Raw genomic sequence first — 58,368 nt, 5'->3', positions numbered from 1 at the left:
CTGACGGAATTAAAGAGAAGATAATTTGGGACAAATGCATTGTGCTGAGTTGTTGGTAAAATCGGTAACATGGTTTGTTTCTTCAAAGTTCTTATATTTTCTAAGGAGATTTTTAAGATACATGTACATGGAGGCGGAAAAAGGGATTGACAACGTAACGAATGCACCAACGTATAACCTAAACACAAAACGATAAATACTTTCAGAGATTACCATAAAGTCTCCCACATGTGTTAACTCGCCTTCAAGTAATCTCTGAATAGTTCTCAAAGCAAAAGTAATAATATCCAGAGCGATGACCATTTCCGAATTCAAAATAAAAAAAATGACACATAAATGATCAACATCGGACTGTGGACTGGGTAATGCAAACTGCAGTGGGTTCAACTACTTTTATAAGGCCTTGACGATCGGTAAGATAAAAGAAGAACTGAAACCACAAACAAAATTTACTCTATAATATCCAATTATTTCTATGGAATACCTCAACATAAATCATAGACAAAATGAAAACGGCAATAACATCAAAACTACCAGCATTATAAAAATAGGCAAGAGTTGATATCATGCGATAAATGATTTAGTTTTAACGTAGAGATGCAATTAGGGGTCGAATATCTATTTGGGAAAACAAGGTTCAAAGAAAAAACCTTGTCCTTTACGAACGAATCTATTAGGGCAGTCGATAAATCCATTGGATTTTGTTATAAAGAATGTGCTTTATAGACTATATTTTTTAAAATAAGGTGAGCAACACAATTTTTTTTATTAATAACCTGCCAGTTAAAAAAACCTTAGTAAATGTTTTAGAAGTTTGTGATATTGCTACCCATGGTACAAAAGCTTGTAGTGCCTACAAGGTACATAAAAGGGAGAGTTCCTTATATAAATTTATTTCCTTTTCTAATATGACGTCTTCATATCGTCAAAACAGTGTACAACCCCAACTTTGCCACCTGCGCATTGTCTCTCTTTAGCTGTCGCTTAGAGACAAAACACTCATTTGAAAACGTTTACGCAATGATTTAACGGCTGAGAGGTTTATCTGATTGAAATCAATTATATAAATACACACATTTAACATATACGATCACATAAATATACAAATTTATAACAGAAATGCGCATCATCGGCGTTTTCCTGGCGGCTGTTCTCATTGCCTCCTGAGGAAATAAGCGGCGATGTGAACACGCATTGTTATGACGGGACCAATATTGCTGTAAATAAATAGCAAAAAATGTTTTTGAACTTCGAGAATTTATACAATAAACTATTTATATATTATCAGAATCGGCGGCGCATGTAAAATGCATATTTTGTCGTCTGTTTGTTTTGACTGTTTGTCAACAAAATGGAAGTGTATATAATGAAGATCGGTACAGTGGTTGAACACAAGGGCAGGCTGTTCAAAATCGTTAACCATGAAAAGCCAAAACCCCAAATGCTAGGCATTACATTATACAGTCGTACGATGACGGGGAGGTGAAGAAGGTCTATTTTATTTCTTAATTAATTCAACTTCATGCGGGGAGGTTAAACGGAACAGCCGTTATTTTGGCTACGCCTAGGGAAATTTTTCACAAAAATACCGTATTTGTTATATTAGAAAAGAAATAATTCTTTCAGGGGGTAGATTTGTAATTTTAACATGGGTTTGGCACTTATATTTTTATTTAACACCTCGATGTCGCTCGGTGTTAAATAATCGAATATAAATGCCGTACCCATATTTAAAAGGAGTATAAATCTACCCCCTCCACGATTTATTTCTTAATTAACTATGACATTAAATCTAACTAACTTTAAAACTTTGTTTATAATCAATTTTGATTAGGACACACTAGACAACAATTCAATTAAATTAGAACAACTAATTTCTATTAATATATTACAAGTAATCAAATTTAGCACCCACAAGCGCTACTTTGTAAAATAGAATATATTTATATCAAATGCTACTTTCATTTTTGCCTCAACAGATGGACAAATGTATACTTTCATTTTCTATTACTCGTTTTTTAAGAAACGGTCGGCATTACTATGGGAACAAATTATGTCCCTCTACTCTCTGACATATTTCCTTCACTCTTATGAGGCTAACTTTATAGCTGATCTGATCTCAAGAAAGGAACATACTTTAGCCAGATCCTATGTCCTCAGTTTCCGCGATATAGATGATCGCTGAACAATTCCTAGTTCAGAGGATTTTATACATCGCACCTTCCCCAAAGTACATGAGATAAAGGATACCACAGACACTGTGAAGTCGTCTAGGCCATAACTTTTTTTCTTCGATATAGGCTTGCACAGGAAAAATTGCAACGTACTAGTATGTTTTGAATACATCTGAAAAACATGTTTAGGGCCACTTTGAAAACATATGAAAAACATGTTTAGGACCACCAGAAAATACATATGAAAACCATGAAAAACATTTATGTAGGACTAACAAGTTAATACATGAAAAAAGTCAATAATAATCTAATGGTCATTATATGTCTTCCATTGGACATAATGATGAAAAAGGTATGGTTGTCATATAATTAGAAAAAAACTTTTGTTTCTATGTGATTTTATAGGCACAAAACATAAATTTCCATATTGGTCCTAAACATATGTTTCCGTTTTTCAAAAACATTTTTCCTGTGTACCATATTTGGCACGTGGGTAAAAAACCATGAGAAGATATGTCGCGTACTTTCATTACATCTGTATGACCTTGACCCTTGATCTTTGAGTCAAAATTGGATTCTCATCTGGGACACAACATTTTCGTCTTTAAGTAAGCTTTCCATTTTCGGCGTGTGAGAAATACCATAAGACAATGTATCGGTTACATTCATGACCTTTAAATGACCTTGATCTTTGAACTCAAGTTTAAATTATTAGATTTTTATTATTCATACGATGTATCACCTGATTCTGTCCTTGAATTGTTGCTCATAATGATATCAAAATGTTTAAGCTTCAGTTACTCAAGTCAGCATAAAAATGTGGGTGGCGGGAGTATCCTTTGTGAGCTTTAGTAACTGTCATAATTTCTAGTTACCCCATAAAAATGACAACTACTTTTATTCCGATGCCCTAATTATTTCATTGTGCTTACACGAAGACATTTGAAAATAGCTAATCACGTACTTAGGGTATGGTCTTAATGATCAGCGTTTTGTGACATTTATTTTTGCTAACATTTAGTTTGGTGTACTTTGGACCAATGATCAGTCCTGTGGCACACGCAGAACTCATTCATTTAATGTTAGCTAAATATTTACTAACTATCAAAACTTCATTAACCATCTGCTCACAAATTCTTATTATGTATACAAGTAGCTGACTGAGAGAAGATTTAATTTTTTTGCGGTCGTATAATGATATGGCGCTGTCGTCCGTAGACACTTGACTTTCGTACGATAACTTAAATATTAGTTGGTTGATCTTTATAGATTTTTATAAAACGGTTTCACACCTCAAAAGGAAGGCTGATATAAATTTTGTGGGTTATGGCCCGAACTCTAGAATTAGGGGTCACGAAGGGCCTAAAACAAGCATTTCATAGAATTGTATTATATAACTCCAGTGAAAGCATAAGAATGTCTATGATATTGGTCCACAGTATTCTAAAGCACAATGGTCAGACTGGTTTTGATTTTGGGGGTTAAGACTTGAATATTTTGGGGACCAAAATTGGAATCAGAAACAAGCATTTTATAGAGAATAAAGGGACGAAAAGTGACTTCTTCGATACTGGTCTAATTCTTATCCTGTGTTAAATGTCTAATCGTCGTCAAAATTCAAAGTTGTATCAAGTTTAATGGTGACTGTGTCCATACTTACCCCAACTGTTCATGATTCGATCGACCTCTGCGGTCGTGTCAAGCTGTGCTCTGCAAAGCATTTTTAAATTTATGTTTGGTTCGATTTCGATTTTTTTTACTGGATTCCTTATAAAGACCCTGTTTAATTGCATTATTTAATCAGATTGCAAATATCTGAACGGTATTGAATTATAAGGGGTCACACCCCAAAAATTCGACTTTTTCATTTCTGGTCCGATTTTGAACATTTTTTCCCCTTTGGATTCCTTGTTGAAATCCATACCTGCATTTGACAATCAGTATTGGAATATTTCTCAATGTTTTGAGTAATTTGGGGTCAAAGTGGTCAAACAAGTCATTTTTTGGAAGGCTGTTTTTTTTTTTATGATTGTTCATCTGGATTGAATGGATTGTAATTTATTTCTCTTTACAATGACGTCAGAGTATGATAACTCAATCATACAACACTGAATCTAATCTTAGAAGTGATAAATTATCCTACAAGTATAGCTTGCTCACCGTTATCATTTTAAATGGTTTTGTAGTGAAGGATTTGTTGTTTTTATTTTTTTTTTCAACCTGACTGGATGTTGGTTTTGTAGGTACTATAAGTTTTGGTCTTTAGTTTACAAAATCATATATTTAACTAATGAAGAATTTGAGAATATTCACAACTTACGATATTTCATGGAACTCTGCAGTTTGCATTGTTGGGCAATATATTTGACTTTCAAAATTAAAGCTGGTGTCTTATAACCAGTCTCCTATTGATAAGGAAGTTGTTAATCGGTATTATATGTTAAGAAGTATTTTTCTAATTCGAGTTGTTGAGCATCGTACCTAATAGTTGTAGTATTGAACATTTTTTTATGTATATATGAATGGCTGCCACACCTTTTTATGTTTAAATACCATTGCCTTTAAATTTGTTTTCCATATGAATGACTGTAGGGATTTCCTGGTGTAAAACATGGTCTTTGTCATAGTTCGACCAAGGAGAGGAACATTTTGTAATCCACAACTCTTTTTAAACTACTGCATATAATTCATTGAAACTTTCACAAATTCTTTTATCACATTGTACCTTTATACACTTCATATTGTTTGCAATCTGAATGACTGCGGTTTTCTTGTGCAAAATATGCTGTGTCATTGGTCGACCAAGGACGTATCTTCTAATCAAAATTCCTATAAAACTATGCACTGAATGGAATTCAATGAACTTTCACAAATTCTTAATCATATGATGCCATTGTACCTACGGAAGTGCATTAGGGCCATCTTTTATTATTATTATTATTTTTCAAATAGTCGACTTTAATCTTGGTATTATCAACTTTAATCTGGGAATTTCCAACTTTAATATTTGAATTATCAACACTGAACTTGGAATTATCAACACTGAACTTGGAATTATCAACATTAAACTTGGAATTGTCAACATTAAACTTGATTTAGATATCGAATTAAACAAATATCTAAAACACTTGATTATACTATATGCAGACGACACAGTGCGGCTAGCAAAATCCGGTGAAGATTTACAAAATTAGTTAAACATGTTGAATGAATATTTTAATATTTGGAAGCTAAGAGTATGTGTTGAAAAAAGTAAAATAGTTATATTCTCTAGAGGTAAAATTAAAAATAATGTATCTATTTAAGTATGATAATACTCCATTAGAGATTGTAAAAGGATTTAACTTTTGGGTGTTTTGTTTAAAAAAAAGGGAAGTTTTTAAGGTGCCAAATAAGCGCAAGCTAGTAAAGCAACACGTGGTCAGTAAAGGCAGAACGAATAATTTATCTATCGCTTGCCAACTTGATCAACTTGATAAGATTGTCAAACCGATTTTATTATGTGGAAGCGAAGCATGGGGATTTGGGAAAAGATGCGATGCTAAAATCGGTGCATTTGAAATTTTGTAAGATTTTGTTACTTATGAAAAAGTCCGCCACGTGCCAGGAAATTAAACTGTCGCGTGAAGACTCCCGCCGAGAGTATTTACCATGTTTACAGTTGTTATTCATATTGTTGATCAATAAATTACTTGTTGATTTACGAATGTTATTCATATTTTAAAAGATTAGTTGAGTGTATCAACTAATCGTAATGGTAGTGATATCGATGACGCAATGACTTGATGACTGGAGGGGAAGTCCTTGATGACGTAGTTTATGTTGGGAGAATTTAGGATGTTGTTTAATTATTTTTTTATGGTTTTATTCATGGGAGAAATGTCTCGGGATTAAAGGATTTCTCAACCCTCGAAAGTTAAATTTAAGATTTTAACACACTCGCTAAAGCTCGTTGGTTGAAATCTGCAATTTAATTATCTCGAGTGGAAAATCCTGCATTCCCCTCGAGACTGAAGTAGAATTTATATTTGAACTTAGAATGCTCAATTAGTGCCCGAAGATGATAGAACAGCCTGAAAAAAAACTTCCATCTTCACTATAATGTAAGTATAATGTGAACATTGAATGGGTCAGAAATATAAGATAAATTTTTGATAATTGTGGATTTTCTTATATATGGAACAACCATTTTTTTCAATAATGTTACTTGGGTACATAATAATTTTACGCAAAAACTTGTTGATCAAAGCTGGTGTGCAGATGTTTAAGTCTCCTAAAGCATTAAATTATCGCATTATTGGGAATACCCTAGGATTTGAAAACTATTTTGATAAATTAGATAATAAGGACATTTTTTACTTTATGTAGATTTAGAACTACATCATCATTTACCTATAAAAAAGGGAAGATGGAGAAATGTTCCTAGGGAAGAACATGTCCACTCTGTAATTCAGGTGATATAGGAGACGATTTTCATTTTCTTTTTTTAAGTCAAAATTTTCAAAATGATAGAAATAGATTACTATAAATCACGCATACCAGACAACCTAATTGTCATAAGTTTCCAGTATTGATGAACTCACGTAATGTTTCAGTTTTAATTCAGCTATGCAAAATGATTAAGATAACAAAAAGTTGAACCTTAGGTGTATCATCAATATTATATTTATGTACATTTATTATACATTTGGCAAATCTTCTCTCTCGCAATCTTACCTCGGTATGTAATTTGTTTGTTGCGTACCATTGTATCATTATGTATCCCTATACCAAATTGTAATTTTGGTTTATGAGAATGATAGCGGACGAACGGACGGACAGCATGATCACTATAAACCTACTGCTTTTCCAGTGGGGATATAATTATATTCAGATGCATTGTTTCATTCAACTATAAGAAATTAAAAATACATGCATACACATTTTTACATTTGATACAAAATTAATTTCAACTAAAATTGCCAATGTTTTGTCGGATTTTTGTCATGAAAGTACCGATTTGACAATGTCCCGATTTAACTAAGTCCTGGGGTTAAATATGCATTGTAACTATATAACTATGTAGTTTTATTCTTCCCAGCTTAGTCTTGGTACCGAATTAACAACAAGTGCGGGTGTCGATTTAACAAATTGTTCATTTGACTTGTGCCAATATGACCAGGTCCCAATTCAACAAGTGCATATTTGTCGATATGACTCATTACCAACTGGTTCTTATACAGTGAAGGGCTGAGCAAACAGAATTAGATATCCGAAAGTGAACCAGTGATTATCACGACTCACCGATCTTAACAGGCGAGCAACAAAGTATGAAACTCACTATAATTCGTTAAAAATCGTCATAATACCAATACTACGAAAAACTTAAAATCTGAGATAAAAATGTACCTAAATCGGCTAGCAATTTATCTTACTTAAAGTTTTACAACGAGGAAAGAGCCGACAGAGTTATACAATTCTTTTTGTACTTCTGGTACAAACACCGAATCGTCACGATATACCATCTTGCATGACTCGAAGACGCCCTGTTACTCAACTTGTGGACGTCACCAATGGCCTCTGTGTTGTTTCTTTATCAGACAGATTGAATCAAAAGGAATTTTATTTGATATCAACGGAGGAATGTCACAACTAAACCATTTAATGTATTAAAAGAAAATTACACAAACAGTTTTTTATCTCTTGACATCCAGGTAAGTAGTAAATATGTCACGCGTGCATACATGTATAAATACTTTGTATTTACTTCTAATTAGTTTCATTACTATATATTGATGTCATTTTATCATTATTTTGCTAAAGGGCTCATTTACTGTCGCCCCGTGCAGGTCCGTATGTCAAAAGAATAGGCCTGCAGCAGCGCTAAGCTTGTCGTAAAAGGCGACTAAATAGTGCTCAGAAACCTAGCCGGGGGTTAGGCGCTCTGCCCACAGAGCAACTGGGTTGTGTGCCCCAGGTGGTGGAATGGGGTACCTCTGGCGTGTTACATGCTGGGGTTGTCAGGCTATAATACGGAAAACCTGACCGCAAACCATAGTGGTGCACCGTGTTGGGAAATATGCCACGTTCCTTGCACGTTAAAGAACCCTGCTGTGGTATTCGATAGGAGTAGGAACCCTTGCGCTCCGCCACAGGAGGCTAAATTGCCCGATCCTATCCATCCCTCCCTTCTATCTTGTGGCAATCAAAATTTGTGCCCAATCCCATTTTTCATGTCATCATCATCATTTCATGTTCATTTTATCATCCTTTTCATGTTCATCGCCTGAATACAGCTTAAATATTGCTGCTCGGGTGTTAAACCCCAACAATCAATCAATCAATCAATCATTTACTGTCAATTACTACATGGTCATAACGAACATCTCATCATTTTCGTGATAGAAGCAATCCTCGCCAATTGACTCGCAACAATTTTGTTCTGTAAGGGACACAGTAAAACAGTAAAGACCACGAAAATGTACATTTTTGCATAAATAGGCTATTTCTTCAATCAATTATTTTTATTCTCAATTCTGTGAACTTTTTTTTCAGTTACAACATGCATGGTTCACAAGTAACCAGGTCTATTCTCTCAATGGACAAATTAGACCGTCTTTACCCGGATTGTAAACCTCAAAGACCAACATCCTTGAGCCGTCTAAAAAAACAATGCCATTGTTCCAAAAGGAGAGCTTGGAATGCACTTACAACATTTTTACCCGTTATCAAAGTAGTAAGTACCTACAGAAAGGAATATTTTGGTGGAGACTTGATTGCCGGTTTGACAGTTAGTTTTATGCATCTACCTCAGGGTTTGGCGTTTTCTGTTTTAGCAGGATTACCTGCAGTATATGGGTTATATACTACATTCTTTCCTTTAATTTTTTACATGCTCTTTGGAGCATCTCCATACGTTGCCTTTGCAACAAATGCAGTGATTGCTTTGCTAGTTCAAGAGATAGTCCTATCAGAGACGGACATTTTTGAATCATCGTTCACAACTTATCAAAATGTTTCCTTGGCATTAGCGTATGCAGATAATAGTAGCTTAGACACTTTAAGTTCTATTCAGGGACCACTAAGCGAAGAAATGATAATAGACAATAAAGTAAATACTGCAGTTACCGCTTCGTTCCTCGTTGGATCGATACTTTCTTTACTTGGAATTTTACGTATGGGATTTTTAATGACGTATATGTCAGAAAGTTTCATAGGCGGTTTCACAACGGCAGCTGGGATTCATATAGTTTCTAGTCAAGTACCTAAAATGTTCGGTGTAAAAGTTTCTACACACTCTGGTGCTGGTAAACTCGTTAAAATGTACATTGAGTTGTTCGAAAATTTGGACAAAACTGTTGTTTCCGACTTTGTCATAACAATAGTTTGCATGCTAATACTTTTGTTTGTGAAAGTTTGTATCAATGAAAAATTCAAAACTCGTTTAAAAGTTCCTATTCCAATTGACTTGGTCGTTGTCGTTATCGCAACTTTGATGTCACACGTTATCAACTTTGAGAGGAAGCTAAACGTTTCTATAATTGGTACCATTCCTTCAGGCTTCCGTGCACCTACTGTTCCAGACCTTAGTATCACTCCCAGAATCATTGTAGATTGTTTTATAATGTCACTTTTGATTTTAATGCTGACAATTTCGCTAGCAAAACTTACCGCAAAAATCCACGAACAACGAGTGGACGACAACCAAGAAATGGTTGCTTACGGACTGACAAATATCCTTTCGTCATTCTTCTCCTGTTTCCCACAATCTGCAACTCCAAGCAGAACTATGCTCGACAGTGACCTCGGAGCTAATACTACCATGAATTCTTTGCCAACAATCGTATTTATGCTTTTAGTCATTTTATGGATTGGTCAACTGTTTCGATCACTTCCGATGTCCGTATTAGCAGCCATGATAACCGTAGCCATGAAAAATTTGATATTACAGTTCAGGGATTTGCCAAAAATATGGAAAATAAACAAATTGGACTGTTGTGTATGGGTGATAACTTGTTTCGTTTCTGTGTTTGTGAATCTGGATTATGGAATTATTGCCGGAATAGGCTTTTCAGTTTTGACTGTTGTCGTGCGGCATCAGAATTCCAGCAGCATTTTGTTAGGTGTGGCAGGAAAGGAAAATGCATATTTAGACTGTGAAAACAGAGAAAATGTGATCGAACACCAAACTACAAAGATATTCCAGTTCCAAGCTCCTTTGTTTTTTGCCAACGCAGAATTGTTTAAATTCGAACTATACAGGAAGATCGTAGACCCTATAAAACTTAAACGGAAGCAAAGGAAAACTGCCACCGTGGTTTTGGTAAATGAAGTGGAAGTCGAAACTGATTGTACTCCAAATCATGGTTCAAAACGCAAATTTGTTACAAACGTTGTTCATTATATTGTTGTAGATTGTCAAATGATATCGTATATTGATCTCTCAGGTGTTAGTATCCTTTATCAAATAGTTAAGGAATACCAATCTGTTGGCATCAAAATATTTTTTGCGAAGTGTCCACAAAAATTTATAGACACTCTAACTGCAGCTGATTTTTTTGTTAAGTTCCCATTTAGGCATGTATTTTATGACATATCAGATGCACTGCTTTTTATTGAAAGCAATGACGCTAGCAATGATAGGGAGGATGGGGTTTTGTAGATTACACTACTGATATTTATATACTAATTTAATTTGTCGTATGCAAAATCAGAATCAGTTTGTTGTTTCTGAAAAAAAAAGGTTTTTAATATACATGCATTCAGTATGTCTTGCTTTACATGATTGATAATATTTGTCATGATTACATTCAATACAGAATTGAAATAAATATCATCAAATCTATAAACTTAAAACAAACTTTCTTATCGTCAGTTTTATTTCCTATGTATGTTAACCTATAGTTTAGAAAGATAAATGATAAGAATTAGAAATGCCTATGGACTATACATGTACATCACGTACATAAATAATCATAATAGGGTTAAAACTGAATTATGGGTGTTTTTACAAGGTAACACTATTCAGTCCGTGTCGTTGTTATTTGTGTTTTCCTCTCCATCATCACTGGTTTCACACTTTTCTGTTGGACTATTTTCCTCTCCCTCACCTGGTGTTATGAGGTCGTCTTGGCCAGCATCTCCAAAGCCAATGTCCTCAGGTAATTCATCCTCAATCTTCTCAAATTTCATATCACTAAATTCGTTTAAAGCATTCAAAAGTTTGTCAAGAGAGTCATGCAGTGGGGTCATGAAAAACGCTAGACATCCTGCCATTAATGTACTGTTGAGAGCTATCCATAGTCCCTACAAATATACAAAATACTTTGCATAACATTTCTCTGGCTGCATCCTGCAACACCTGCTTTTTGCAAAAATGTGTACTGAAGTTAAAAATGTTTTTTTTTCTAGAAAAGTGGTACCTAGATTTTTCAGTAAAAAATTGTAAGTATTTATAACAAAATATTTCGACAAAAAGTAAAAAGTATGCCAATAAAGACTTTGTTGGGTCAGAATATTTACTTTTGAAATTTTGCAGGTCAGAAAATTTATTTCCAACCATGCACATTGGGGCAAGATTATTTATTTCCATTTCAATGTATGAAGTAACTGTACTGAGGTCAGAAATTTTATTTATTTTCTAAGAGGTGTAGGGCAGAATAGTTATTTTCAACTTTTTCATGGCCAGAATATTTATTTCCAAAAGCTGCCACCCCCTTTCCTCGGAATCAAATGGTTATCCCCTAAGCCCAAAGAAAACCAAGTTCAGCTTTTGGAGACCTCGTTTATCAGCGGAAAGGCGAAATTCCGTTCATAAAGATATACGCACAATCACAAGAAAAACTATCACAACTCACTTCCCAAGCATGGGAAAAGAACATTCTGATTATGAAGAAACCCATCCAGCTTATAATCATTGGTGCAAACAAGATCATCAAGTCTTGCATAGTTCTCCAGACAAGGGTTATCTCCCGCTGTAGATGATCAATCTGAAAATGAAAGACTAATAAACTGTGATGATTTTTAATAACAAAATTTGTAAAATCACATTACCTGTTCAAAAATTAAAAACATTCCATATTAGGCCTATTTTATTCCTAATGAATTTCATCAAAATATCAAAATTTTGTTCATTTTCAAAATGAAATTTGTTTGGGGTTACTTGAAGCCCGATGTGCGGACCAATCGACGTTAATGACGTCACAGTATCAACGCAAGTTATACAAAACAACTTGTTGGTTTGCTGGAAGTTACCCATCCTCCCAAGTCAGGGTTTTGCGTCCACCTTCGCTCCCTCAAACCCCTGACATCACTTATTCATATTAAAAGAATATCGTCCAGCCAATTCCGATTGGTTGCTTCTCCGGGTGAGAAGCGCCAATGAAAATCGATTTAACAAAAAATGTCTGTGGAAAGGTAAACAATAATACGAGGTAATGGATCCGATATAGTAACTGAAAGTTGTATGATGTCACAAATGATGCAATATGAGCAAAAATGATAACTGTAGGTTCTGTTTAGAGTCTTTAATGACGTTAAGTGTAACCACTTTGTAAGTTATATCGAAGAGTTTCTATTACGAGTGATTTGATTGGATTTTGGATCCGGGTAAAATTTAAGTAACTCACTAGATGGCGCTGGACGATACCCGCTAAATATGAATGAGTGATGTGAGGGGTTTGAAGGAGCGAGTGTGGACTCAAAACTCTGACTTGGGAGAATGGAAGTTACCAAATACTCTGCTTTTTACAAAGCAAATTAATGTATAAGTCTCAAAATTTTAGTTTATATTTAGACCATCAAAACTATATTTCGACTTTTATACCATATAATCTCGAAAATTTTACTTGTTTAAGCTGCTATCTGACTATAAGCAACTTGGACTATAAAAAGTGCTTTAAAGCGAGGAAACTTGATAAAATTTTGTATATATTTAGAGAAAAGGGATTTCCTCAAACGACAATATATGAAATGAAACAATACAAGGAAAATTTCTATTCAGAAGTCCCCTCCTGATTTCGTTTGATTTCCATTCCCGAATTCCACACTCACTTTACCCGTGAACCGACTATGATTTAGATATTTTACGGGACAAACACTGTACTGCCATCCTCTATATACCACGGAGTAGCAACTCTATGTATTTTAAAGAAGTTACATTTTTGGTTTTGCACATACTCGGATAGTGTTTGTTCGGGTTTGCATTGGGCAGTAAGACTGAAATAAAATTGAAAGAGTAATCAAGGGGACCAAGGTTTTATCGGTAGAAGCATTTCTTTTTTTTTCACCAGACTACATGAATCATGATCAAAAATACTGAATATATGTGATTGGCCAAAAGAAATTTTGAAGTCGCGATCTCGGGTTTTCAAATGATCAAAATTTCAATATTATAATTTCCGATTGTCAAAATTTCAAAATTTTCAAGCTTATGAAAAACAAATCAATTCTAGACTAAAAATTAAAAAAAAATTCGACTGTTCCAAGGAAAGTGGAATTTTTATGGTATATGTACATGCTAGAATTTGGAAAAAAAACTTAAAATTTAAGTTCGAAAAGTTGAAATTTGTTTTTATTTTTTTTCGAAGTCATAGCGAGGTTTTCATCTAGAAATAATTTAATTTGATTTGTTGTAAGACCTTTGATTGTATGGTTCTATTTTTGGGCAAGATAGTATGTAGGTTATTTTGTATACATAGACGAACTTGGTGCTGTGGCGTCATCAACGTTGATTGGTCCGCAGATCGCGATTCAAAAAAATCAAAGTTAAGGCTTTGATGAAGGAACAAACCTACATTTGGACTGACAATCGATTAGAAATTGAGTTTTAAGGATTGTTTGCAATTTGTGATTTGCATACAAGTATTGAACTTTGGGATGATTAACGCTTCGCGGTTCATGTACAGTAAACCAAAGTAGGATTTATCACATATCAAAATATTTGATATTTTGCATAAATTAACATTATGATACCTACAAACGGCACATTATGATACTTAAGTCGGATTCTGACACGAAATTGTCACCAAAATCGTTAAAAATTACTGTAGACGCGTAACCTAAATATTGCATTCAGAACGGATATAGTATTTTAACAAAAACCGAAATGCAATATATATTCCCTAATTTCGCAGGAAGCGACGCGAAATTCCGCTAATTTCTCATATGTTAGAAACCATGGCGGTGAGCGTTGTTTTTCATTTTGCATGGTCACTTTCCTTATATAGTAAGTGATGTAGACGCTGTACATCGTCGGAGAATTTAGCAATAAACGAACGGTAAACTACCCATAAAAATGAATTTTTATACACAGAAAATGAAAATATGGAGAATGTGCATCTAACATAGAACCGAGAACAAGAACAATCAGGGAAATACAAACTACATGATAAAAATTCTACCATTTTTACGAGTTCTAAAGAAAATGTCCACCTATATATTTCAACCAATTCGAGCATGGTCTTAATGTATTTCGCGCCTTAGATATCTTTAATGAATATAGTTACACATTCCCAACAGATGTATTTGAAATGTGCATTTCAAAACTTTTTTGAAACCCTAAATTATGAAATTCTGCAAAATATCTACATGGTTATTTGACTTAATTATAGTGCATGCGACGTTGAGTGTAGTCCGAATTTCCTCTGACCCTGCAACCCTCCCTTTTTTTATTTGGATATTGATATATTTCCTCTGACCCTGCATCCCTCCTCTTTTTTATTTGGATATTGGTATCAATATCCAAATAAAAAAGAGGAGGGTTGCAGGGTCAGAGGAAATTCGGACTACGTTGAGTGGGGAGAAAAAAAAACAAAAACATCCACGACGTTTTTAGTGTAAAATCTTTTTCTTCAATACCCGCTCTAGGAATAATCAAACAACAACAAAAATAAAAACAATATGCGTTGATGGTAAACCACGCCAAATATGGATTACCAATCTTCTGTTAAGAGCGAATCAAAGTAAACAAGTTAGCAAAAGCAGAAAAATGACGAAAAACAAAGAATGAATGGTATAAGGAAATGTTTTAAAAAAATGAAAGAAACGATGCTAAGAAATTGATACTAATGGTAAGTGGAACACATAAACGTGATTTGTTTGTAAAATGCATGTATATAATAAGTAACCGTTACCAGTATATTGATTAAGCGAATTTTCCGATTTAAACAAGTTAGACCAATCGATGTTCGGATCTGCGTCGCACTATAGCTGTGATTTATATTTGTGGGGAAAATGCAACGAAAAAAGCGTTACGGATGTACATGTATATACGAAACTACGGAACATACGAATGTAATTCCCGTATATATAAATTAAAGAATCAAAATTTCCTGACAATATACACAACTACATATGAGTTCTTCCAACATACCAAGTTTCAGGATTTTCTGTTGGGAAGTTTCAGAGGAGTTGAAAGGACAGTCTGAACTATTACGGACGAACAGAGTGACCCAACTCCTAGACCTGCTTTCGCCTTTGGCAACGGAAGTAAAAAAGGGATACCAGTATAAAAAGCATCGAGATCAATTGGACAGAGAATGAAACATAATGCAAATTTTAAGACAATATTCACGTTTAATCGATGCACATGTTTGTCCAATAAAAGAGCGAGCGCGTACATGTATGTGAAGTTTTAAAAAGTAAGGGTGTGTAAGAGTTATTTCTTTTGTTAATGTTTTTCTCAGTATGCGTGTTAGAAAATATATGCATGTATGATCGTTATTTTTATTCTATTCATTAGATAATATCTTGAAAAGCACCTCATTGTTTTTGTATTTTCGTCGACTTGATATTTATCTTTTCGTCCAACTGTGTATGCTATACCACCAGTACTCTCGACCCCGACATAGTCGCACCCGGTAAATTTGCACGTAGACATGGATCAAATGATTTTTCTGGGGTGCATTTTCATGCAAAAAATCCCAGACCACACCTCAATCTCGGAAAATCAAATTCCCATTGTTTAAACCGTAAAATAAACGAAACTAGAACAGCGAATAAAACATTTTGTTGTTTTTTTTCTCCCATCAATTGTTTTGATCCATCGTTGCATCGAAAATATTATTTAATTTCGTGGCTTTTCGTAAAAAATAATATAGCTCGCGCAAAAATAAATGTCTAAATAACGACACTTGTACATACTTGCTATATGCCAAGGATTAATGTACAATACGGTTCAGTCCCGTGCAGGTCCGGGTGTCAAAAGAATAGGCCTGCAGCAGCGCTAAGCTTGTCGTAAAAGGCGACTAAATAGTGCTGGGGGCTAGGCGCTCTGCCCACAGAGCAACTGGGTTGTGTGCCCAAGGTGGTTTAATGGGGTACCCCTGGCGTGTTAAATACTGTGATTGTCTGGCTATAATACGGAAAACCTGACCGCAAACCGTAGTGGTGCACCGTGTTGGGAAAGATAACACGTTCCTCGCAGGTTAAAGAACCCTGTTGTGGTATTCGTTATTAGAAGGAACCTTTGAGCTCCGCCACAGGAGGCTAAATTGCCCGACCCTACCCATCCCACCCTTTTTCTTGTGGCAATAAAAAATTGTCGACCCTTTTGTCCTTGTGTCCAATCTCATTTTTCATTTCATAATCATCATTTCATGTTCATTTTATCATCCCTTCCATGTTCATCGGCTGAATATAGCTGAAATATTGCTGCTCGGGCGTTAAACCCCAACAATCAATCAATCAATCAATCAATCAATCAACAATAAGGGTCGTACTTCAGAAGCCCACTTCGGAGATGAAATTTTTATACATCGAGATTAAGGGCAAGCAAATTTTGTTTCGGAGACCCCACCTCCCCCCTCCCAAAAAAAAAAAACAAACAAAAACAAAAACAAAAAACAACAACAACAACAACAAAACAACATCAACAACAGCAACAAAACAGCAACTATTATTGACTAGCATGGATAAGCATGGATGGATTTTTAAATGACTTTCTTATGTTATTTGTTCGCAGATTCGAAATGATTTAATTCATGCAAAAAATATCGGTTCTTTATTTTCAAATGCATTTTTAGCTACGCTCAATATTTGAACCTAAGTTCACAAGTTCAGTATGATTTTAACATCAAAACAAAAACACACCGTTAACACAATCTTGTATAGAAGAAATGTCTTCTAAAAGTGTCTTTTTGACGTTACACTTTACGGTATTAACACCGTGCGCAACGTCAATAGATGTATATCACTTCTACAGGCCTTCTTAAGACTTTCTTGATACATACATTTTACTGGCCGATTAGTGTTCTTATTACCGTCTTCGGAGGCAGTAATTATGTTTTACTGAAAGTGTCATTAATCTGTCTCAAAATATCTTGTGTTTGAACTTCAGCTAGGTTTTACAGTATCGTGCACATCTCCGACAATTTCGTTAATATCTGTGTCAATCTCCGATCAGTTCATATTCTAAATGTACATTAACTAAAATGATATTGTCTGTTCAACTTACTTGTTTTTGAATCTGTTCTTGAGAATACTTGATGTCCGCACGAATTTCGTCGCCATGATCAATGACCAGGTAACCTATTAATGCATCAAACTGGTACTTAACCTATTATCCCTTGTGCTTTATAGTTAAATATTTATTTCATACAAAACTGTGTTGTGGATCACCCTTTACTTCCAGTGTGTAGAATAAGCTGGTTTTTTTTAAACCTTCACAAGCATGTTCATAGTTACCGACAATGTTCTTACAAAGAAAAACATTTTTATCCAAACTTACAACAGTATTTGTCAAGTAATGCTAATTGTTCCTTGCAAAACTAAAATTGTTTCTTCTTCCCCATTTTAGCCAGACACAAGGGTTCATTGATAAGTACTTCCTCCTTTTCGGATATTTACTTTTGTTAATTTTTCCACCATATGTAATATTGAAAATACATGGTCAAATGACTCCAGATAGGACAGAATAAAATTGAAATTGTTTAATTTCTACAACATTGCGCCTTCAACAGTTTTACCATCTGAAAACTAAAAATATTAGAAAGTGCTTGGAAATGTTAACGTAATTTCTTTATACATATTGTGATTGAGAGATATGTCAGGCTTACAGTCAGTTGGTAGGAAAATAATTTAAGACTTGAAGTGCCTCACATGCAATTATTCATTTTGAAAACAAAATTTAACATTCACTGCCAGTGCTATAGATTCTAAATATTATAATCCATACAAAAAAACTAATTTCTATTGAATAAGCATTATTTGTTATTTTGGTCTATTCCTTTCTAGCTCTGTCGCCTTAAAAATTATTGGTATCACCCTCATCACGATATATGTCCCATTTGATCGGAAGTGCCTTTTTTGTCTGTATGGGCATCTTTTTCATTTTTCATTTAAGATCAAATGAATAGTAGAAATGTTAATTTTTGTTCTTTTGCTATTGTTGATTTATTTTTAAAATGTTAAAATACATGTCACTTTCATTCAAGTTGAGTTTTACTGTATCTGTATCAAAGTCCCCACAGTAGAGAGTGATACACCGAGTAACATACTCAGAAAATATATCACCCTCGACTATGTACGGCTAGATCAAGTGCAAAGATGCACATTCTCAATATTCGTTGTGCTTGACATAGGGACTAAGTGTAAATTTTTAAACCACACATTTGTCAAGTTTCCTAAATTACAGAAAAATTAGGGGCCAACTTGAAATTTTTATGTGATTTTCGGTCATTTTAAAAATTCTCGATGATCATGTTCAGAAAATTGCTATTAAAATGAATGAAGAAGAAAAAAGGATTTAAAAGTTATCATGATCTAATGAAAAGTTGTTGAAGTGCATCCCTTCAAATTACTATTGCAAGATTTTTGATAGGAAAAAAAAATAAGAGAATTTTCTTTTCAATGCAGTGATCTTGATACAATGGGAAATTCAATAGTGCAGAAATTTAACTTATTTTGCAAGCAATTACTGGGTGTTGAAGATGCTGCATCAGAAAAATAGGTTGAATGCAATGAAAGGTTAGATGTTGTTCTAACTTCAGACAAAATAATAATCCCATTTTCCACAGACCTGTTTTTCTTCAGTGTACAAAACAATTAGCTACCGTGATAGAGGACCCTACTCCTACAACGTAAAGGTTGGAATTCCGTTCCTCCATACCTCAACCTCTTACCCCCGAGCTTTACGTCAGAAAATAGATTGCCAGACAACCTGTAGCACTGCTGGAGTGAGACCCCAGTATATGTACTTGTTATATATGCAACCTGTAAATCGTTCGTTTATGTTATACTACAGTCTACAGTACATACACTACCTTCCACACGCACTATGTACACATACCCAAATAGTAATCTAGATTCATAAAATAATTATTGTACCTTTTGTCTTCGTAAGACTTGTTGATATTTTAACCTGGTTAGCAGCTGCAACTTCGCCCTGGTCAGCCATATTGTTTACATTCGTTACGTCAACGACGTCACAATTAAACGTGTAATTGATTCGCGCACTTGCTTATCAAAAAATATACCGCTAAATCATTTATTTTGACACACAATGCTTTTATAAAGAAATACATTGCTGTTTGTTCTATTTTTAAGGAAATCGAGAAATGATTGAAAAAAATGGCCATGTCATTGTGCCATCGCGTCACAGGGAAACACTGACCCTTGCGGAATTTATTGGACTATGATTTTTCGCAGGTATCACAGGTACTTGGGATAGGGATTTTTAATTTTTTTTTGTCATTTTTATTAATTTTTTTTTGGGGGGGAGGGGGGAGAAAAAAAACGAAATCATGTGTGATAACAGCAATGTTGCACTTGTACTATCCATATGAATTTTGGTATATAGGACTTTTTTTTTACCAAAAATAAAAAAAGAAAAAAATCCCGACCCCAAGAACCTGTGGCTTATATAATTCGGACACATGTTCGTAAATTTCAATCTGTCAGTAACACTGCAAAACGTAAGATATTTAATACAAAAGTATTTTTACAACCCTGGTTATACATATCATACATGAGGATTCATTTACAGTCCTTATAAATCTACATTTTTTTAATTCAGACATTTTTTGACACATTCTTTAGAGTTTTTAATTTTAATGTGTAAACATTTATCATGTATTTACTATCGATGCACTCTCTCCTTTCTACATTTAAACTTTCGGGTAAGTAATGATACTATGCGATATAGGTCTAGAAGTGGGATATGGGGTATGCGATATAGGGTATACGATATAGAGTTGAAACGAACACTTATAATGCATATGAATACATGATATAAATAAATATATACACGTCACATCATGATGTCATAGACATTTATGCCTTCTATAATATCTTACCGTGTATTAGCTCATCGTATCGCCCTAGAATATCGGGCAGTACAGTGAACAATGTGCACATGGCACAGTTTGGTAAAGTGTATCAACTCATCACTATCCAGATTGTGTTTGGTACCCTTCCGAGCAAAATTTGATATTTCGTCTTTTTATCATGACTATCAAGTTCTATAAACAACTGCAGGGGATAATTGTCAGTTACAATATTCCACTAGATGTCTTGTAGAAGCTAAGTCGACGGACAATTCGAGCATGCATGGATATAGACATCTTGGAACGGTATGTTACAGAAAATACATATACTGCTAGATTAATATGGAGTTTGTAATAAAATACGATCTCTTAATTTCCGTAAACATTTTTGAATGCTTCCACAATATTGGCTAATTGAATACTGTGGTGAAGGTTTTGAAATCTCGAAAAGTTACTCTCATTGTGTTTACGATTGTTCCAATCAGATGTTCGCACTATTAGTTACCGTTTTCCATACAGGTTTAGAAGGAAAGCCACCATCCAGGATGTAGTCTAATAAGTATCCAAGTAGACTATAATTATCAAAAATATCAGCTATATTTTGAATGAATCCATAATTTTCAAAGAAAATTGCTACCCTTGTCCCAATAAAAATTAGCCAAATTTTGAAAAACAACTTCTTAGTGATTGCTTAATATAACATTTTTTTGTGTGAAAACTTGAAACATGATTTATTTATCTATTTCATAGCCAAATTTGCCACAAAATGTTGATTGATTTGTGACAGAGAAGGAAAAAATATACAGTTTTGGGTTTTCTCGATTTTAATGGTTTTTTTTAGTGTTAATATCTTATGTTAGCCAGTTTATGACGAAGACTGTAAAATTGTGGTGTCAGTGTATGTATTCATTCTTTACGTGTCATTTCCATTGGTAATTATATATAGATTGATCAAAATTCTTGCTTCCAACGTTGGTATGAGAAGTCAAAGATTACAGATAGTTCACCAATTACAAACTCTCCATTTTTAGATGTTTTTAACCTTTTTACTTCTAATTTACGAATCCATGTGTTGGCATATAAATGTTTCGGATTATCTTATAAGATAATCCAAGGTTTGAATCCTGCATATATAAATAAATAATTATCTCACCTGGCCATAGACCATGTGAGCTATTGCCATCACTTGGCGTCCGTCGTGGTCGTTAACAATTCTTCAAACATATTCTCCTCTGAAACTACTAAATGAATTTAGATGAAACAGGATGATTGTTTCTTTGAGTATCCTACACAAAACGGCCGTTTTGATTTTTGATCGGTGAGAAAACATGACCGCCATTACTAAAAAATAGAAGATAGGGGTCAGAGCGCAGTTTTTTTTTGCATATATCTAAAAAAAACCGTTAGGTTTAACCATATTCTGACATGGTTTAAAGTGTTTACTTTGATGAGATCTATTTGTGATGTAATTTTGGTGAAGGTCTGTTGACCCCTGTTGGAGTTATTGCCCTTTTTGGAAGTTTTTTTTTTGCTGTTTTTAATATTATTACTTTCAAAAATCTTCTCATAAAATACTATACAGAATTCCATGAAAGTTGGGATTACTGTTTTTAGGGTAATTTAAACAGAATGACCGTTTGGATTTTTGATTCGTGAAAAAAAAAAACATGGTTACCATTACTAAAAATAGAACATAGGGGTCAGACAACAGTGTTTTGCATATATTTCAAAAACCGTTAGGTTTACCAAAATTCTGACATTGGTAAAAGTGTTCACCATGATTAGATCTATCTGTGATGTAATTTTGGTGAAGATCCGTTGATACACGTTTTTTTGCTGTTTTTGATGTTATTACTTTCAAAAATCGTCTCCTCAGAATCTACTGTACACAATTTAATGAAAGTTGGTATTACTGTTTTTGAGGGTATCCTGCACAAAATGATCGTTTAGATTTTTGATAGATGAAAAAAACGTGGCTGCTGTTACTAAAAATAGAACAAAAGGGTCGAAAAACATTTTTTTTTTGCAAATACTCAAAAAGCGTTGAATTTAGCAAAATTGAGAAGAAGAGTAAAATTATTCACAATCAGTATACGGACCTTTGCCAAAATTTTCAAAATGATTTATTGCCTGTTGTAGGATTTATGGCCCCTGAAACAGATTTTTCTGTCGTTTGAATGTGTACAACTCTCTGAAACCAATTGCAACAAAATTTAATAAAAGTTGGCATTTTTTTTAGGGTTTCCTCCACAAACTGATCATTTAAAATTTTTAATCAGTCAAAAAAAAACCAAAACAAAAAACATGGCCGTCGTTACTAAAAATAGAAGATAGGGGTCCAAATGCTTTTTTTTTGCTTTTCCTCAACTATTGAAGAATAATGGAAATGAAAGCTATATATAAGATTAACATGATATTCTGAGTTGACGGACAGTATTGAAATTATTTTACAGGCGGCCATTTTCAAAATGGCTGCAATTTTACGACCATTTTCACCAGTTGCTCAGATTCCATCTTTAGAAAACTAGGTGTTGTAATTTGAATGGTGATGACGAAAGATTGTTCTGGGCGGGCATTTTTCAGCTAAATTTGATACTTGCTTTGATATCAACGATAATTAATTTATGTAGTAAACATTGTCTCCTGATATGAATGGTGATGATGATAAATTTTGATAGCCGTGGTTTAACTTCATTTTATATTTTTTTCAGCAATCTATGATAGGCTAATGCCTCCTCAGACCTGGTGGAATAACAGGGCTTAGGGGACCCCTGCCCAAATTTTTTTCAGAGGTTCTAAAGACACTTTGAAGGCATTTCCAACATTTAACAGTGCCTTAGATACTCTTTTCAACATACAGAGTTCATCAATATAAGCTCTTTTTCAACATTTTTTTGTCCAACATGGTAACAAAGCATGATGCCTTTACTTACTTAATAGGGTAAGGTTTTTCAGGTGAACGATTCAGGCTCTTCGAGAACCTCTTGTTTTAGGTTTTTCCTATCGGTATCGCAATTTGGTAACAATAGTCGATGGGCTTGGAGGGTCCACCGTCGACCCCCCAATATATCAACTGCATTTATATAGTGTCTTAGCTTTCAAATGGGCTCAGATAATAAATATTTTAACTTTTTCAAGTCAAGTTAGATGAAAAAATAGGCCAGCCTTTCCAATTAATAAAACACCTCGACATAAACCAAAATGTTAATTTGTAGCTGATAAACGGTGTACAGTATACATATTGGGTAATATTGTTTTAATTATCGATGTTCCCAACATATCTGCTTATTTCAGGCGCATATTTTTCAGTTTCAATATGATAATAATGAGTTTTTCATAAAAAGGTGAATTTTCGGAAATTCATATTTTCTTCCATTTCACCGGTATTTGGCAATATTTTTCAAAAACCGTTCTCAAACAAGCTTTTGAATGTTCAAAACAATTATAAAGACCAGTAGCTTTCTAATTAGCCCAAGTTATAAATATTTTAACTTTTCAAAGTCCAATTAGGTGAACAATGCCATCCCTACCCATAAAAAAATACCTCAACATCAACCCAAATGTTAATTTTAGTATATAATCGATGTAAAAAGTACATATTAGATATTAGTGTTTTAATCATCGGTGTATTCAACATATCTGTTCATTTCGGACGCTTTTTTTTTTCAGTTTAATGATGAGTTTTTTACAAAAAGGGGAATTTTCGGAATTTCATATTTTCTTCCATTTCACCTGTAATGTGCATTATTTTTCAAGTACCGTACCGTACTCCAAACCGGCTTTACATATTCAAACATATTTATGTAGCATCTAAACTTTCTATTTATCCTAGAGAATGCATAATTAAACGTATTGCAGGCCATTCTGGCGAAAGAATATTACCCTACAAAGATCGCCAAAAGTCATCAAAAGAACCCTCAAAGTATTAATTGTGATAATACTAAACAGAAAATACCGAATCAGACAATTTTTACAGAAACATAAATACTCTAGGGGTTTTGACATTGAACAAAATGTAAATTTAAGCGATATTTCGGTGAGGTAGGGGTACATATTTTTCACCTTACTCCAAAATCCGTAGTTTCACTGAAAATTCTTGATACCACTATAAAGCTGAGACATTGGGCTCCATGTTGGTACCTGGTATATATGTCAATTTACTCCGTTTTTTTTTGTTTGGTTTTTTGTTTGTTTGTTTGTTTTTTATTGTTTGTTTGTTTTTATTTATTTATGCTCGTTTGAGTACAGATCGCTTTACTGTGTTTAGTCAGAAAAGAGAGCCAATGTTGTTTTACAACACTTTTTATCATAAGAGTATGATTAACAATAATTCCAGTAGTTTACTGGATATACAGTATATACTGGGGTTGTTTACTGGATATACAGTATACTGGGGTTGTTTGCTGGATATACAGTATATATTGGGGTTGTTTGCTGGATATACAGTATATACTGGGGTTGTTTGCTGTATCCGATATAGCATCGTTAAGAAGTAAATGCTCAAGTTGATGTTAATATAATGGCTACTTCAAGTTATCTATAGAGCGGAGATTAGGAGATTATAAATGACCGTTTTTTAACATAAGCCTGGGAAGTAGTAAATATTCGTTTCAATGATTTTGGGATATTTTGTTTACAATACTCATCTCTTAATTCCTAAAGCCAACACATTACGAAGATACAATGTTACGGTTTTGGAGTTTTCAAAAGAAAGTATCAAAATAAAATTGTACAAAATAAAAAAATATCAATCATATTATTATCGCCAATTTCAGTGTGCTGTGCATAGGTCGTGGAGAGTAGTCGCAGATCAACAGTATAAGAACATTATTATAAGCACCAAATGCATTGCAAGATCTCAACTGATAAAAAACTAGTATCTATAAGAAGTATATAAAACTAGGAAGCCAAGTCCAGCAATGTGCAAAACAATGAATGAAACATGTTTTAAGGGATGCGATGAATTTCGTAAATGAATTTTGTAACACTGCGTATTTCGATAAAATAGTCTAAAATATATTTCGAGTCAGACAGGCCTGACTACTGGATTTATGCATATCCTCGGGGACCTTTAAGGGTGCATACCGTTTTGTTGGGAATTTGGACTGTTGAAAATACAAAATTCAATTTAAGAATCGATGCCAACCGAGAAAAAACTGACTCCATCAGTCTCTGATTCAGACACGAGAGTAATAAGTCAAAACTCTCATCTTCTATAATTGGACAACGATATCGAAAAATATCACATACATTTTTGTATTTAGATTGAAATACAGTTTTTTTTGTATGTGCATTATATGTATTTATTTCAAACCTATATTTCATATTTAGTTTAAAATATAACTTTTTTGTATATGCATTATAAGTGTTTGTTTAAGCCCTATATCGACTACCCTATATCGCATACCCTATATCACACCTCTAGACCTATATCACATACCCTATATCACACCTTTAGACCTATATCGCATACCCTATATCACATCCCTAGACCTGTATCGCAAACCTTATATCACACCCCTTCACAGACCATACTTGAAGTATGGTTAAAATATATGATATAATGTACATGCAATGTTAAAATCTGTATCACATGCTGTATCAACCCTCGACCTATGTCGCCTCGAGGGCCGGTGGCCCTTAGGGTGATATGAGCGTCTCAGGTTGATAGAGCAAGTAATACAGATTTTGACATGTAATATTCAGTGTATATCGTCTATCCTATATCGTATATCCTATATCACACCTCTAGACCTATTTCGCATACCATATGTCACACCACTAGATCTATATCGCATACCCAATTTTGCAACCCTTCACGGACCATACTTGAAGTATGGTTAAATACCGGTGGCCCTTGGGGTGATATATGAGTCTCGGTTTGATACAGCATACGATACAGATTTTGATGTGTAATATTCAGTATATATCAAACAAACCATTAATTGAACGGTATTAAGATGAAACAGAAAAAAAAAAATATATTGGGTCTTTTAGAATAAAATTTCAGCGTTTTCCGACACCCCTCTTTTGAAGATGCATAAAAATACTTATTATTGTCATCTTAGTAAAATAAAAACAAAAAAAAAAAAAAACCTCCTCTTTCGTATTTTTATGGTTTAGAACAATATAAAGTGCAATATCATCACTTGGTTTCATCAAATCTGGAGGCACTAAAAAGTTAAAAAGTGGTGCCCCTACCCATATTGGTTTTCATGAAAAATGAACGCCCATGGCGGATTAAGGGAAAAGCGTTGTCGTTGCTGTTACTATGACAGTTACTTACTTGATATACATATATACATACAAAGTTATTATGTATATTCGTCGCGCTTCATAAGAATAAGTAGGAGACAGAAAACCACGCGATATATAAGACCAGGGTGGATTCACAGATATTGAAAAGTGAGTTCCAGAGGGGTTACATGATGATATTTGCTCACTCTTGACAAAACACTGCGTGAAATTTTTCATCCGACTTTTGATCCAGCACTGGTGTAAGAAATCAAACTAAGATAATGTGGTAATCGGAAAAAAGTGGGGGTGGTCGTGGGAAAAAGCACGATATCAAATTGGCATCCCTTCAACAAACTATCTAATAAATCAAAGTACTCTTGTTTTCACATTGATTGTTTAAATTAATCGTGAAATTGCAAAAATAGGGCTAAGATAGAGGGAAAGAATCGGGATCGTTTTCAAACGTATCTTTACACAAATGACGATCTATTTGTCTTTAAAGTAGCACAATACAAATTCAATTGAAACCGTACCAGTGCGCCAGTTTGTGTGATATTCAGATTCGTTGTCAGTTTACATAGAACACCTAGATGAATGAACACAAGACTCACTGACATTTTGCGTATAGAAACTAACTACAAACTACTAGTTTGCCTTTTTATAGATTCAATTTAGCGATATCCAGATACCCTCATTAACATGTACATGTACTTCTCATGACACAAATTATCGGTTGATAAGCTATATGTATAACTTAAGTGCTACAAATAACACCATTCCGTAGACTGACACCATTCCTTAGAAAACTGCATGATCATAATTGCTATGCCCCATGAAATATCAGTTGCCTTTGACAAGGGTTTGCAAACGAGGGGAAGTGGACGGGGTTACAATAGTTTGACAGGTGCACGTTACACAAGTAGAATGCATTTTTTTTTTCATGTCTGACATTTATAAGCCCTGTGTCAAAAAACAAACCCGAGACCAAACGTGAAAATATGACACGAAAAGCTGTTATTATGATGTATTTCCAATAAGATTGCTATGAGTAGCTATACATTCCCTCCTGCCGCAAAAAAAAATTGACATGCAAAAGTTCCATAACTCCTTTAAAATTTGTTGACATTAAATGGCGGCGCAATGATCAATTACATATGCTGGTAAACAATCCTACAAAGGGGTGACGGACGGACGGACGGACGGACGCACGGACACCGGTCTTAATATATTTTTGGTAGTGTATTCTATAATCGAATAGTGGAGGGTAGAAAATAATTAAAATTGGTATGTGCTACAATAAACTGCTTGGATTAAGTCAGAATTATACGTAATTCGTAATTCACCGGTATTTCTATGTCGCATTTCCCTTACGGCGGGGAATAAATTCACTTTAAAATAATCCATAAAATCAGTATCTCAATTCTAAGGCACATATTGTGTAATACTTCAGAAGATTTCCCAGCTTTCCTATCACTGTCAGCTGGTGTCTCCTTCAACGACTTCATTAAATATCACGCCTACCAAATATCACATATGTTCATCATGAACTCGTGGATTGTTATGGTGTATCCATCTGCACCATGAAACCTGATTTATTCAACGGGTCATAGATTTCCTTTCCTCGTCTGTCTACCCCGGACTTGACTTTTTATGAGCAACTCGGCTAGTGTTTCTAGAAAAGCAGAGGACGCTTACCCTACCGGTGCACCTGGTCCATGCTCCCAGTTTTAATTGGAGTCCGAGTTGCTCATTTGCTTTTGTTACTTTGTATGTATGATTTTAGTTACTGTATGTTCTTTGTTGTGTATGTCTGTTTTCCATGTCGGGTCTTTGTCCCAGGATTACATTCTTTTGATTAACGCTATAACCTTGGTTCCCTTGATTACTCTTTCATTGAGCATTTTTATTATTTAGGCCATACAATAATGCAGCGATCATGTATCCATTTTTTTTTTTTTTATTTTCAAGAGAATTAAATTTTCGTTTTCGATACAAATAAGTGTTCTAAAATAAATGAATATACAGAAAATGCATTTGCAAAACATAGCAATCTAGACAATGCTACACGTATTTGAAAAAAAACTTTGTTTCTCCGCCTTTTCAGTATTTTGATTCCCTTTTCCAACATTTCTGAATTCATTTGAAACTGAAGAAAAAAACTGTGTCCAGGTTCGTCCGTTTACTAATTTCGCTACACGTACTAGACACGAGACAAGTGTCGTAGCAAGCCTTGCGTTTCATTTACAACCGTATAGCATGTAAAGATATGAGACATCGCCGAAATAAAGTTTGACGTTACCGAAAAAAAAAACGAAAAAACGTAAGTATTCCCACTTCAGGAGAGCATGACGGATTAACGAGTCCCGTTGTCAAGTGATTTTTATACATCTTTTGATAACTATTACAGTTGATAATTATTTACTATTTTTTAAAGAAAATTCTAGGCACCGTTATTTCACAATACTAAGAAACAATTTAATACATGCCATTTTAACAATCTCCCTACATATCCTATGTATTTTCATCATTGTACTAGTATATTTCAAATCTATGTACTCAGAAAACGAAGTCCGATACGATGTCATTTTTTTATGTCATATGATTGCATTCGAGTCGATCTTTACATATGCAAAATTTCAGAAAAAATTTAGGACGCGATATTTACGTATCTTCTATCCGTAAACGGAAATCAAAATATAAACAGTGGCGGATCCAGATACATTTTTTATATTTATTGCCATGTTAGTTTTATATTGCACTCTGAGCATTAATTTCCCAATGTCTAACTGCGTGTGAACAGTATAGTAACTCTAAGATTAAAGGTTGTATTTTTTTCAGGCAATGAACTGTATTTACTCTCGTGTATGAATAAAACACCTCATTGAAAATAATTGTTTTTTTTTTTTTATATAATTTACTGACTACCCTTTTTGTCGATTTCGTCACTTGTCTGTCTGTATTGGATTCCAGCAGCAAAATTATGAAAATCGACAGTTAAACCCAACGATTTGTAGAAGATAGCAAGAGGCTGGCGATTATTTGTCGAACATTACAATAGAAAATATCAATATTATTGATAGGTAGCTAAAATCAATTTTAAAACTCGTAGGTCAATATTTGTGTTAGGAAAATCATTTCAAATTTTCGTCCGAGAGTAAACCGTAAAAACAATGAAGTCAATCTCGAAGTAAACTATCTACCTATATTCACACGTAGTAATAACATCAATTTGACCAAATTTAAACGATTCTCTCGACATTCATATAATGTCAGTTCCGGTGTGGATTTTTAAAAGCCATTTTATTTATTACCTATCTTAAGAGCAGGTAGGTGACTTTTTACACAAGATCATTCGAGATAAAGTCATATTTCTGTTCGCCATTTAATGTTAAATAGAAAGTCCCTATTGTTTTTATTCTTTTCGGTTAGTAATTTAAAAAAAAAACTGTTCTGTTTTTGGATCTATTTAGTCATGTTAGTGGTATTTATTTACTACAAAACCAATCTTACATAAAACGGGAGTTTATCAAGTTGTGTACTTCCAACAATTTAATGAGATTTTATAATATTTCAGAATCAGACTTATAATATACGTGACTTAAACTTTTAAAAAGAAATGCGACGTAGTCAAGTAAAAAAATGGTAATTAGACTTCGGAAGGATACCACAAAGTTTAATAGATGCTTTCTGGGATGAATTGTGTTCCAATTGAAGATGGATAACGCGAATCGTATTGTGAACAATTGACATGGATGCTTATAAAGACAAGAACCAGCACGGAGAAGTAAATGGTAGGTTGAGTTTAGTAGGACTACATGCAAAACAAAATCACAAATTTTAGTAAGATGTGCATTTACTTGTGTAAATTATGTAAACCTGACTTGCACGCGTGTATTTGTAATTTAAAATTGGATTATTAGAATTATTTCTGCTGATATTATAAATACAAAAACTAATCGTAATTAATCTGTAATACCTCTTAATGGAACAATAAATGCATTTTAAGTGGAGATGTTAAAATGCACCTAAGTGACCGCCTCAGATTGAAGTTATATTTTTCTTTCTCAGGGGTAAGAAACTTGGAAGGTACTGATCACCAAGCAACTCATAAGACATTTCGAAAATCACGTTTAATACTTGGAATTCAAAAAATGGAAAAAGTTTTAAAAATCACTTGACCTATTTCACATGACAATATCAAAATATTTCTGTTTATGATAAACTAAAGCTTAGTTCCAGGTCGAATACTATATAAATTGGAAAATATCAACTACTAAGGGTCACACATTTCTACCGCGAGGACGAAATAAAAAAAAAAATTGAACAATTTCGGTGATTATATTGAAAGGAACTTTAAAAGTTTTCAAACAATTTGATTGAACTTGAATCCTTTTTGAACTATTAAGTGATCTAATACAAACTCATTATACATTCTATTGTGAGGAACCTTGATAAAACTTTAAATTACAGTACACTAAAACTTGCTGCATGAATCAATACAATAATAATTTTCCGCTTACAAACAACTTATTTTTTTTTTTTTTTACAACTATCGACTTTTCTTTAACCCGAATCTTGAGGTAAAATTACTTATTGCATACAAAAATAAAGCGACAAGTCTTAAAATTAAGGTAATGATATTCAATGCTTAAATTATACAAATAATCGAATCCTTAAACATTTGAACAGTAGATGATCTTCTTATTTTAGACATCAGAGAAGTTTTCCGCCATGTTGCTCCATACATCATTCGACAGTGGAAAGAGGTTTGTCGGACTCTTGGGTTGCAGGAACTTGAGCTTGCGCAGTTGGAGGTTCAGGAATATCTCCAGTCCAAAGCGTATTTGGCATATAGAGGTCTTTGTTTATGGCAGGAACATGCTGGAAAATCTGCCAATAGAATTAAACTTATTCATGCCCTAAGACAGTGTGGGCTATACCGAGCGGAAGGTGGGTTGATATTCAATCGATCTGAAATACTTCATTTGATTGGACTGATTGTTATTGCTCGTCTAAGTGTTTACAATACTGGTATAGACATTTTTTTAAATATCAAGTGGTAATGGACTTTGATAGTCCATTTTTCATGTATATTTTGCTGCCATACATATTTTGTTGATCAATGTAATAGAGAGTGGTGAGTCCATTAAAATCGTTAAATTTGATCACAGGGGCTTGCTCCTACTATCAAAATATATACTAGTGGTGCTGTATACTTGATAGTGGAAGCAAGCCCCTGTGATTTGATAGAAGTACAAATTCTATAAGTCATTAAATTGTCAAATTGGACCTGGTTCGATGGCTCTTACATCAGTGATGTGCTGACTTACGCATGATCGTAAAATTTATGTAAATTTATTCGAAAAACATAGAATGTATAATTGTCCTTTACAACTCACAAACCTTTTTAAAATTATTTTTTCTTTGAAGAAGAGATTGGGCGCCTTGAGTTTCAGACGTTTGAGAAAGTGCCATCACTATCTCGTCCGCCTTCGAGACAGTCGTCAGCATCTAAGAAAAGACCTGGAACCGGTAAAAAAGAACAGAACGGTAATTTATACGGGTCCTGGATCACGAAGTATCTTTAGATAACGCATTCTTTAATTTTTTTCAAAGATCATATATTGACTATTCAATTTGTCTTGAATGATTGAGTTCCTGTTGGGTATGATAACTTCCAAATATCAGTCTACAATGTATTTCACTTACTATTTAAGGGAGCGACCGTTTGATTCTTATAGTGGGGCTAGGTAAGACGAGGATGGATGGTTAAAACGGGATGAACAGTTAGGTAAAATAAAAAGGCAGATTGCAAGTGGTAGAAAAAAAACAGGATGTGGTTTAAAAAAAAAATCCAGGACATGCTTGAGTGAAAAAAAAGTCAGGTGAGAAATTATACTGAACAAAAAATCCAGGACACAAAATTCTCATGTTTGGAGGTAATTCTTAGTGAATTGTTTGAGAAAACCGACATTAATATATACCTCTTAAGATGAAAGTGATACTTGTAGACAAGCTGCAAATTGTGATTCAGATATCATTGTCCTGTTGACATTTACAATCACGACACCTTATCAGATCGATAATATAAGTCAAGAATTTTAGCTTGGTCGTGAATGGAGGACGTTGAGGATCGTGAATAACACGGATGATCAGTGATATTTTACTAATGCTGTAATGTTCTTAAAAAAAGGAATAACTGTCAAAATGATGTTATATATGCACTATACTTCCCAATAATTGCCAACGTCCAAACCCGTATGATTTCCACATATTTCGTTAAAGGCATGTGATATCCCTGCGTGCTCCAACTCCAAAACAGTGTAAACAAAACACGAAATTTTGTTTAAATGCAAACGAAATAAGTATTATTTGGTTATCAGCACATTGCATTTTCATTCTTGACTGCAGAAGTTCCGTAAATTGATTAGTTCCTACGGCTCCGTGATCTATTTTTTTTTGTTTATTTCTTTTTGATTCTCGACCGATGGCCATCATGGAATGGCAACCATTTTTTTTTATTAAAATGGCTGATCAGAAGCCCTTGCGGTGACCTATTTTTAAACCAAATATTAAGCCTCTACGATTTTCCCTATTTTCGTCTTTAGACGGAGGCTATATTGGATTTCTTAATATGGCATCATACAATGGCAGGTAGTTTTTTTCAAGTCGATTGTACCCACTGATGATGTTGCTTTTTCTTTTACATTTGCATTATTTCTTAGAAACGTCGCCTGAATTTCGTTTAATTTGGGGATTTAAGGTACAATTTGAAGTGACAGTGCCATCAAATCATGTTGGTTATATATTGGATAAGAAACTATTGTGCACTGGTATTTTCTGTACCGCTGTAATATTTGTTCCGTACTTCATATTAAAAACCCATTAGTCAAGTTTAAGTATACAAGCTAAAACCAGACATATGATATGGCTGCATATGTTAATCCGTAATGCACCAAAGAAACGTATGTAAATATCAAACGAAGTTTAGTTGATCAATACAGTATAATCAACCACAATGACCTCTTTGGGAACTAATATTACAACACCTTTAATCTCTTAACAAACACACAAGTTTACTCCTACTATACGGTTTCGTCGGTTTGTGAAAGATTTAGGACAATGTTGGATTTGATGGGATTATAACTGTACATTTATAAGTGTTTGTCTGTGTTTAATGGTGCCGTACATAATTCATTGACTTAATTTACTTAAGTATTTGTTGATGTTAAATGTCGTTAAAATGTCTGCTGTTCACCTGCCTTCGATATTCAATAATCAAAACAGTGGTAAGAATAATATGATTCTAGCTGCTACATGTTCTTTACTTCAAAATGAATCAGTAGATAAATGGCCTCAGCATTACGAATCACATCAACGACCAACAACACTTATATTGAGAGCAAGTATTGATCTTACATTACCTGTAAAGTCTTATCCTAACATTATGTTCTTGCATTGTTTGTTATTTTTATTTCAGGTTGTGTCTCACGGCCCCAAAGCAGATCAGGTAGTGCCAAAAGACCTGGCAGTTCAAAGGGTCACAGACAGCCGTCATTACATAGAGGCATCAATGCATGTGAGTGGTTATTACTATATCGCGTTTATTTTATTTTTTTTAAACTTGAAGAAAACAATGTAAAGTACCTTTATTTGAATGCTTGTTTACTTGGATGGATGGAAAACGCGTTTTACATTTTCTTTTGCCACACACGACAGTAACGTTATTCATAAACGAATCCCGTAATTTTCGAGGTTAGCGTCGTGTGATGCTACTCAAACAGCGTGAGAGGTTGGAATTCCGTTCCGTTCGGATGGCAGCAAATCAGAAAATAGCTTGCCAGACAGCCTCTAGCATTTCACTTAATACATAATATGATGAATTGATTGAAGTGAAATTATCTTAACGATCAATACAATATGAGACATTAAAATCACACGAAACATGCGTTTGATGTGATATAAACACATACTTCATACAGTCATAGTGCACATGTACTGAATCAATTTCAATCGAATGTTTGAATTTTTACACCTTAAATCACCATTGAATATGGTATCAGTCGTTACAGGTACATATGAACATACACCCATATATTGTAGTAATTTTCTTGTTCATTTCAATACAAAAGCCCGATAAATCGACTGTGCAGTTTATCCCTATATTTGAATGGACGCAATAACCAGTTCGAAAAGAATCGACGCGTTCGATATTGACGCCTGTATTGTTTCATTGATGTCAAGTATGAATAGAAATGGCGGATACAGACCATTCCAAAATGCACGTTTTTGTTGTTGAAACTGTCAGATGGAGATTATGTAGATGATGTTACTATTTTAGAATTAAATGGCTGTATAAAAAAAAGAATGAAAGTGTGATACATCTTTGTAATGAGTTCATTATAAAATAACCTAGGTTTTCCAAAGAGAACCAATAACATGGCTAATTACAAAACAAATTATATGTAGATAGCTCACATATATTACATAGGTTGAAACTTTTTTTTGAGAAATAGGATCCATGGTCATTACACTTTTTTTTGTTTTTACAACAGGTGAAGTTGGCTTAAAGATAACAGTTGCTCACATTGATCCAGTGAAAGAATTTGTGGGCCTCTGGAAGGAAAGATTCAATGAGATCGCATCCTCGTTTTATGAGGCAGTTTTAGTTAACCCTGAACTGCACATGAAAACATTAGAAAATGCTATAAATATTCGTGAGATGTTTGTGACTGATATAAGCGAGGGTAGCTTGTATGTGAGATTCAAAATCTTGACACTTGGTGCAGTGGAATCGTTAAATCAAATGTATAAAACTCGTCGTTTGCACGCTATTTGCCAAAATGTGTTCGTTACAGAAAATGCCATGAAGACAATTGGTGCCAAATATGTAGACATTAAAATAGACTTATCAAATGAGGCCCTAGACAAATGTAGGGAGTTTTTCTTGACGCGAAAGTTCAAGGAATGTGTTCATCCCACTGACACCTTAGCCCCACCATCTTTTGACTCGCAGCCTTCTGTTGAACCAATATCAGGTTAGTACATTTATATTTACCATTAGATTTTTTAGTGTACTTAATAGAAACAATTGCCAGGTTTACTCTTAATTTAATCTACATATTGGACCGATCCGAGGAAAAAATATCCCTGGTAAACTTTAAATTGGAAATGTAACGGGGTGAAGACCATACTAAAATAATGTACAAAAATACCTTGTAAAATATTCCCCCTCAAAAAAGCTGGTTCTAAGTAAAGAAAAAATAGCAAATACTATTTTACCCCATGAAATCATGCGGGTTGATAATAAACGATCAATATTATAAAACTAATGTTCGTAAATGAACAAATAATTATTTATTGATTTCAGGGGTAAAATATTGTATATTTTGAGGGGTATATCTTCACCAGGTATTTTTGGGTTACACAGGAGATTACCAAATTATACTGGATATATGGACTTAAAATTCGCCCTGATAACTATCAAGTAGATTTATGCTATCTCGGTATAACCAAACAAATTGATCCATAAAGGTTCAAGCCATGCACTTTAGGTAACTTAATAATCATGGTTTTTATAAGTGATTTATGATAGTCTTGGCGAAATTTAAATGCACACGATCTGTAAATGTGAGTCGCTTCAGTTGTACATGTTGAACCCAAGGTAGATCAAGTTACATTTCACTACATACAGATCTTAATTAAACTTATTTGTCACTTTGTTACCATGGTCACATAACAGATTTTTTTAAGTTGCCGCTATATATTGACCAATGAAGTTATCATATGGCATTTACCTCCACAACCCTGTTCCAGCAGTAATTATGTCAAAGTGGAAAATTTAAATGTTTATTTCTCTTGGCAAATGATGAAAGCAAACATTTGTTTTTTTAGTTCTATAATTTTTGTTGCAGTAACTGAGCACTCAGATGGTCTTTTGACAGAGGTGTGGAGGAATCAAATATCGGATGAAATTCTCAAAATTAAGGAGAGATCGGTGAACTTTGATGAAACAATGTATGATTTTATTCGAACGTTAAACATTATCATGCCAAAAGGACAGGACCATATAGTTTCTCTTGCCGAATTACTGGAACTATATACATACTTAAATAAAACTCGTGCAGTATCAACGGGTGTACGAGTAGACCTTTTTCGTGAATTTTTAATGATAGTGAACTCTATTCGATTGGTTGTGGAAGATATCGAGAAAAAGCTGACTACGCAGAATTTTAGTACAAACCACTTGACTGATGAAGTAGACGATGATTGTAGCATCGTACAATGCCTGGTAGATGATTTACAACAAATGCTTAAGCCTGGTGCAGTTTTTGAAGAAGATTTGAGTGTTTTAAACAGAAAAATAAGTCCATCTGAAAAACCATTCTCAAACCTCATATGCTACGTTCCTTTACTCCTAGAAAAACTTTCAACGGTCATGTCAACACTGTCCCCTCCGGTTCATGACAATTCAATCAACAGCAAGAGTAAAAACAAAAAGTCGAAAGAGCCTGGTGACGAAGCAATAAGCATGAACGGTAAAGTGGACAAAATAAGTGAACAAACACAGGAAGATCGTGGAATGATAAGAACTATAGAGAACAAAGAACCAAACCCCACTTTGGGTATGTCGATCTCTGATGAGCCAGCCATTGTATAAGTACAGAAACAAAATATGTTAATAACCAATATAAAAAGGGATGAACGGAGACAGAATTATCTATACAATTTATTTAATTTGTATTAAAGCGAACTACAACTCACAATTCGTGTAAAATACTAAAATCATATAAAAAGAAATAAATATAATGTACAATAATATACTTTACAACTTAGATAAGCACGTAAGCAACATTTGAATTGGTTATCAAATTGTCACGTGGTTCGTCCTGTAGAGCCTTAAAAATACTTGTACAATTATAAAATGAAAAAAAATTAATCTTAAAGACGCTTTGTTTTTTTTCTCCTTAATTTCAAACTTATTATCAAGCTCTTTTTACTATAACTTTATATACTCATGGTCAAAGATGTATAATTTGAATATAAACCTGCATTTTTATATGAGATGGTCATGAAGTTGGATTTATCACTAAATAATGTCGAAGCACATTAATATACTCTCCTCAGATTTCATGTGAATTACCCTTTCTTTACGGTAAAATTCATTTAAAAAAATACATCATGATAATACAAACTTGGTAAAAAGTATAAAAACACATAAATATGGAAATACATGTACATCAATTACGTCATGAATACGCTTGTAAACATTCATATTTAAAAATAACATTAAAAAGCACTGAATCGTCGGGACATCATATTATATCATACGGAAAATAAGCTACTTTCATTCCAGGCATAACGAGCTATCAAATGGCAAACATAGTAGCAACTGATAAAAAAAGATAGAATAAAAACATTCAGAAAAGTTACAACTCACAATTAATGCCTTCATTATAAGAGCGAGATCACACATTCTCATAAAACTGAGGGGAAAGATATATAATATAGAAATATCTGTGAAATTCATCACCATTTCACGACAATAAATATATAAATATTTTTAAAAATATACACACCGTCTGAATATGGAGGTAGAACCACTGATATAAAGCTAAATCAATGTGATCTTCAGTGAAGTACCCCTGTCATGTCGTGAAGTACCCCTTTCATGTCCATTTACATGAGCCGAAATAAAGATGGAACAACCATGGTGACTTGATTTTAATTCATTTTCAATGTTAGTAAATAATGTTTTACAAAAATAATTCTACAAAACATGAAAGCAATTTAATTTCCACCAGAAAATTCTATAATTTCTTTGATTAAGTCTTAATTGTTTATTGTAGCAATACTTTTTAATGGAATATCAGAAAGGTGGTATTACCTTCTACACTGAGACCAAACAACCATTGTTTAGTTATACCCAAAAAGCCTATGACAGGATTTTCAGGGAAAATGCAAACCTAAACTATACATGGATGGGGACGGATCATTAAGACTCCATATTGTCTGTGTGGAACATTCTCTCTTCTCCAATTATTGTTACTTTGTAGTGAAACATTCTAGAGCTCAATGCAAAATTTAGCCAAAGGGCCATACGAGTTATATCATTACATTCCAAATAATATATTCTTTTATAACAGTATATGCTCACTGTGATATTGACTAACTTCAGCAAACTTTGATGAAGCATTATCCATTTGTTCTTAAAAATACAAAAATATTATTTTCCTTAAAACTAAATTAATTCAATCCTATAAATTATTTCTAAAATCCAGAAATATATCCTTTGGTTTGGAAAGAAGATAGCAATACATATATTAGCCATAAGAACACAAATACAACACCACTAAGAATTTTTGACATTTTAGGTCCACCTAGTTCTGCATTGCCGAAAAATCCAAGATTTCTTCTTAAGATCAAAATGAATACAGCTGTTATGGCACATGCTGTATAAACGACGACAGAAAATCCAAGAGAATCTGCTGGTACCTTAAAGACACCGCCCTAAAAATAAAAAAAACATGATTAGATCTTGTAGAATAAAAAATAATCAATAAAAATACGACTATATTTTTACTTTTTCGTTTTTATATAATTAGTTAAAATGGATTCTTGGTCCCAATCTTGTACCTGACAAATATTAATAAATAAGTCTCAAATGGTTCAATCTAATATTTGTATGAAAAATATGTTTCTAGTGCCAAGTAGGTTGAAATATATAGTACTCGGAAAATCGTGCAAAAGCCAAAATATAAAAAAAAATAAAGAAAACTTACAGCAATGTCTGGATTCACTGCATGATATATTGTAGCAATAACCCATGGGAGACCTAAACCGAGAAATACATTGACAGAATTACTTCCATTAATATTCCCAACAGAACTGTCAGCTGATTTTTCGTTAATGGCAGCAGTCTTACTGGCGAAGGTGTCAGGCATACTGGTTCCCAGAGCAACAAGTGTGATGGCAGTTATTGGTTTTGGAAGGTGCACTAAACATCCAAAAATTCCTGCCAAATCACCAATTATGGCGGTCATAAATCCGATGACAGAGAGAGAAATTACAAAAGTAGGCCATCCTCCTAGGTATTTGCATGGTGGGATGAAGGCAAAAAGAATCTAAAAAAGAATAACAGAACAATATTAAATACAAATGTATTTCTAATTTCCTTTCCCTTATTTTATTTAACTATTTTTACCTATGTACTTACTTTTACGGTTTAAGCTTTTGTGTCGTCTCTACACAAAGTGCTCGAAATTTAAAAAAAAGTTCATTCGAATACCTTACCTTCCAAAAGAAAGTGACAAAATGCATCACGTAATCCGTAACAGTAGCCCCCTGTAAATCTCCTCCATTAACATTCATCGCCTCCATAAATTGAGCAGGGTATGTAGATTCTTCGATCTGAAGAGCATCCATGTTAACTTTGGTCATGTTCATAATTCGGCTTACAAGTCCATTGAATTCTGAAAGATTATTCACCTGTTCAACTATACGCTCATACATACAAATATTTTTGTAAATATCAGTGTAATGAATTTATTAGACCTGACCGAAAAGCAATTCAAACTAGATACTGCCCCTAACAGGACTAATACCCCCGCAGCCTGCTGAACCTTGTACATTTGGGGACCAATGTGGACACATGATTCATATTGGACACAATTTTAATGGGGATTAACTAAGAATTCTTGACACACAATTTTGTTGCTATTTCTATAACATCCAACTACAAACCACCATCAGTACATTTTTGTTGTTGACAACAAAATGACAGAATATGAGTGCACATTTATTTTAAGCATAAATTCCTGACAATATGCACATCCCAATGTGGTAATTTGACACCCCATTAAGTTTCATAACAATCCTGCAAGTTGTTGAGAAGGAGTTGCGGACAACACATGAGACCAAGTTTAGCTGAAGAACGCCCAAGTTCAACAGCCTTCACTTATACAAATTTTACCCAAATATGATAATCTTACACTCCATTGAATTTCATTACAATCCTGAAAGTCGTTAATGAGGTGTTGCAGACAACATTTCAGACCGTTTTTCTGAAACATGCCTAAGTTCAAACAGCCGTCACTTGTATAATATTTGCCCCAAAATAAATTGCTGACAATATGCACATCCCAATAAGACAATCTAACACTCCAATAAGTTTCGTAACAATTCTGCCAGTCGTTGGAGAGGAGTTGCGGACAACGCGTGAGAAAAAGTTTTGATGAAAAGCGCCCAAAAAGTTCAACGGCCGTCATTTATACAATTTTTGTTCACACATAAAGTTCCTGAAAGTATGCACGTCTCCACTGGATATTTACACCCAAAGAATCCCACGAAGTTTCATAACAATGATGCAGGCTGCGTAATAATAGTTCGCACAGACAGACATAAGGACTAACAGTTTTTATGGACACAACAACTGGTTTGGACACAATAAAGCACACAATTTTAACTTAAATTGAAGGTTAGAAAAAGTCCTGTTTAATGGTGCTAATCATTCCTTAACTGAAAAAAAAACGTAAGAGGTAATATTTTGGCTTTCAATAATTTCATATTGAAACAGTAAAAATTATGGTTGTTTTAAACCCGCAGTAACTTTGAAGATTGTTACCTTCGTCCACAACAATAGTAACGATAGTCTTTGCGATCTTTCCTAATTCAGCACCGCCGTCACATTCTCCAAGGGTTATCTGGAAACTTTCGTCTCTTTCTTTTTTCTGAAACAATACATGATGACGTTTGTGAGGAGCGCAAAACTGTTTTAAATTTCTTAGTAATAGATGAATGGCTTATGAACAGATGCATTGGTATTTATACAGCAAGTCATGTAAACAGGAAGTTAGAAGAACAAGGAATTCAAAGTTTCATATTCACCTTGCTATCGTGAATGGGAATATCGATAGATTTTGTAATTTCTCCATGGTCGAATTTCAGTATTCCATCTCCACCCTCATAATCAGTCCCCGAAACAGCAGTTATGTCTTTTGTAGTCCATTTAACAGACACGTGACCATCGGCTCCACCGATTCTCTGTACCGGAACTCGGACCTTCCGCCCACTCTCTTGGGCAATGATACTTGGCTTTGCAAACTCTAATTTTCCAGGTTCTAAAAGAAATCATTATGAAATTAATTTTGACGTCTGATAGAGGAAGTAAAAAAGCAAACGGCCTAATGTTTTCTCATTTACAATGGGTTTGGTAGATCTTTGGGATATCAAAGGACCACCAATATATAAATTTATATATATATTGTTTCATTGATCAAGGATACAATGTGATGTACTATTAAACTACTAACCCAATATAAGACATTAGTACTGGTTAAATTAATAAATACATATTGCAAATAGCCTACAGACAGACCGACATCTTTATTTTCAACCTACCATCATCATTTATAATCAATACTTGTGTAATGGCCATGTTTCCTAGTGCAATGTCTTCTGGTTCATCGCCATCTGGGGTTTTGATAAGCTGTAATTTGACAAAGAAAAATTCGTCAGGCTCCCATTCGTTATCGTCGACGATTTCGATAAAGATTTGTCTTAGTTCCTCATTAGCGTCGAACTTAATTTCCTGGTCGAATGGTATGTAATCTTCGTGGGCAACTGCAGTACCATTTAATGTTTCTACTCTGAAATGGTTAAAATTGAGTTTAAAAGTTTCTATTAACATATTTTTCAAGTCCAATGACAAGCAAGTTTTTATCTGTAGACAAGCAGTTATTCAATACTATGAATCTATAATAATGAAAGCAATTCTGCTTAAAATTTGTTTTTCTTCTGTACAATAAAGTATCTATTAATGAATATAAACTATTATGTGGCTGTCTTTGATCTCTGGCCTTGGTGTAAACACAACACATTCAATGATTGCGGTAGATTTCTACTTAATGTCCAAGGAATAAGAGCACCTTGGATTTTTTTATGGACATTACCTTACAGTACAGGGGTGACTTGTTTTTCCATGACGTCGGATCCCGATTCTGACTTTCTTATCCGACTCTAAGACTGCCGTTTCGGCAGCAGTGAACTCGATTACTGCTTTAGCTCCACCTTCTGAATGATCTTTCTTCTTGGTTACTGCCAAGTCACCTCTCTCTTCTTCAGGTGTTTGAATGTGGTTGTATATCTAAGAAAATAAAAACAGTCGAACATTTAACTGCAAATCTATTATTATGTTGACCTGAGTTTTCACACAAGTTCAATTTACTTTATCTCTTGTAAAGCAATATTAAAGATATTTTGACAAGAGGCTCCAAAGAGCCTGAATCGCTCACCTGATTTTATAGCTTTAGAAGTTGAATACATGCAAAACCTAAAAATGGTCAAACACCTTTGACCAAATTTGCACAGATATTTGCCATGATACTGAACATTTAAACATTAATCGTCATCCCACTTATGTAAACAACTTGCTAAAAGGGCAAAAATAACATTAAAAATGAAAGCAACATATTTATACCTAAATTTGCACAAATTATAGATCTTTAAATACATATATATATTTAAAATTTACATTAATAATCAATATGCTATTGCTTTGTTAACAACAGGCAAAAACAGGAAAAATGATCAAAACGACAATTTCTGGGCAAAAAGAGGAGATTAACGAAAAACTGGGCATAGTATAAACAGCATAAAATAGCAAGCGCACATGTCGGAGAACACACATAATAACTCATTAATAGAAACAGAATTATCTAATGATAATTTTTGTGATTAAAAAAAATCCTGGTCCCAAGGGATTTCTAAGTGTTTCTAAGGCCATAATTACAAGAAGTGTCTACAGATTTTTTTTGAAATTTGCGTCAAAAATAGATCTTATAATACTGAACATTCAATCAATTCACAATTATCCTCGACATGTAAAAACTGGTAAAAACGTAAAAAATGACACATTCGAGAAACATAACTCCAAGAAGTGTCAACAGGTTTTTCTGAAATTTGCATCAAAAATAGATCTTGAAATACTGACATTTGATCAATTTACACAAATAATAGTCAAAAACTGATTATAAAAAAAACGTCAAAAATAACACTTTCAAGGACCATAACTACAAGAAGGGTCAAAATATTTTTTTCTGAAATTTGCACCCAAAATAGATATTGAAATACTAAACATTCTATCGTTATAATAATCATCATTCTGCTCTCATTTTCTAAATAAAAGGCAAAAACTGATAAAAACGTAAAAAAAATGACGCATTCGAGAACCATAACTCCCTTGAGGGGTCAACAGACTTTACTGAAATTTGCACCAAAAATAGATATTTAAATAATTGTATTGAACATTTTATCAATTTTCATTAATCATCAATATGCTTTTGTTTTCTAAATAATAGGCAAAAACTGATAAAAAATTTAAAAAATGACACTTTCAAAGACCATAACTCCAAGTAAGGTCTACAGGTTTTTCTGAAATATGCACCAAAAATAGAAATTGAAATACTGAACATTTTTTTTCAATTTACAATAATTATCAATCTGCTTCCGTTTTCTTTCATATGTTGTCAACCACTTAGTATAAACGAACAAGAACAGTATAAGTTAACCTGTTGGAAGGTTCCAAGTACACGTGGGATTAACTTCTTTCTTCCTCCTAGTCCTCTAGTGGCATTGATACGATACCATAACTGGTCATGGGGTCGTTCCATCGTCAGTCTCCTGGCGGCCATATAAGCTGCCTCCTCTGGGGGCAAACCTTGGTCTTTAACATCATGTCCAAGTTCCTTAATTCCAAATTTAGATGATTTAATTCAGAATTACTGCGGAAAATCGTATATGTACTGATAAGCAGTTAAGTGTTGAAATCCATATATTTCCTCAAATTATATCTTTTTTGGAAAACAATCAAACCTTAACTTTATTTACAAATTGTGGCCCATGGTATTGTATAACATTCCAAATCTGAATTCTAGCAAAATGGTATATACCTTGGCAAGAGACATGATTTCAGCGTTGTCCTCCTCATCAGAATCTTTGTCCATTGTCAGGCTTCCTCCTTCTTCCACATTCTTCTCATCTGAAATATATAATATCATTTCTGTGAATAACAAAATACATCATATAATATAAGATGTTAACTGTTCAATGATAAAAACATCGTTTATATATAGAGTTATGTTTACTATTTTTTTTTAGTTTTTATGAGCTCTTTTCAGAGTCTAATGTAGGTCTATGAAAACGATTTCAAAATTTAAATGTAGTTATTGAACTTATGTCTGTAATGAGGTATAAGAGAGAGAGAGTTCTACCTACCACGCATTTTAAATCCTACCATAGAAGGTTGTTCCTCTTCCTTCTTTTTCATACACCAATTTTTATCAGCAAGAAACGCAATCAAAATCAAAGCAGGGAACATTAATAATGTGAGCACAGCTTCCTCGATTCGTACTTCATTCGGTGTCCAAGCAATTAAGACAATAATTAACCAGAGATAGGCAAATATACAGGAAAATGTGGTGACTCCAAACACTTTCATGCTTTGAATACGACGTGTTTCGCCATCTGGGATTGCCATTATACAAATTCCAGAAATAACGAATAAATTAAAAGCTGCTGATCCGACAATGGTACCTGGACCGAGTTCACCGGCGGTAAAGTTATTAAATATAATCTCAATACATGACAAGAGAATTTCTGGTGCACTTGTTCCTAGAGCAAGAAGGCTAAGATTGGCAACAGTGTTGTTCCAGACTTTCACCCGGATTATTCTAAACCCACTTGTTTCATTTGGATCAGGAATTCTCACTTTAGCAGTTTTGCTTGTAATTTTCTCTATAGAGCACATAAAAATGTCTGCTATAATTGCAACACCTAAAAAACACCACAACATTCCTAGAAGATAGAAAAACGCCCTTGCGCCTCTAGACCAGGTGTATTCGGAGATTGCAGGAAGAAGTATTCCTTCCTCACTACACATGTAGTAATCGACGTCATAGGGACGTGCAGTTGTTGTGTTTGGGGACATCGAACTGTCCGTTGTATTTGCCATCTTTTCTTTTTTCAACCACTCACAACCTGTTAAAGAGGGAAGTAAAAGTTAGATTAATTTGAGAAAAATACATATATCCTTTTCAGCATACATTTTATATACTGAAAATCGAAAAAAAGATAGTTAAAAGCACCGTGCACGTATACGAAAGATAATGCTTTATAACATTCACATAAAAATGCATCTAACTAAGGAACATGGGTACGCTGTGTTAGTCTATGATAAAGATTATTAAAGTAAAACTCTCACTAGACAAGTATTAACTTTGTATTCGCAATCTGTAGTATATACTTCCCGATTTATTGACAAACGTATTCCGTTGTGAGGCAAAGCAAATACCTGTTCTTTTTTTGCATCATAGGTAACACACTAAAACACTATTTTCTTCCTTATTAGTAGAAATGGGAAATATTACGTATATAATCCCTTAAAAGTTACAAAGTAAAAATAGTTTTGTTAAACTTTAAAACCAGGTCTGAAAGCACACCCCGACTACATCCTGCAGTTTTTATATAAAAGATTTTTAAATAGTGTGCTTTCTGAGTTCTTTCGGGGGCGATTCGGGCTTTGTCTATTATCCTTTTGGTATTCCCTGCATTGTTTTTCCAAGTTTTGGTCCTTGTATTGTTTTGTCCATGTTTTGGTATCCCCGGCTATGATTTGTCCATGTTTTTGGTGTTACCGGCATTGTTTTGTCCATGTTTTGGTTTCCCCAGCATTTTTTTGTCCATGAATTTCCCATCATTTAGCAAGATTTCGGTATTGCTACTTTGTCTAATAGCAGATTTCTTTGATAACGACTATCAAAATGTAAGAATGAATATCTTATCATAGCTGTTAAAAATGAAAAATCCACGAGAATCAAAACGATTTCATTGCATCGATCCCAATTTAGATGTGATACTTCTGTTTCTTGTTCAATTCCTGAAGATGCTGAATAAATAACAGGCACGCGAACAAAAAAAAAAAACAATAAATGTTCGATATCCTAAAAACATCGTCTAATTTTTACAAACCATATTATTTTAGGTAGTACAATACAGTTAAGTCATTTCTGAATATTTGGTCCCATTTTGTTGAAATAAAGGTGTTTTTAAGCAGTCTGCACAGAAATTTCTAGTGTTTTGTCATAAAAAAGTGCATATTTTTGAAATCCTTGGTGTGTGGAGGTTCAAGTCATTTAAAAGTAATTTAGTGATTATTGTTATAAAATCCAGTAGCCATGGTAACATACTGAAAAAAATATTACTGAGTTTTAGTACAAATCAGGGGTGCCTTTCCAAAACTGACTGCCAATTACTATGTTTTATAAAATATCAGGCACTTAGACACTACCACAGAATGAAAGCATGCATGGAGTAGGTGGAAAAAGGGTAAAAATAATAAGACCTTTTCGATTCATTCTCTCACAATTTAAGTTCCAAAAGTTCGTGCGAAATAAGGTATTTTGAAAATCAGTCATCTGATGCTGAGGAGAGAACCTAATATGGCAGGGGACTGAAACGTTCCGGATACCATTCTTCTTCTAAATTACACCTGTTTACCATTTTGATGTCCATGTTGATAATTGGACTGTAATTCAGTAGAAATAGGGATGTATCTAATTTTTGAACGGGTTATACCCAGTGACCTGGTTTGGACCCATTTACACCTTTTTGTGCATATAAATTGCCGCAAACCAGGTTATTTCGTATAGCCTATTTAAAAATCAGAAACATTTCTTAACTATAGAAAATAATATCAAGAAGACTGTAATAGTGCACCATTTAAAAACAATCTATCTGTAATTAACACCTTTCAGATTCTAACCAACAATTAATGTCACTATTACTTCAACTCTGACCGAATATTGTATTACTTTATTTGCCCGATTCTCATATATGCATGTACTAATAAAAAAAACTTAGTGATAATCTCATATACAATATTGTTTACAGCCAATGTCTAGTAAGATATCTCTCTTTAAACCTTTAGAATCGATTTATCTTATGTTTTTAATCAATACTTGTATCTTTTATACTTTTTTCGCTTGATGTCTGTATTTACACTGATTTCCATAAGTGGGGTGTACCCCCCTCTCTTGAGTCCAGCGTAATCTCAAAATTAAAATATGACGATCAAAATATGCACTCGTATGAGATTTCTAAGGTATGAACAATATTATTTGCCTTTTTGTGATATTGTCTGATATTTAAAACTCTCAAAGTTCTCACAACTTCCGACTTATTTCGGCTTTCACTTTGCACATTATATAATAGGAAAAAGTTCATTTCATTCAAATATAAAGACGCGGAGCGAGTTTATACTGTACAGGTAAAAGAAATACATGCATCAACTCTGGTATCAAACTTTCTGTACGTGTTGAAACAAAACATTAATCTATGTCTAGATGTCAGGGGAGATCTATAAACGCCTTTTATGAATCAAAACGTATTTTTTTTTGTAGTTTCATTGTATCGTCATTTAAGTATGTCGTTGACCCTAAACTCCTACATCATAAACGACAATACCCCTTCAAATCTAAGGTGAACAAGAATACTTTACAAAATGAATACTTCATGCTAAGAAGCACGTTTAATACGGTAATCATTCGAAGGTATACATGAGTAAGGACTGAGTGGTTGCTAAGGATTTTAGATCAGTAAATGCATCGATAATAAGGAAATAAGACTGGGGCGGAGGAAGCTACCGTATATTAAGAGATCAATCATTTTTTTCTCTCTAATTATCAAGCAAACGAAAAGGCTCATATTAACATATTGATAATTGTGCACATAAATAATACGAACTCAGTTACATGCAGAACAGCTTTGCTACATGTCAACATGAGAAAGCTAAATACCACTAATCATGAATATTGAAAGCTACCAATCCCTGTAGTTCGTGTGATATTCAGAACGTTCTTACAGAACTACGGGTTTGAATGCTGCATACTTGTTCCATTAACAGTGTAGTATCCTAACATTATCTCATCGGCGTATACAGCTCGATTTCACATATCACAGCTACACGCACTGTGGTTATAGACTATATATGGACTATATCATAAGATAAGATAGCATGGACCATCTCGAGTAGAAGTATTTAATACAATGATTACAATGATTTTAGAAAAAAATATGCAAATATACAATATAAGCACGAATAATCCTCAAAACAGGCGGAAATGTAGTCTAAAAATACAATGCGTGCTTTTCATTGTTTGTTCACCGTATTCATAGATATGCTGATTGTGAGCATAGCAGACTTACACTGATGCTTTGAAGATTTAGTGAAAGGGCCAAGATCGAATGTCCGCTTTAGAGAAAAAGTTGGATACATAGATAAAACGCTTTTAAACTAAACACATAAAATACATACGCTTATACGAGTCATCAACAACAATAACTAGAATGTTATGGATGGAAGGTGTCGCTATTAAGTTTGTGTGCTGACCTGAACACTAGTTATCTTAATAATTATTTTGATAAGCTTAAGGAAATACATGTTTCAAAAATAAAGAGAAGGCGGATAGAGATGTTTAATCCTTTATCTTGGCTAATTGTCAAATAAAGTACATTTGTCTAAGTCCATTTAATATATAAGCAATGTTACAATTTGTTTTAAGTAATGAACCTTTTCAAGTTCTTGTCATCTTAGACCACGTTTTATACAACAACACTGACAAGTCATTAAGCCCTAAAAATATTTGGGTTGCTCTATATTTTAAAGAATTTGCAATACAACTTCCATTAACACGAACAGTCTATTAGAAAAAAATCAGTAAGCAAGACATTATTTAGATAGAAAAAAAAACAATATAGGTATGCAGTTTAGTTCGATTGTTAAGTCTGAAATATAACTCTTGAACAATCTTACATCTAACACAGACAGAAATCAACAAAATATTCAATGCATCAGCGAAAGCCTCCATGGCAAACAAAACTTCGATAAATGTAACGTCGCTATGATTGTTGCTGGCAACAAAAATTTCTATACTTTTCCACATGCATAACTTTGTATCATTCTGCAGCTCACTTGCGAAGGCAACGCCTTGTTTTCCTTTTTTTTCTACTTTTTTTTTATAGATGATAAGTATAGAGTGACCTACCTGTCGTAGTAACCTGTCACTTAATAGAATGACACTGTATTATTACATCTAATACTTATAGTAAATTCCTAAAATTACTCAAAATCCTAACAATAGATCGCTAACCTGTTGTTGTTGTTGTTTGATGTAAGCGATCAGATCAGTACCGATACATGCAAGACAATTCAAAGCCTCCCTAGGCTAGGATCAGTGATGCAATTATAAATTCGGAAAGACCACGCCCGTCAGCTACATATGATAATAAATATATCGTAATAGAATATAGTTCCTCTAGTCATCAATGACAAATGTAGCTAATAAAAATTTTACCTATACAGGTGAATTTATCCTAAACTTGAATTCGTCAACATTCAATATTTTCCTTCGGGCGTGGAAAGTTGTAAAACTAAAATTTGTAGGTGTACGAGATGAAAATGTCATACCTACATATATTATAACCTAGATGTGTGGGTTTATATAAAATACTTGGGTGTATATTAGCTAACATATATGCACATTTTTGACAATTTATCAAATCTTTGACCAGAAACGTAACAAAGTATATTGTCCGTCGTGGGTGTATTCACTGTTTGTTTAGCCCGATTGTAATAGTCCATGCTAAGACCCTTATCAAACATTTCACTCTGAAATATTTGGCCTATGCATATTAAAACCCGAACAAAACGAACAAGATATTAGTATAGATTTATCTTATATGAACTGGTGAACTGGTGAATCCTAGACCATTATTAATAGCTTGCTTAAACTGACTCTATATATACTTAAATTTACTTGTAACATAAGCCAAGAACAGAAAAATACTGACCATCATTGACCTCTGACTCATTTTGTTTTTTCACATATTCGCGTGCATTCTGACCAAAGTGTGACCCTACATTACGTATATACTACTAGATAAACATTGATGTAATATAAAGCATCGAGCATTGATGACCTTTGTTTTTGGCCAAAAAAAAAAAATAATAATATGACTTTTAGCCCATTTACACTGTTCAAGCAGAGTACACTTTTTATTTTTTCTTTAGTAACACCAATTGATTTTACATAGTAAATCAAATCCGAGTTGTTTTTATATGACATGTCAGACCCTAGAATGACTGGGAGCTCTGAACTACTATATTTATTTATACATGTATACATATTTTTTTAAATTTTTGTTGTGTGATTCTCGTTGCACATATATATATGACTGTTTGTTATGTATAAGACACTGAATGAACATACTGTGATCATAGTAGTGACTCGGTTCCTTACTCCAAATTTGGATAATCAAGAATGCTGCACACAATGCATTGTGTTGTATATAGAAAGAGAATGCATCCGGTCTAATAACATGTTGGGTATCTTAAACTGTCATCCTGATGAAAAGCTGGCGTATTCGTTTATGTCGGTAACTTGAACTGCAGTAGCAATCTAAGTATGTTTGAACGAACAAAAATATCAGTTGTTATCCTCAACACAAGATATGTGAACCCATAGCTCCTAAAGTATTTCCCTGTGATTTCAATATGATTCTTTCTACTCGATACTTTCATGCCATCCCATCTGAACTATTTCTATCTTGTCTCTTATATCCCTTTATTCCCACCCGATTTGAGGAATGGCGCTGAAGCAGTCATTCACAAGAGATTTGTTGCATGACCGAAATGTTCACTGATTTGTAATGATTGCGTGTACAAATGATGATTTGAAATGTTTTTGATAAATTATTAAAGTGTATTTGCTATCAATAAATATGGCATTGGATAAATTCCATTTTCTATAATTACTAACACCGACTACGTTGTTTGTCAATCATCATCATTTTATAAAGGTTTTTATTTTTATTGTGGAACAAGGTTGCTTTATTAATAATAGTAGGTTACATGGATGTACATGGTCGTATAAGTAGTGACATTTTATTCAATTTGTTTAGCGAAAGATTAACATAAGGGTAATTAGGAGTGATTGTGTGTCAATTCTTCTACTTGAATGAACACGGAAATATCACTAAAACGAAAACAAACGCTGATTTAAAAAACGTCATCAGCGAGGAACGTTGAGAATACTTACGGTATGTATCACGCAGTGTGTCAAGTATGTTTACATCAAGTCAATGATTCGATCTGAGTGAAGTCAACTGAATTTTCTGATGCTATGTTATGTATGTTTTATGAGTTAAATAAATTTAAGGTGTACTTGATTTAGAGACTTTCCGAATCGTTGACGAAGGCTATATGCATTTCTTTCCAAGTCAAGTTAAAATACCTTCCCAAAGGGAATAAAATTCTCTCATGAGAAACTGAGTGGAATTTGAATCAAAGCTAGCATCACAAAGGTTGTCCTATTTGATGGATTTGTAAATACCGGTAAATATCAAAGAAAAGGATGCTATCCTGGTTCAAACAAAAACTCACAGACTCATACACCTTTTTAATAGATTACCAAACATTTATTTGTCGCGTCTATTTTCATTGCCTTATACTTTTTTTTTTAAACATAACCGAAAAAAAATACAACGATTTAAATATAGAAACCGAAACTATGTAGCTAAAATGCCATATTCCAACAAAAATAATGCTTCAAAAAGACAACGTTATGAAATAATTAGATTTAAAACGATACACAAAGAACATCTTACCTCTCTGCTTCTATCGATCGAACAGCTTTAATCAACCTGTTACATCTTTTTACTATTACACACCAAATCCCACACAAATTATGAATAATGCACCAACGCCCATTCAGTACAAAGAATACGGTAGAAGGGGGGTAATTCAAACATGTCGGAAAAAAGAGGCACCCTTGTGATTTTAATTCTTTGAATAACTTGCAAACATATCCAAAATGATTTTGAACAACTTGTAAACATATTCAGATTAAATTAAATAATCAACCGGAACTGAAAAGTAGAATTAAAATGTCAAAAAGAAGTTTGTATCCACAATGTTAACTTGTTTCGAATGACACCCAAATGTATTTTTCATGTTTTTCTGTGTCAATAATCTGTATTTTAAAGGTGTTATTGATGGCTGATTCAGAGAGATTTCAGAAAAGGGGGATCCAAGCTATTACTTATATTTGCTAATTTTTGACCAATTGTTTAATGAAATTATCAAAATTTTTCAATAAGGGATCAAACTTGCGGCCGAACCATCCTCGATCCCCACTGATATATGTTGGCATGTACTACGATATGTATAGATAGGGTAAACATCAATGCAATATAAAAGTATAAGAAGAAGAAAAGAAGGATTTTTTTAATTTTCCCATTAAGGGCTCCAAGGGACACGGACATTTATGAACAGTTATGATTATATGCCATTAACATCAACAATAGTATATGATAAACTAGAGGCTCCCAGGAACATGAATCGCTCACCTGCATGGTTCAATTTTTGCCAGTGTGATCTAAAAGAGCAACAGCGGCCATGTTTTAGGCTTGATCTATAATCGACATACCTTTTGTAAGTAAATACCGTAAGGAGGCTGGTGACCGAGTGGATTCAGAGGATAAGAGTTTTAAAGAAGACGACAGACGACGACGGACGCCAAGTGAGGGCAATAGCTCACATGATCTTAGGCCAGGTGAGCAAAGTCATAATTTTCATCAACTTGTGGTAATAGTCGTTGACTTTTTCCTCGAAAAAAAAAATACTTGACAAAACTTTCCGAAACATTTGAGCCATTGAAATTTTTCATTATTCAAATCCTTAAAGTGTTTATATGTTAAGGATAATTTTTAATACATGTATATGTCATTTCTAATATTCTTACAAATGATACATTCTGTAACAAAATGAACATCACTTTCAACCTTATCTAATGTACAATAGTGACACTTTCTATTAATTTTATCTATATATATGTATTTGAAAATCTGTCAATCTGTACCCTTACATAATGAGGGCTCATTTTAATTTTACAAACAGATTGTCTTGACTTAAATTTTCTTAAATAAATATTTCTTAATACTAGAAGTGTTAAGTTAAAAAATTGTAGTGTACTGGGTTGTATTGGGTTATCTTTCTTTAATCATATTTCAGCACTTGAGGCATTATTTTACAAAATGAAAAATGGGGAAAACGAAATGAGACTGTCGTTGCAAAACCTAATGACCATTTCCGTAGACACAACTATTCTTATCAAGCAGTCCTTTTGGACCAAACCAAGTGTTTATGTTCATTTTGAGTATTTCTTTTTAAATGTAAATATTATTTTTGACTAGTTTGGACATTGAAATCCATACAATGTACTACTATTATGTCTCCTGTTCAGAAGAAGAAAAATGCGTGATTATAGTTATATTGAATGATTAAGCACGCAACAATAACGGTTGGTACATGCACATTTTTTTCTTTATTCTGTAGATATTTACGTGTTGTACACGTGTCTGCCGTTCACAGTCGTAAATGTGTGCGATTATGCATCATGTGTCATCATGATTAAGAAAGATAAACAAAAACAAAAACAAAAACAAAAGCAAAATTATGATAATTTCCCCGCCCTCCCCCCCCCCAAAAAAAAAACCTTCTTTTTTGACACAGGAAACAGGGAAGATTCGAATACATGATAAAACATGGTTAACCAGAAACATGTTTGGTTCCAATTTTTCATCTGCCGAAAATTAAACAAAAACTAAAGCTTAATAGTGGATAGGAGCAGGACAAGTGTCGCATATACCATGAATGCACTTTTTGTAAAACTGTATGCCCCTAAAATTTTCTTAAGTAAACTAAAGCTTCTTTTACTCGAAATCACTAATAAGTAGTCCATCACTTTTAAAAGGTAACCGCTAGAGATATTCATGTTTTCTTAAGGTATACTCGTGCTTTCCAAAGCACTAATATGTCGTGTACACAAAACCGTGGAAGTATAATATCTAGACACTATACTTCCATAGTTAAATAAACTGCAGGTGTAAAGGAATGAATAACTTCATCTGACAAATGCTATTTAAGCAGCAAAATTACACTTATCAAGAAGACATTGTACGGAGACTGGAGTTCATGATGGCTTTATAGATATTTACCGTGAGAAAAGGTATGCGTGAACAGCGATTTACATATTAGTTTATCCTTAAAGTCTGAATTTAAATTCATTTCCTATTCAATAGCGAGAGGAGTAACTAAGTAGTAAGTTTTACATTACGCAAAGGTTTACTGGAAAATAACCTATATTTTCATCAATCATACTGGGCATGCTCCAGTATCTTACCTCGTTTAAGTGAGTTGGTATAAGACATGGCAACAACAACGAATATTTTTTCCCATAAATGAAAAAAACAAAAAACAAACCCTTACAACAATCGACAATCCACCCTAAACAATTCATGGATCAAATTCTGTACATTGGACACGGCTGTCATTCGATATCCGATGAATTGTCTCGCTGTAAGCAATAACTGTTGTAAGAAGTAAAGGAATTCAATTTCTTACGAAATATCATTGACTGTAAGAGTATTTTACAGTCTAGAAAGCTATTCAGGGTTCCGTTCTAAGTGTAAGAACCGTAGATAAGTTGTCTCTAGCTGACAGATTCACCTTCGAAAACAAACAAACAAACAAAAAAACAAAAACAACAAAAAAAAAACAAGTGCACAACAAATTTTGTAATTATGTTTTGTGTGTACGAAGTTTGGTTTGGTCCAAAAGAACTGCTAGATAAGATCGATTGTGTCGGAAAATGATCATTAGTTTTATTTCGTTTCGTTTCCCCATTTCTTTGTTTAAAGAATGCTTCAAGTGCTTTTTTTCACCAATCTCATGGATGTATTGCCCATTACTGTTGATTTTATAAAGTAATCCTTGGAGTTGCGAAAATAAGTTCCATATTGGTCAAAGGCATACATGTTTGTAATCTCCCTGCCATTTCTTTCGTTGTAATTATTCTGTTTATTTGCGTAACCTGCAAACGATTTATTTTTCAATAAATATATACATATATATTTAACTAATGAATTGTCAAGTTTTACCGATTAATTGTTCTGTTTTTTTTATACTTTCAAACCGATTTTATCCTGTTTTTAACAGAAGAATCATCGCTAACAGGTGTTTCTAGAAAAGCAGATGACGCTTACCCTATCGGTGCACCTGGTCCATGCTCCTAATTTTTAGTGGAGTCCGCGTTGCTCATCTGCTTTTGTTACTTTGTATGTATTATTTTAGTTACTTTATGTTCTTTGTTGTGTGTGTCTGTTTTCCGTGTCTGGTCTTTGTCCCTGGATTGCATTCTTTTGATTACCGCTATAACCTTGGTTCCCTTGATTACTCTTTTGTCCTGTTGTCTCAAGTTGTTTTATAACCGATGATTTGTTCTGTGTTCAAACAATGAATTATCTTGTTTTACCAAAGAATAGAATTGCCCTGTATTTTACCAATGATTTGTAACATAACAGTCCAAATATAATTGTTTGTATCTAAATGCTAAACGGAATGGAACATTGTTATGCTGAAGCCAGTTACGACCCCTTTTGGATTTCCAAATGTCGTAAAAGAAAAGTGGAAACAAGATATTCAGATCAGTTACAGACGTTAACGACATTGTGGTAAAAGAAAAAAACGCTATGGCAACGTTACATTCTGTAGCCCGTAGAGAAGATATACAAATGTAGATAATTTCACAAGATTTAACTTTCATTTTGATTTAAATACTTGTTTCACAAAAGGCAGCATCTGTGAAGATTACAGGCACTTGGGCGGATGATTCTGACAACCCACTTTTTTCTCGATAACCATTATTTCCACCTGATAAAATCGTATTCTTTTTTGCTAGTTTATTGGTCCATTCAGTGAAAATATTACAAAGGAATGCATCATGAAGGTGTCGTGAATTTATGATTTTATTTAAAGGAATATCATTTTGGTACCCCAATGGAAACCTCATTAGGATTAAACAAATATATTGCAAACGAAATTTCTTTCTTTCTTTACTGATTGTTTCATGAGTTTCGGAACGTTTATATATGGCGGTTTTCTGTTATATAAAACTTGCTATATGAAAGTCAGCATGTGCTATAATATTTTTATTTTACAAGATTTTTTTCTTATTGTACTACTTTATTTACAGGTATTTGCAACTTTAGGAATTTGGTTGTATTTTCCATAAATTGTTAATTTTGGGAAACTCATTTTGCTAGTTTTTGTCGTAAGATCAGTTGTATCTCGCTTGACTCGAATTTTCGGAAGACAAAGGACAATTTTGTTTATTTTAGACTTTGATTGGCTACCAATGTTACTTCCATATCCACTTCCTTTCACTTCAATATCGGCTGCAGATATTCTTGGCATCGAGCAGTTATTGAAGTATGTTTTTACGTTACTATGTACATCTGTATTTACCCCTTGAGCGTCAGAGAGCGAATGTCTCATGCAACACTCGCAATTTTGTACTCGTGGATACAAAACATATTGCTTGCATGGTTTACAGTTTGATTCGGAGCGACAGCTGGAGTTGTTGCTGCCTTCTAGAGTTTGTTTTCGTTTGCGGTTAATTGGTTTTCGTCCAGAATTGGCGTCTTTTCTCTTTGCCAATGTTATTTTTTCGGTAAAACAGAAAAACCTGCTATCACGTCGTCTAATTGGCCGATCAGAATCGATTTTTTCTAATGTGTTCAAAACATGAGAATCGTCTATAAAGTCGTTGTTGCCTATTTTGATGTCAGTCGGCTGTCCCTGAAGCCAACGAATAGTTTCGAGTTCTGCTTGAATGAAATCTCTTTTTACTTGACTTGGTCTTCTCTTTATACTGTGTTTGAATGCTTTCAAGTCCTGCTCTGCATTTTGGCAAGCCAGTGTTACGTGTAAAGGTGGAAAGACCTTTGCTTTGCAGTAAACTCTACTCTGTGTTATCATATTTTACCTCTGGTTTCTTCTTCGTCGGTCATGGTGGCACTTGATCTCGACGTTTTGGCTCATTGCATTTACCCGGTTGCTATGCAGATTTGTTGCGACGTTTTCGTCGTCATAAACATTGCCAGTTGAAAAAGATCAAATGAAAAATCATTGGCGAATCAATCGCTGACTCATGGGAACGTTAGCTTCTTTTTAGGTGTGCAAATTTTCTTTTAATATGGTATGTGTCGTGCTGAGTTATCAATGCAGCACCACCTCATTGCACTATCATAAAGCTAAGGCCGAACTATTCGCAAAATCTGCAAATCACAAAAAAAGCTTCATTTCGATACGGCACATCTTATTATCGGAACATACAAGATTTTCAAGATTTCAAGATTTTTATAAGATAACTCAGGCATAATGAATATGTAACATGAGAGTATTGTCATATATACTCATAAATAATACATTCAACGTAATAAAATAATAATATAGTGTTCACAATAACGAATAGACAATATAATTATGCATGGTTTCAAAATAATGCCGCTATTATTTTTATAAAAATACAAAGTCGTTTGTAAACCTCAACGTTACAAATTGACAGCAAACCTTCCATTTTAACTAAACTTGGATATTTGATATAGTAATCTGGTAAAAATCTATATCTCAAACTGACAACTACTTCACTTTGACATATAAATAACAGATGAAATTCATCACCAATAATATTTTCACATAGAGTACAAAACCTTTCATGTTTATGAATATTTTTCCACCTTCCTGTTTCTACAGGAAATCA

At 33.7% G+C, this 58,368-nt stretch overlaps 4 protein-coding genes across 11 annotated transcripts; 2 read left to right on the top strand and 2 right to left on the bottom strand.

The window, feature by feature from the left end:
* Positions 1–7,241: 7,241 nt before the first annotated feature.
* On the top strand, positions 7,242–10,815 carry LOC148618954 (sulfate transporter-like). Its single transcript, XM_088578370.1, has 2 exons — positions 7,242–7,867; positions 8,709–10,815. Exon 2 carries the CDS (start codon positions 8,716–8,718, stop codon positions 10,813–10,815), a length of 2,100 nt encoding a protein of 699 aa, XP_088434496.1. The 5' UTR covers positions 7,242–7,867; positions 8,709–8,715.
* LOC148618952 (uncharacterized) lies at positions 8,750–37,599 on the top strand. Of its 5 annotated transcripts, XM_088578372.1 has the most exons (8): positions 8,750–8,889; positions 11,565–11,597; positions 30,228–30,444; positions 31,364–31,603; positions 32,084–32,203; positions 34,134–34,232; positions 35,209–35,691; positions 36,568–37,599. In XM_088578372.1, the coding sequence occupies exons 3-8, from the start codon at positions 30,402–30,404 to the stop codon at positions 37,311–37,313; spliced, it is 1,731 nt and encodes a 576-aa protein (XP_088434498.1). In that variant the 5' UTR covers positions 8,750–8,889; positions 11,565–11,597; positions 30,228–30,401; the 3' UTR covers positions 37,314–37,599. The 5 variants fall into 5 exon arrangements, with proteins under 5 accessions (XP_088434498.1, XP_088434499.1, XP_088434500.1 ...); XM_088578373.1 differs by lacking the exons at positions 8,750–8,889; positions 11,565–11,597 and adding an exon at positions 26,480–29,979; XM_088578374.1 differs by lacking the exons at positions 8,750–8,889; positions 11,565–11,597 and adding an exon at positions 30,063–30,077.
* LOC148618953 (uncharacterized) lies at positions 10,826–19,593 on the bottom strand. Its single transcript, XM_088578376.1, has 4 exons — positions 19,479–19,593; positions 17,608–17,681; positions 12,011–12,142; positions 10,826–11,459 (listed from the first exon to the last, which is right to left on the bottom strand). Exons 1-4 carry the CDS (start codon positions 19,546–19,548, stop codon positions 11,178–11,180), a joined length of 558 nt encoding a protein of 185 aa, XP_088434502.1. The 5' UTR covers positions 19,549–19,593; the 3' UTR covers positions 10,826–11,177.
* Positions 37,370–52,401, bottom strand: LOC148618951 (sodium/calcium exchanger Calx-like). Of its 4 annotated transcripts, none has more exons than XM_088578366.1 (11): positions 52,373–52,401; positions 44,927–45,688; positions 44,602–44,690; positions 44,221–44,397; positions 42,604–42,797; positions 42,053–42,300; positions 41,540–41,772; positions 41,277–41,382; positions 39,947–40,125; positions 39,436–39,777; positions 37,370–39,163 (listed from the first exon to the last, which is right to left on the bottom strand). In XM_088578366.1, exons 2-11 carry the CDS (start codon positions 45,660–45,662, stop codon positions 38,924–38,926), a joined length of 2,544 nt encoding a protein of 847 aa, XP_088434492.1. In that variant the 5' UTR covers positions 45,663–45,688; positions 52,373–52,401; the 3' UTR covers positions 37,370–38,923. The 4 variants fall into 4 exon arrangements, with proteins under 4 accessions (XP_088434492.1, XP_088434494.1, XP_088434493.1 ...); XM_088578368.1 differs by lacking the exon at positions 52,373–52,401 and adding an exon at positions 50,977–51,294; XM_088578367.1 differs by lacking the exon at positions 52,373–52,401 and adding an exon at positions 49,858–50,026.
* Positions 52,402–58,368: the final 5,967 nt, after the last annotated feature.

Source organism: Perna viridis, chromosome 4 (genome assembly GCF_037379345.1).
Source record: "Perna viridis isolate PV_CMFRI_1.1 ecotype Kerala chromosome 4, ASM3737934v1, whole genome shotgun sequence".
NCBI lineage: Eukaryota > Metazoa > Mollusca > Bivalvia > Mytilida > Mytilidae > Perna > Perna viridis.
Note: the sequence above shows the minus strand (reverse complement) of the source record. Positions and strands in the feature narration are given on the sequence as shown.

What these genes read in the sequence shown, in the direction of transcription:
- LOC148618954 (XM_088578370.1), top strand. Translation starts at nt 8,716, where the DNA reads ATGCATGGTTCACAAGTAACCAGGTCTATTCTCTCAATGGACAAATTA.
- LOC148618953 (XM_088578376.1), bottom strand. Translation starts at nt 19,548, where the DNA reads ATGGCTGACCAGGGCGAAGTTGCAGCTGCTAACCAGGTTAAAATATCA. An exon ending in AAGTCTTACGAAGACAAAAG is followed by an intron (nt 17,682 to 19,478) that starts GTACAATAATTA and finishes ATGCATTAATAG; the next exon opens with GTTACCTGGTCATTGATCAT. An exon ending in TCTTTTCCCATGCTTGGGAA is followed by an intron (nt 11,460 to 12,010) that starts GTGAGTTGTGAT and finishes GTATATTTGTAG; the next exon opens with GGACTATGGATAGCTCTCAA.
- LOC148618952 (XM_088578372.1), top strand. Translation starts at nt 30,402, where the DNA reads ATGGATGCTTATAAAGACAAGAACCAGCACGGAGAAGTAAATG. An exon ending in CCAGCACGGAGAAGTAAATG is followed by an intron (nt 30,445 to 31,363) that starts GTAGGTTGAGTT and finishes TTCTTATTTTAG; the next exon opens with ACATCAGAGAAGTTTTCCGC. An exon ending in TGGGCTATACCGAGCGGAAG is followed by an intron (nt 31,604 to 32,083) that starts GTGGGTTGATAT and finishes TTTTCTTTGAAG; the next exon opens with AAGAGATTGGGCGCCTTGAG.
- LOC148618951 (XM_088578366.1), bottom strand. Translation starts at nt 45,662, where the DNA reads ATGGCAAATACAACGGACAGTTCGATGTCCCCAAACACAACAACTGCA. An exon ending in GGTAGGATTTAAAATGCGTG is followed by an intron (nt 44,691 to 44,926) that starts GTAGGTAGAACT and finishes TATATATTTCAG; the next exon opens with ATGAGAAGAATGTGGAAGAA. An exon ending in TTGTCACTTTCTTTTGGAAG is followed by an intron (nt 39,778 to 39,946) that starts GTAAGGTATTCG and finishes ATTCTTTTTTAG; the next exon opens with ATTCTTTTTGCCTTCATCCC.